The 72089-nt window shown below is 39.3% G+C and overlaps 2 protein-coding genes across 3 annotated transcripts; one reads left to right on the top strand and one right to left on the bottom strand.

Moving 5' to 3' along the window:
* Positions 1-20717: 20717 nt before the first annotated feature.
* Positions 20718-24919, top strand: atoh8 (atonal bHLH transcription factor 8). 2 transcript variants are annotated; one of them, XM_059522223.1, is made up of 3 exons: positions 20718-21525; positions 22114-22305; positions 23970-24479. In XM_059522223.1, the coding sequence occupies exons 1-3, from the start codon at positions 20998-21000 to the stop codon at positions 24159-24161; spliced, it is 912 nt and encodes a 303-aa protein (XP_059378206.1). In that variant the 5' UTR covers positions 20718-20997; the 3' UTR covers positions 24162-24479. The 2 variants fall into 2 exon arrangements, with proteins under 2 accessions (XP_059378206.1, XP_059378205.1); XM_059522222.1 differs by lacking the exon at positions 23970-24479 and adding an exon at positions 24486-24919 and having other exon boundaries at positions 20729-21525.
* Positions 24920-27619: 2700 nt separating this feature from the next.
* Positions 27620-56585, bottom strand: LOC132114080 (lactosylceramide alpha-2,3-sialyltransferase-like). The gene is made up of 7 exons (XM_059522221.1): positions 56016-56585; positions 52540-52657; positions 52307-52427; positions 34944-35281; positions 33568-33754; positions 33331-33489; positions 27620-27877 (listed from the first exon to the last, which is right to left on the bottom strand). Exons 2-7 carry the CDS (start codon positions 52641-52643, stop codon positions 27620-27622), a joined length of 1167 nt encoding a protein of 388 aa, XP_059378204.1. The 5' UTR covers positions 52644-52657; positions 56016-56585.
* Positions 56586-72089: the final 15504 nt, after the last annotated feature.

Genomic DNA, 72089 nt, shown 5'->3' with positions numbered 1-72089 from the left:
GGTGTTGGGAAATGTCAACACTTGTTGAGGCTTTATTTTTCGTTAATTTAGCCACTGTATTGAATAAATACCTGGGGTTATGTTTGTTTTCTTCTAAAAGAGAAGAAAAGTAATCGGATCTAGCAGTTTTTAATGCTTTTCTGTAGGATATGTTACTTTCCCGCCAAGCAATACGAAATACCTCTAGTTTTGTTTTCCTCCAGCTGCGCTCCATTTTTCGGGCTGCTCTCTTTAGGGTGCGAGTATGCTCATTATACCATGGTGTCAAACTGTTTTCCTTAACCTTCCTTAAGCGTAAAGGAGCAACTTTATTTAAAGTGCTAGAAAAGAGAGAGTCCATAGTTTCTGTTACATCATCAAGTTGTTCTGAGGTTTTGGATATGCTAAGGAATTTGGATACATCAGGAAGATAACTTAAAAAGCAGTCTTTTGTGTTAGAAATGATGGTTCTTCCATACTTGTAACAAGAAGTAGAATTTACAATTTTGGCTATATGAATTTTGCAAAGAACTAAATAATGATCTGAGATATCATCACTTGGCTGAATAATTTCAACACCATCAACATCAATTCCATGTGACAGTATTAAATCTAGAGTATGATTTCGACAATGAGTAGGTCCTGAAACGTGTTGTCTAACACCAATAGAGTTCAGAATGTCTATAAATGCTGATCCCAATGCATCGTTTTCATTATCAACATCGATATTAAAATCACCAACTATTAAAACTTTATCTGCAGCCAGAACTAACTCAGATGTAAAATCACCAAACTCTTTAATAAAGTCTGTATGGTGCCCTGGTGGCCTGTATACAGTAGCCAGTACAAACATAACAGGGGATTTATCATTAACATTTGTTTCTTTGGATAATGTTATATGAAGTACCATTACTTCAAACGAGTTATACTTGAAGCCTGCCCTCTGAGAAATCCTGAAAACGTTGTTATAAATTGAAGCAACACCTCCACCTTTGCCTTTTAGACGTGGCTCATGTTTATAACAGTAATCTTGGGGGTGGACTCATTTAAAATAATGTAATCATCAGGTTTTAGCCAGGTTTCTGTCAAACAGAGTACATCTATATTATGATCAGTGATCATATTATTTACAAAAAGTGTTTTCGTAGAAAGGGATCTGATATTCAATAAGCCAAGCTTTATCATTTGTTTATCCATATTGCTTCTGTTTTTTATTTGTTGAACCTCAATTAAATTGTTAATCTTAACCTGGTTTGGACGTTTTTTTTTTTGTTTTTTTTTTTTATTGCTATTTTGAACAGCTCAATTTAAAGCCTTGTTCCATGTGCCCCTTTTATACTTTGAGCACCTGCCCCTCCAAAGGTCTCTGCACGGCCCTGCTCAGAGGGAGTGTCAGCCACATTAAAAAAGTTATCCGCTTAAGTCATTTGTGGATTAATGCATATTGGAGACGCAAACCATTTAAAACTATTCAGTTTGATTTGGTGAACTGGTTCAAGAAGATCTGGTTACATCGAATGATTCGTTCGCGAACCGGATATCACAAACTGCTTTATTATGAACTCTCTCACAACAGACACGGAAGAGAAGACAATACTGAATAAAGTTGTAGTTTTTGCTATTTTTGGACCAAAATGTATTTCCGATGCTTCAAAAATATTCTAACTGACCCTCTGATGTCACATGGACTACTTTGATGATGTTTTTCTTACCTTTCTGGACATGGACAGTAGACCGTACACACAGCTTCAATGGAGGGACTGAGAGCTCTCGGACTAAATCTAAAATATCTTAAACTGTGTTCTGAAGATGAATGGAGGTCTCACGGGTTTGGAACGACATGAGGGTGAGTCATTAATGACATCATTTTCCTTTTGGGTGAACCAACCCTTTAAAGTTTGAGCATATTGTTTGCAAACTGCAATTGATTAATTAAAAACAAAATAGTTGATATGCTGTGTTGTTTTTGTTGTTTAGTAGCAGTAATATGCAGTTATTAGCCGTGTCCACTGTACTTTTTGTTGGTTTTCATGAGACCCCCCTTGATATGACAAATGACCAGGACCCCCCATTGCCCCCCCAATCAAAATTGTCTGGAGCCGCCACTGGCCTGGAGTAGAACCCAGTTCTAAACTGTAGAACCTAATGGATGTGAGTGGAGAGGACCAGCCCACCACATCACAAACGTCTTGCAGGGTAAGGGTTTAGAAGCCACCGTATTTCCTGTTGAGTGAGCTTTGACCCCCAAATGTGAAGGAAGGTCAGAGGACTCGACTATCCACCTGCTTAATGTCTGCTTGGGCTCCAGAAGCCCTTTCTTAAGCAGACACCTGATGAACACCTGATTGGTTTTCCTCCACCAGGCTGTTCTCCGGATATAAAATTCTCCAGTGCTCTCACTCAACAGACCAAATTAAGCCTCTCCTGGTCTGCAGTACTGAGAGGAGGAGGACAGAAGTCAAGTCACCTTTATTTATAGAGCGCTTTAAACAAAACAAAAAAGATTGTGTCAAAGCAACTGAACAACGTTAATTAGGAAAACAGTGTGTCAATAATGCAAAATGAGTTATTGAGAGTGAGTAGCCACGTGCCGATTTGGGTTAATTTGGACGGGGTCTGAGACGGTCGGCCATGACGGTACAAGACGCTATCGGTTGCCAGGGGGAACGTCTTCAGAAGTTCACAGAGGCGCGACTAAACATTCCAGAGCTCATTAATTTTTGCGCATTTATTATTCCGGCGGGACAGAGACGGATCTACGAATACGAGAAAGAAAAGGAAGAAAGTAAAGCAATGCAATGCAAAAAGATAAGGCGAAAGAAAGGGGGGTCTCGCACCAAGCGCAAAACAGCGGTATTTGGAGAAGCTCTCAGGCATCCAAAATATCGACCCATACGAGCTCCCTGAAGCGGAATGGCATGAACTGGACCATTTACCTCCATGCACACATATGGACATTGTGAATTATCTTGTTTATGGTGTTTATTATTGGTGTTTATTATTATCTTGTTTTTAAGTCAAATTGCATTCACACTGTTAATGGCTTTAATCTAACCAGGACATTTACATCTTGCAATCACACATTTAACTACCCTAGCCAACCCAGAACTGGTTTGTCCACTTTGCAGCCCCCAACACCCAACACAAAAACTCGGTACAGTATGTATCCTTGGGATAAAATCAAATTACAACTAAATACCTAAACTTACACCGCTTTAGCCTACATCAAAACATGTTGGAAACGTTTGTGTATATTGAGCATCTTGTTACAATCTAGTGTTTACGAAACAGTCGCAGTTAATACTTTGTAATTTTGGTCAAGAAGTGTCTGCTAAATGCAATGTAATTACAACACGCTAAAACGCATGTGAAGAAACTAACCTTGGCCAGCACAATGCTGTTTTTACCACCTGGATGCTTGAGATGGCCAAGTCCTGCACCCAGTCACAGCAGAAAGCCTTGTAACTTTCCAAAGACTTGTGGCTTTTAAACTCCTGCATTGTGTAGTAACTTAGACCAAAAACAAGATAATTCACAATGTCCATATATGTGCGTGGAGGTAAATGGTTCAGGTCTCTGTGCCATTCCGCTGCAGGGAGCTCGTATGGGTCGATATTTTGGATGCCTGAGAGCTTCTCCAAATGCCACTGTTTTGCATTTGGTGTAACCTAAAAAGTGACTTCCAGGCATGGTAAAACAGTGCGGAATTGCGAAAACCTCCTCTACTACCGAGTTAAGAACACATGTAAACAGTCCTGGTGGACATGGTGGACATGGCCTGCCAACATGGTGGAGACTGTTATATCGAGGGGAGGGGCTCTGTACCATGACGACAACTCCTCACTCTCAATAGAAGGTATGTATGACAGTATGACAGAAGGACAGCAGCACTGCGCCGTGGCACATTAGTGGGAACCTTCAGAACATAATCCGGCCTCAAGTGCAGAGAAGCTTTCACCTTACCAGGAGCAAATTCTAGGCATGATGGTGCAACCAACCTGAAGATCTCCTACTCTTTCAAGAGATGATATTGCCAGCGGTCTTCAGTGTTAAGAACCTCTCTGAGACTTCCTCATTGGGCTCAATAGAGCTCTGCATAGCCCTTTCAATATCACGGCCAATCCCAAACCTTAGTGCTGCTTTTAGGAAGCGTAATACCAACAGGTTTCTTCCTGATGACTGACCACCCAAAGGTGTGTGGTAAGCAGCTATGGATGCCACGTACACCTTTAAGGTGGAGGAAAATAACTCTAAGAAGAATCACTCCTTCAGGAACTCCAGCACTGAACTGACGGAGCAGTTAACTTTTGATTTCCGCACCAAGAAGGGAACACTTCCTGGTGGAGGGAACACTGTTTCCTCGTGGAGGGAGCTCTGGGGTGTAGTGTAGTGTAGTCATGCACAGGAGCCTTTTCTGTATCTCCCCACTGCCGCAGCAGTGTCCACTTCCGCAGGAGCCTATATATAAAAAATAAATAAATACATAAATAACTACCCACTGGAGACTACTCTCGGAAAGCAATTAATTACACTGTTCCATGGAACAAACTTAACGTAATGCATCGCTAACAATCTAATGTACATGCTCATTATATATATATAAAAAAAAAATCCTTGAAAGTGGACATAAAAAGTTATTCTGATTTTCATTACGTTAAGTTATTTCACTGAAATAAGCGGTTCAGTTTTCCACAATAGGCGACGTAAATTTGAACAAGGGTTCATGATCAGCTTTCGATGCCCCACATTCTCAGTTTTGCATTAGCCATTGGAGCGGCTACTTGGAGATTTTTGGGGTCAGAAACTCCTAATCGATCTTTCAGCTCTGCATAACTCGCCGTTTTCAAACATAATCACCTCGAAGAGAGAGAGAGAGAGAGGGGGGGGGGTCATTTTTCATCATTCCATGGGTCTCGGTACTCTTCTGTCAAAAGTCGACATCACCTCCACTTCAAAGTTATGCCATACATCCTAGGTTGTGGTTATAGTATCACGTATCGATGATAGTGTGGGATTACAAATGTATAAAATGTTAAATTTAAGTAGACTTTTTGGGGTAATAAAGCTGACATCCAAGAAGATCAAATCAGGAAAATCGAGTGTCTGAGACATTAACGTTTTGTCTTCATGCACTTCCTGACGATTGGGCAAGGTCTCAAGATAAAGGTGCCTGCTAAACTCAAGGTACAGCTGTGCCTTTGTCTCTATGATAATGTGAAGGTATCAGCGATACTGTTAGGCACCTATGTATTTAAATGACACTGTTATGCTGACAAGATCAAAGATGGGAAAATGGCCAGTATCAGGCTGATCCCTGTATTGCATTTGCATGCTTTGTTTAGGTTGTCTCCACCTCTGTGTATCCCGCCCCCTTAAAATGTATATAAACTACAATGTCTTAAGGACAAGTTAGACTTTTGATGACTACAGCGCCACGTAGAGAGTTCTCAATAAAGAATTCTGCTGAAGATTACCCAAGAGTCTCCTGGTCTTCGTTTCTGAGTTCCCAACAATAGTCAAGACGATATTAGGCTCATTCTCCTATAAATTTATTTTATTATCATTATTAGGCGGCCTACTATAATTCGGCTATCAAACTGATGTTATACCATTTCAGCACCGCATTTCACTCTTGCCCATGCTCGCAAAGGACAATTTGAGCCTGTAGGCGGGAAGAAGTCTCAATCCACAAACAGACATACATCGTTCGCAGATATAAGGTATTTAATTGCACTTTAACAAGTAATCTGATATGTTCAATATTTTAAACGAGTATCGATATCCATCCAATACCGCAACATTAAGCTTTCACCGAACACCAACGAGTGCTTCGCAGCTAAAACAATCTTAAATTTTCCGTCTGATGGTCGGAGAGACTTACCCATCTGGTGTCGTAAGTTTTAAACTCCCACCGGATGCCGGGAATAGCCTCCCGGCTAGATGACCCTACCTTTTCTATCTTGTGGTCAGTGAGGCTTCCCTCTTCGATGCCAGGAGCTCAAGCTCCCATCGGATGCCGACGAGAGCCTCCCGGCTAGACAACCTTACCTTTTCTATTCTGCGGCCAGCAAGGCTTACCCATTCGTTGCCAGGAGCTCGCGCTCCCTTCGGACGTAGGTGAGAGCCGGCCGGCTACCCTACTTTGCTGTTCCGTCTTATGCTTGGAGAGGTTTACCCATTCAATGCATGGAGTTGGAGCTCCCATTGGATGTCGGTGAGAGCCTCCCGGCTAGACAACCTTTTCCGTCTTTGGCCAGCGAGGCTTACCCGTTCGATGCCGGGAGCTAAGCTCCTATCGGATGTCGATGAGAGCCTCCTGGCTAAACAACCTTACCTTTTCCATCCTTCGGCCAGAGAGGCTTACTCGTTCAATGTGTGTGCTCCCATCGGACGCCGGCGAGAGCCTCCTGGCCAGACAACCATTACCCTTCCATGTTGTTTCAGTCGCCAAACCAATCTACCCAATACGCAAGCCGTCCGATGCCGCAAGTATCAAGCCCCCCATCGGACATCAGCAAGAGCCCCACGGACAAAACAAACCCACCTTTTCCATCCTACGGTCGTCAAGGCTTACCCGTCTCACTCCCATACGACTTCGATGAGAGTCTCACGGCCACACAAACTTACCTTTTCCATTCTATGGCCTGCGAGGCTTACCCAGTTGATTCAGTGAACAGAAAGTCCCCGTTGGATGCTGGCGAGAGCCTCCTGGCCACTTAATTTTACCTCTTCCATCTCACATCCGGAGAGGCTTACCCGTTCAATGCGCGTGCTCCCTTTGGACGCTGGCAAGAGCCTCCCGGTTAGACAACCTTACCTTTTCCATTTCTATGGTCAGTGAGGCTTATCCGTTCGATGTGTGTGCTCCCTTCGGACGCCAGCGAGAGCCTCCTGGCCAGACAACCTTTACCTTTCCATTCTACTGTTGGTGAGACTTACCTGTTCAATGCGTGTGCTCCCTTCGGACGTCGGTAAGAGTCTCCCGGCCATGCAACCTACCTTTCCATTTGACGGTAGGCGAGGCTTAACCATCTGACGCCATGTCTCATCCATCCAATGCCATGAGTCGGGATCTCCCTTCGGATGTTGCCAGAGTCCTCCTTGTCAAGCCAGCCCAAAGCTTTTTATCTACCAAACCGAGAGGACCCAGACATCTGTTGTCCTGAGCCTCAAATCTCCAGTCGGAGGCTTCATGGGCCCTTCGCCCACTGAATAGCAGGGGCTATCAGCCAGTAGGGCCCGTACGCCGACACCTTGACCTATTCCGGTCGAGGCAACTCAGGCCCTCCACGCTACTCCTCCTCATCGGCCCGTAGGGCTCACTGTTCCAACGCCGCGAGCTCCCGTTGAGCATCGACTCGAGCCCTACCAACCGGGCGCCCCCAACCACGTAGTCCAGTACCTGCAGCCGGTAGGGCCTACCCTTCCAACACCTAAGTTGCTCCCACCAGAGTACGTAGGCTCTTCCGGCCTGCCAACAAGATGACTTCTCAGAATAAAATAAAATCAGCCCCCGCCAGTACTCAATGCTATTTTGGGATGCGTTCTTAATCTGGCGGCTGTCCTCTTGTTCATTTGCTTTTTGGGGGGTACTCTAGGTTCGGGCCATTCCCGAGCTCGGAGCCCTTTCCCAGACAGTACGCCAAATACGCATACCATAACTCAGCTAATTATATGTAAGCGTGAACTCAGTAAGCAGAAAGCAGTAAGCAGAAACAGTCGAGCTACAGAGAAGGACAGCAGCTTGTGAGTGTTTTGCCTTGTTTTCTCATCTGACTAGTGTGTGATCATCATTGCTAGGAAAGTTTTTGGTTTAAATTGTGTGTGTCTTACCCTGGTTAATACGTGCTGAAAGTGGCGCTTGGTTTTGCATTTGCCTATAGCGGGACTGCCTGGTTTCGATCTGCTAAATAGTGAGGCTTGGCCAGCTGACTTCCATCACAGGTAATCAGGCTAATACAAAAGCGCTAAGTCGTGGCATCCCTCGTGTGAGCCCTCCTCGTGTGAAGACGGACGAGTGTAAAGACAATCGACTCTACCTGCGCGACTCCACCAAGCAAGGACACCGACAGGGCACTTGAGTATTGCTTTTTTTCCTCTTTCTTCACTTTTTGTATACCTTGTTCTCAAATATCTCACACTTGTAGTCACTATGTGCTTTCAGATTTCTACTATCACTGTTAACACCCGGAGAGCACGCTATGTACGTCGCAGGAAGGCCTGTCTGACAAACCTACGGCCTGTCCCTCTGACCTCTACTACTACACTCTCTATTCCAGTTGGTCTCTGGAACTGCCAGTCTGCAGTTAACAAAGCAGACTTCATTACTTCTCTTGCTACTCATTCCGGTCTCAACTTCATGGCACTGACAGAGACTTGGATCAAACCTGAAGATACTGCCACCCCTGCAGCCCTCTCCACTAATTTCACTTGTTCCCACACTCCTCGTACCACTGGGAGGGGTGGAGGCACAGGTCTCCTTATATCAAAAGAATGGAAATTTGATCTTCAGCCATCACCTACAGGTACTGGTTCATTTGAATCACATGCCATTACTGTAACCCCCCCTGTTAAAATGCACTTTGTGGTCATTTATCGTCCCCCAGGTCAATTGGGAAACTTCTTGGAGGAGTTAGATGTGCTGCTATCAAACTTTCCTGAAGATGGTACTCCTCTGGTACTGCTTGGTGACTTCAACATCCACCTAGATAAACCCCAGGCTGCTGACTTCAAAACTCTGCTCACCTCATTTGATCTCAAGCTAGTGTCTACTACAGCGACTAACAAATCAGGCAACCAACTGGATCTCATCTACACGCGCTGTTGCTCTGTGGACAATTCTTCAGTTGCTCCACTGCACACCTCAGACCACTTCCTCATTACTGCTAACCTAGCACTTACTCCTGAAGTGCCGTACACTCCAACGCAGGTCACCTTTCGACGGAACCTACGCTCACTCTCTCCATCTCGCCTATCTTCTGTGGTTTCATCCTCGCTTCCTGCACTCTCTCAGTTCTCTGCTCTGGACACAAACAGCGCTACGGTCACTCTTTGCTCCACTTTAACATCTTGCTTGGACAACTTTTGCCCACTGTTGTCTAGACCAGCACGCACTGCCCCATCTGCCCCCTGGCTGTCTGAGGTTCTCCGTGAACATCTCTAAACTCAGGGCTGCAGAGAGGAAATGGCAGAAGTCAAGAAACTCTACAGACCTCAGTGTGTATCAGTCTCTCCTCTCTTCCTTCTCTGCAAATGTCTTCATGGCTAAAACATCCTACTACCACAACAAAATTAACAGCTGTTGTGATGCTCGGACACTCTTCAAGACTTTCTCTTCTCTTCTTAATCCGCCGCCAACACCTCCTCCATCGACTCTTACAGCGGACGACTTTGCAGTTTTCTTCACAAATAAGACAAGATCCATCAGCGGCCAATTCTCCACACCGCAGACTGAGGACAACTTCACAATGACCGACGCACACTTTTTCTCCTCCTTCTCCCCACTCTCAGAGATGGACGTCTCCAAACTTCTCCTGTCCAATCATCCTACTACTTGTACACTTGATCCGATCCCCACTCACCTCCTTCAAGCGATCTCTTCTTCAGTCATACCTTCGCTTACTCACGTTATCAACTCCTCTCTTCAGTCTGGAACATTTCCCTCAGCATTCAAGTAGGCTCAGGTAAGCCCACTGCTCAAGAAACCATCTCTAAATCCAGCGCGTCTTGAAAACTACAGACCGGTATCCCTTCTTCCATTCATTGCAAAGACACTTGAGCGAGCTGTGTTCAACCAGTTTTCTATGTTCCTTGTACAGAACAACCTCCTGGACAGCAACCAATCTGGCTTCAAAAGTGGCCACTCAACTGAGACTGCTCTGCTCTCGGTTACTGAAGCCCTGCGACTGGCAAGAGCAACTTCAAAATCCTCGGTACTCATCTTACTGGACCTTTCTGCTGCTTTTGACACTGTTAATCACCAGATTCTCCTGTCCACCCTCAGAAAGATGGGCATCTCTGGAACAGCACTCCTGTGGGTTAAGTCCTACCTCTCTGACAGATCCTTCAGTGTGTCTTGGAGGGGTGATGTTTCAAAGTCACACCACCTTGCTACTGGGGTTCCTCAAGGCTCAGTACTTGGACCACTTCTCTTCTCAATCTACATGACATCATTAGGATCTGTCATTCAGAAGCATGGCTTTTCTTATCACTGCTACGCTGATGACACCCAACTCTACCTCTCATTCCAACCAGATGACCCGACGGTAGCTGCTCGCATTTCAGCCTGTCTGAGTGACATCTCTAGCTGGATGAATGACCATCACCTTCAGCTTAACCTTACAAAGACAGAACTCCTGGTGATTCCAGCTAACCCATTGCTTTATCACAACTTCTCTATACAGCTGGGCTCATCAACCATTACTCCTTCGAGGACAGCTAGAAACCTAGGAGTTGTGATGGATCATCAGTTAAGCTTCCCAGACCACATTGCTACAACTACCCGGTCCTGCAGGTTTGCCTTATACAACATTAGGAAGATTAGACCCTTCCTGTCAGAGCAAGCAACCCAACTTCTTGTCCAAGCTCTTGTTCTCTCCAGACTGGACTATTGTAATGCTCTCCTGGCGGGCCTTCCTGCATGTACTGTCAAGCCTCTGCAATTGATCCAGAATGCAGCAGCGAGGGTTGTCTTCAATGAGCCAAAAAAGCTCACGTTACTCCTCTCCTCATCAGGTTACACTGGCTACCAGTAGCTGCTCGCATCAAATTCAAGGTACTGATGCTAGCCTACAAGACGACCACTGGCATGGCACCAACTTACCTAAACTCATTGGTTAAATCTTATGTGCCCTCCAGAAATTTGCGCTCTGCAAGTGAACGACGCCTTGTGGTACCATCCCAAAGAAGTTCAAAATCACTCTCACGGACCTTTTCCTGGACTGTGCCCAGCTGGTGGAATGACCTCCCAATCTCAATTCGTACAGCTGAGTCTTTACTCATTTTCAAGAAACAGCTAAAGACTCATCTTTTTTGCCTGCACTTAACCAACTAACACTAGCACTTTTCCTTTTCTTGTCTTTTAATTTAAAAAAAAAACCTACCGTTCTGTACTAGACTAATTGAGACTTGTCATGGCACTTGTATACTGTTGTTGTTCTCTTGTTGACCTGACTGCTTCTATTGTTCTCATTTGTAAGTCGCTTTGGATAAAAGCGTCTGCTAAATGATTAAATGTAATGTAAATGTAAATGAACTCGTGAAATATTAACAAGATTCGGGAGGAGCGCATCAGATACTTAGCCTAATCAATACAGGTGGACCACAATCAAGTAATCAATACCATAGTATAAATATCGGCGACTTACCTCTATCCATTGACGGATTATCAGCATCCCTCCTCCACCCCCTCTCCTCACTTCGAGTTTACTTTACAAATAGACGGGGAAGGGGGGGTACTCTATGTTCGGGCCATTCCCGAGCTCAGAGCCCTTCCCCGGACAGCACGCCAAATACGCATACCATACCTCAGCTTAATATATGGTAGCGTGAACTCGTGAAACATGGCCAACACATCCATATAATGTATGTGTCATTAGAGGTGATGATCTCCCCACAGACCCTGAGCTGAGCGATCATTCATAATCACCCCCAGCCAATGAGGGATGCATCTGTCATAAGCGTTACACAAAGACAAGGAGCTCCCAATATGAGACCCTGGGACAAGAATCAAGTGTTCTTCCACATGACCTTGATCCTGAGAAATGGAAAAACCCTTGCTCCTGAACCACTATTGCAAAGGCGATCAAGAATCAGAGTGGATTCTGTAGCTTCTCTGCAGTCTGCAGGACCCATTGAGACACATTTGACATAAATTTCCATGCTGCCAGATGGTCTACTAAGGAAACCAGCTTCTCAAACCTGTATTCTAGTGTTCTTTCAGTAGTCAGTTTGGTGCCTTGAAGGCAGACATTGTGAACTTAACTATCTACTGACCACTGTGCCTTGAAGCACCAGAAGTGAGTGCACTGAGGAGAAACAGGCTCTGTATGATGATGTGTGTACCATTCCTCCCCAGACGGGTCTGCCCTCAGAGGCATCTTTGCTGAAGCCTTCTTCGAGAGAATGATGTCCTCAGATCGACTTCTCTTTAAGAAGACTTGTAAGGATGCAACACTCTACTTCTGCTTCCACTTGGCACCCTCCGAGACCTGAGAACGGCAAAGGAAGTATCGCTGGAATGCTGCCGGCTGCTTCTTAGCCTCCGGATACCTCTCGATATGCGAATTGACAGAGTCATTAAACGGCCGGAAGGCAGAAGCAGAGCATCCAGGAGGAAGACCTTGTCCTCCTCTTTGATTTCAGACAAGTATATCCACAGATACCTCTCAGTAACCACCAGGGCAGCCATAGAACGGCCAATGGCTCTGGCCATCTCCTTGGTGGCTTGAAGAGACAAATCTGTGGCCCGGTGCAGCTCTTGAAATGTGTCTGGATCTGCCCCCTTACCCTCATCAAGATCTCACAGTAGGTCAGTCTGGTATGCCAGCAACAATGACATGGTATTCAGACACTGCATGCATTGTTCTGCACAGTTTGGGGGTAATGTTTATTGATAGCAAGTGTCTGTTCCACCTTAGGCATTGCCCCATAGCCCTGCTTATTCAGCCCTCTAAAGTTGGAATAATTCGCATCAGCAGGGCTGAAGCCTTAGACATCACTGCATTTTACTGTTAAACACTGGATGGACCTCAAAGACTCCCACAACTTCTTCTTAAAGTTCTGTAGTAATATATAAACTTGATTACTGTCATTATATTTGGACTGTACACTGGCCTGATGTAGCCTGATTTTCCCCAAGGTTTCAGGTTTTTTTTCCGTTGTCCAACAGCAAATGGATTTTTTCATTTCTTGTCACAGTCACTTTGGCTTGGACGGTATGAGCACAATCTTAAACCCTGTTACTTAGATTCATCATTTACCCATGGTAGTGACACACCACCAAACAGTACAGTAATCAAGATTGGCACTTCTGATACAAACTGTTATAAACTGAACAAAACCTTACAGATTTTTATATGACTGCATAATGAATTAATAACTGCATCTTGCAACTAGTATTAAATCCAGCTTTATACAGTACAGTTCCATAATCAGTCAATACACTGTATACTACAGCAGATCTCAGCTGTTTGATTGTTTATAATCGTTTCATATGTATACTGTGATCCAGATCTAAATGGTCCAAAGTGGACTATTAGGCTTTAGTGTATTATATACACTATCATCATGAATTTCTGTTAAGCTGCTTTGAAACAATGTGTATTATGAAAAGTGTTGTACAAATCAGCTGGCAACTTGACTAATGCATTCTAACTAATCCATCTCATATGAATCTCTATTTGACAAAACAGATAAAATACTAATGTATCAGTGGTCAGCAGAATGGTTTAAAGCTTGCTTGCGTCTAGAAATGGCCCTGATCACAGTTCAGGGACAGACTCTCTAGTCATCTTTATTTTAAGGGCACGTCATACAACAGAGACTTTTTCAAAGCAGCTTCACAGTGACAAACAGAGAAGTAACAGAATCAGTGATGCAAAATTCAGCTCTAACCACACAACAGAGTTATTATTCAGCTCCAGTCAGATCAACAATGTGTAAAGTTCATCCATTATGAAACAAGTTCAATTCAGCAATAAGCAGCTCTGTCATTATTCAGTTGGACTCAGTTCAGTGTTGATACATTTACAAAGTCAAAGTCAAAGTCACCTTTATTTATATAGCGCTTTAAACAAAATACATTGCGTCAAAGCAACTGAACAACATTCATTAGGAAAACAGTGTCAATAATGAAAAAATGATAGTTAAAGGCAGTTCATCATTGAATTCAGTTATGTCATCTCTGTTCAATTAAATAGTGTCTGTGCATTTATTTGCAATCAAGTCAACGATATCGCTGTAGATGAAGTGTCCCCAACTAAGCAAGCCAGAGGCGACAGTGGCAAGGAACCGAAACTCCATCGGTGACAGAATGGAGAAAAAAACCTTGGGAGAAACCAGGCTCAGTTGGGGGGCCAGTTCTCCTCTGACCAGACGAAACCAGTAGTTCAATTCCAGGCTGCAGCAAAGTCAGATGCAGAAGAATCATCTGTTTCCTGTGGTCTTGACCTGGTGCTCCTTTGAGACAAGGTCTTTACAGGGGATCTGTATCTGGGGCTCTAGTTGTCCTGGTCTCCGCTGTCTTTAAGGGATGTAGAGGTCCTTTCTAGGTGCTGATCCAGCATCTGGTCTGGATACGTACTGGATCCGGGTGACTGCTGTGACCCTCTGATCTGGACACAGACTGGATCTGGTGGCCACGGTGACCTCGGAACAAGAGAGAAACAGACAAATATTAGCGTAGATGCCATTCTTCTAATGATGTAGCAAGTACATAGGGTGTTATGGGAAGTGTTTCCGGTTCCGGTTTACCCAATTAATGCAGCCTAAAAATCCTTTAACGGATTTGGATAATAAAAGCATATTAGTATGTTATGTGTATGCCAGGTTAAAGAGATGGGTCTTTAATCTAGATTTAAACTGCAAGAGTGTGTCTGCCTCCCGAACAATGTTAGGTAGGTTATTCCAGAGTTTAGGCGCCAAATAGGAAAAGGATCTGCCGCCCGCAGTTGATTTTGATATTCTAGGTATTATCAAATTGCCTGAGTTTTGAGAACGTAGCGGACGTAGAGGATTACAATGTAAAAGGAGCTCATTCAAATACTGAGGTGCTAAACCATTCAGGGCTTTATAGGTAATAAGCAATATTTTAAAATCTATACGATGCTTGATAGGGAGCCAGTGCAGTGTTGACAGGACCGGGCTAATATGGTCATACTTCCTGGTTCTAGTAAGAACTCTTGCTGCTGCATTTTGGACTAGCTGTAGTTTGTTTACTAAGCGTGCAGAACAACCACCCAATAAAGCATTACAATAATCTAACCTTGAGGTCATAAAAGCATGGATTAACATTTCTGCATTTGACATTGAGAGCATAGGCCGTAATTTAGATATATTTTTGAGATGGAAAAATGCAGTTTTACAAATGCTAGAAACGTGGCTTTCTAAGGAAAGATTGCGATCAAATAGCACACCTAGGTTCCTAACTGATGACGAAGAATTGACAGAGCAACCATCAAGTCTTAGACAGTGTTCTAGGTTATTACAAGCGGAGTTTTTAGGTCCTATAATTAACACCTCTGTTTTTTCAGAATTTAGCAGTAAGAAATTACTCGTCATCCAGTTTTTTATATCGACTATGCAATCCATTAGTTTTTTCAAATTGATGTGTTTCACCGGGCTGCGAAGAAATATAGAGTTGAGTATCATCAGCATAACAGTGAAAGCTAACACCATGTTTCCTGATGATATCTCCCAAGGGTAACATATAAAGCGTGAAGAGTAGCGGCCCTAGTACTGAGCCTTGAGGTACTCCATACTGCACTTGTGATCGATAGGATACATCTTCATTCACTGCTACGAACTGATGGCGGTCATATAAGTACGATTTAAACTAATGCACTTCCATTAATGCCAACAAAGTGTTCAAGTCTAAGCAAAAGAATGTTGTGGTCAATTGTGTCAAACGCAGCATTAAGATCCAATAAAACTAATAGAGAGATACACCCACGATCAGATGATAAGAGCAGATCATTTGTAACTCTAAGGAGAGCAGTCTCAGAACTATGATACGGTCTAAATCCTGACTGGAAATCCTCACATATACCATTTCTCTCTAAGAAGGAATATAATTGTGAGGATACCACCTTTTCTAGTATCTTGGACAGAAAAGGGAGATTCTAGATTGGTCTATAATTAACTAGTTCTTTGGGGTCAAGCTGTGGTTTTTTGATGAGAGGCTTAATAACAGCCAGTTTGAAGGTTTTGGGGACATGTCCTAATGACAATGAGGAATAAATAATAGTCAGAAGAGGATCTATGACTTCTGGAAGCACCTCTTTTAGGAGCTTAGATGGTATAGGGTCTAACATACATGTTGTTGGTTTAGATGATTTAACAAGTTTATACAATTCTTCCTCGCCTATAGTAGAGAATGAGTGGAACTGTTCCTCAGGGGGTCTATAGTGCACTGTCTGATGTGATACTGTAGCTGACGGCTGAATGGTTGCAATTTTATCTCTAATAGTATCGATTTTAGAAGTAAAGTAGTTCATAAAGTCATTACTGCTGTGGTGTTGGGAAATGTCAACACTTGTTGAGGCTTTATTTTTCGTTAATTTAGCCACTGTATTGAATAAATACCTGGGGTTATGTTTGTTTTCTTCTAAAAGAGAAGAAAAGTAATCGGATCTAGCAGTTTTTAATGCTTTTCTGTAGGATATGTTACTTTCCCGCCAAGCAATACGAAATACCTCTAGTTTTGTTTTCCTCCAGCTGCGCTCCATTTTTCGTGCTGCTCTCATTAGGTTGCGAGTATGCTCATTATACCATGGTGTCAAACTGTTTTCCTTAACCTTCCTTAAGCGTAAAGGAGCAACTGTATTTAAAGTGCTAGAAAAGAGAGAGTCCATAGTTTCTGTTACATCATCAAGTTGTTCTGAGGTTTTGGATATGCTAAGGAATTTGGATACATCAGGAAGATAACTTAAAAAGCAGTCTTTTGTGTTAGAAGTGATGGTTCTTCCATACTTGTAACAAGAAGTAGGATTTACAATTTTGGCTATATGAAGATTGCACAAAACTAAATTATGATCTGAGATATCATCACTTGGCTGAATAATTTCGACACCATCAACATCAATTCCATGTGACAGTATTAAATCTAGAGTATGATTTCGACAATGAGTAGGTCCTGAAACGTGTTGTCTAACACCAATAGAGTTCAGAATGTCTATAAATGCTGATCCCAATGCATCTTTTTCATTATCGACATGGATATTAAAATCACCAACTATTAAAACTTTATCTGCAGCCAGAACTAACTCGGATGTAAAATCACCAAACTCTTTAATAAAGTCTGTATGGTGCCCTGGTGGCCTGTATACAGTAGCCAGTACAAACATAACAGGGGATTTATCATTAACATTTGTTTCTCTGGATAATGTTATATGAAGTACCATTACTTCAAACGAGTTATACTTGAAGCCTGCCCTCTGAGAAATCCTGAAAACGTTGTTATAAATTGAAGCAACACCTCCACCTTTGCCTTTTAGACGTGGCTCATGTTTATAACAGTAATCTTGGGGGGTGGACTCATTTAAAATAATGTAATCATCAGGTTTTAGCCAGGTTTCTGTCAAACAGAGTACATCCATATTATGATCAGTGATCATATTATTTACAAAAAGTGTTTTCGTAGAAAGGGATCTGATATTCAATAAGCCAAGCTTTATCATTTGTTTATCCATATTGCTTCTGTTTTTTATTTGTTGAACCTCAATTAAATTGTTAATCTTAACTTGGTTTGGACGTTTTTTGTATTTTCTAGTTTGGGGAACAGACACAGTCTCTATAGTGTGATATCTAGGTGAAAGAGTCTCTATGTGCTGAGAATTAACTGACCTCTGTGACGGGAGGCAGCTAGCAGACGGTCGGTTTAGCCAGTCTGTCTGCTTCCTGACCTGGGCCCCAGTTAGTCAAGTATAAACACGAAGACTATTTGCCATATTTCTAGAGAGAAGAGTGGCACCACCCCAGGAGGGATGAAGACCATCTCTTTTAAACAGGTCAGGTCTGCCCCAAAAGCTCGTCCAATTGTCTATGAAACCTATGTTATTCTGTGGGCACCACTTAGACATCCAGCCATTGAGTGATGACAATCTGCTATGCATCTCGTCACCACGGTAAGCAGGGAGGGGACCAGAGCATATTACAGTGTCTGACATCGTGCTTGCAAGTTCACAAACCTCTTTAATGTTATTTTTAGTGATCTCCGACTGGCGAAGTCGAACATCATTAGCGCCGGCATGAATAACAATCTTACTGTATTTACGTTTAGCATTAGCCAGCACTTTTAAATTTGCCAAGATGTCAGGCGCTCTGGCTCCCGGTAAACATTTGACTATGGTGGCTGGTGTCTCTATATTCACGTTCCATACAATAGAATCACCAATAACTAGAGCACTTTCATCAGGTTTCTCAGTGGGTGCATCACTGAGTGGGGAGAACCTGTTTAATGTTTTGATCGGAACAGAAGAGCGGTGTTTTGACCCACGACTACGCTGCCTCACCGTCACCCAGTTGCCCTGCTGCAGGGGCTCTGTTTCCGGAACCGAACAATGTACAGGAATCCCTGAGCTAGACGCATCCAAAGCCATATCTAGAGCCCTAACATTCTTACTGTCCTCAATTAAAGTTTGGATGCGTGTCTCTAATTCTGAAATCTTCTCTGTCAGCCTAACTATTTCCCTGCATTTATCACATGTGAATCCCTCATCAGCGACAGAGATAGATAAACTGTACATGTGGCAAGAGGTGCAAGAAACAATGATAGGAGAAGCCATTACTCACTGTGCTTGATGAAATATTCTTACTGCGGTTGTTTGATGAACTTGTGAAAAACTGGAGCGAGGGAGAGGAGAAAAGAAAACAGTGATAGGTTCGAATGAAGACGCTAATGACAAGCTAACGAGTGCTAACGCTTTGCAGGTGTACTGCACTCACGGAAATAAAAAAAAAGTGAACGAAGTTAATCTGATAAGATTGATCGGTAATATCAGAAATATGGTGTGAATTAAGTTATATTTTACCACTTTTAAAAAAAAACAGAGAGTGTTAGTAAGATAAAGATTCTAGAGAAAAAATAAAATAACAGCTACACGGAGCTACGATTTGCTACAGAAGGCCAACAGGAAGTAGAGAAAACACTGTCCAACCTAAAAAAAATTACAGAATAATTTTTTAAATTACAAACCTTAAATTACAGAATATCTCTATTGCCAGTGAATATGCTAATATCTCACATATCTCTTGCTTGGCCAAATTCACCAACACTTTCTCCTGCTCAAAGAGTGTTGTTCAGTATGATTACCACCTAATTCTGGATCCATCTGTTGGTGCTGGAATAAGAGATGAGCAGCCCCAGCATGATGTGGAAGAGATTGAGGTGGATGTGTGACTTCAGTGTGACTCGGCCTCTGCCAAACATCTCACGATGAACAGCTGAGATCCACACACATCATGCCAAGATCTCACTGCTGTCAGCACACACACACATCCTGAGCACCAGCGGCTCAACGGGAAAGAAGGGCACTTCTCATATTTATTTATTTATTTTTTCTAAACAAAAATGTAAATATATTAGGGGTGAGCGATATTGAAAAAAATAAATAAATAAAATAAAAAGCATCAGTGGTGCAAAATTCTTTAATCAGAAATGAATAATTTCAGGTAAACGTACACCTTCAATTTCAGCTATAAATTATCCTGCAGAAGAGAGCATAGTGACATTACTCAGTTCAGTTATTCAGTGACCTCATTCGATAGTTTCCAGTCAACTAAATAATAAAATAATAATACAGTTTTTCATGTAAATTGAAGCAAAACAGTGTTATTTTAAAATGCATTACATTAAATAAAATGACTATTCAGCAAAATTTCAGCAAAGGGAGTACATTAATAAAATCAAAGTTAACTTCATTTAGTTTTGGGACTATTTGAATACTTTTGTTGGCATAACAATGGATCTTATTAGTTTGTGCGGAGAGTAATGTGTTGTGTGCTGCTGGAGATGATTGTGTGGTGATCACCGAGAGGAGGAGCTTGTGCTCAGCTGTGTGTGTGTGTGTGTGTGTGTGTGTGCTTCAGTGTCACTGACTCACACACTGCTCACACACACAGTCTGTGTGAAAAACCTCTCCTGAGCTTAACCTCATTCAACAAATCATTTTCTGAGTGTGCTAAATTTGCAGACATTATTCTAACAAGGAATAAATTAGAGAAAAACAAAAACAAACAGCAGCTTGAACTAAAAATAAATATCTAACCTAAATACAGATGAAGTTACTGTGTGAAGCATGCACTTAAACAGATTGTGAAACCAAAGACGTTTTTGATTTCATGACATTTCATGTATTGTTTAATTATAGGACCACTTTTATAACTTTATGATTTATAGTGAACAATAACCTACCTAACTATATATAATAAACTTACAAAAATAAACATAATCAGACTTTTTTTCTGAGACAGTTGTTTGCATTTAGGCTACAGGGTTTAATATAATATATAATATTATATAATACAGAGTTTATATTGCACACAGTGCTCCTGCTATGAAGACCTTGACACAGAAGTAAAGTTAGTTTGCCAATTAAACTCTTTGCACCTATGTTTTTAGCCCAAAAACATCCTTGTTATTGCACATGGCTCCGTTTATGGAATAACCATTTTATGTGTTTTATTATAATTTTCAACTTTTAATGTAGCCTATGCAGTGAAATAAATCCATTAAACGACACCATTTGAGATGAAGGTATTAAACAAACTAAATAGAATAACTGTAAAACAGATTATGCTTTTATTGTTTTTATACACGGCACTGAACTCATATTTTGATGTTTTATATAATATATCTACTTAATGCAAAATGCATATCTAATTTTCTGATTAATGCATAATCAGGGAAACTAAGCCTTGTGTTTGTGCATGTGTGTGTGTGTGTGTGTCTCGTTCGTTGAAGCGTGTCGAGGAGGCGCTGCCTGGAGAAGTGTCGGGTCCTCCTGGAGGGTTTATTTTGGGCGGTCTCTCTCTCTCTCTCTCTCTCTCTCTCTCTCTCTGCAACAGGGGCTTCTGTGTTAACTGAGGCTAAATAAGCACAGATGAACTGTGGAGCACATTCAGAAAAATGTCCTGGCGATGTATGTGTGACTTCACAAGCCCCTCGGAGCCCGCAGGAGGAACGCGTCGCCTCTCACACACTCTGACATGAAGCGGGCATGTTCCTCCGAGAGGACTCTCCTGCTCCACTGACTGCGTTTGATCTTCATCCTGGACCTTCAGACAGCGCGGACACCCGACATGAAGAACCCGCATCTGGACGGACACTGCAAGATCCTGACCTCGGGGGACAAGAGACTGAAGCGCAGAGCGCGAGAGCCGCTCCAGCGCGTCAGTGACGAGCATTCACCCTACTTTAAACTGTACAAGGACGCGCATCTCATGGCACAGACGGACGGCGGTGCGAGAGAGACGCGCGCCTCGGGGGTCTTCGCGTCGGGGGACGACGGCGCCCTGGATATGAGGATTAACACTTCGGTGTCTGGAGAGGCTCCTGACTCCAAACTGAGAGCCGTCCCAGAGAACACTGTCAGTGGCAGGACCGCTCAATCGAGCACGCGCAGCGCGCAGGTTTTTCCTCTGGAGCGAGCGTTGTCTCAGCGCGCCGCCTCTCAGGCGCCTGGCGAGAGCGCGCAGTCACCCAGGAGACGCGCGGGAGAGCCGCCGGAGATCAAAGCCATTCAGCAGACGCGCAGACTGCTGGCGAACGCGCGCGAGAGGACGCGCGTGCACACCATCAGCGCAGCCTTCGAGGCGCTGCGAAAGCAGGTAAACTCTGGCACTGCTGTTCAGGAGAATACAGCAGCCTGGAGAACACCTAGACTGCGATGCAAGTTAGGATAGAAGCAAAGGAATGACCGTGAGCTGTTAAGGAACTTTATTACACAGGAAGACACGCTGTCCTATTGTAAAAAACTGATTCTCATATTTTGCAGCTTTGATGGAGATGTTTCATAGTCGTAACTTATTCCATCATCACAAAACAAAGTTAAAGATTGAAATAATCACTGAATATATGACACAATCACGCTTGCACATTAACGTGTTGAATTATTGCAGGCAGCTCACACCTGAAATAGCACTTTATATAATAGAGATGGTTTTAGAAAACCAGGAAAACATCAGAATCAGAGATGCATGCTCGATCAAATCCCAATTCTGCTGTAAAGCAACTCTAGCACGAGCGCTCCAGTGACTCAGTGTTGGTTCAGTTCAGTAGCTGTGAGATGTGATTCAGTTCAGCTCGGTGCCGGACACACTAACCTGACTTCTGATGAATCAATAATACCCTTTCATTGTTTGTTTAGCCAGTCATTACAGTACTCATAATCATAACACTGATCCATACGTCCACAGGTGCCCTGCTACTCGTACGGCCAGAAGCTCTCCAAGCTGGCTATATTAAGAATCGCCTGTAACTACATCCTGTCTCTGGCTCAGCTGGCAGACCTGGACTACTCTCCGGACCAGAGCCAGCTGAGCTTCAGGGAGTGTGTGGAGCAGTGCACCCGGACGCTGCAGGCCGAGGGACGCTCCAAGAAGAGGAAGGTACTCTGGGTTTACTCTTCCACTGTTAGATCCTTTATTATATGATTCTGGGAAAGAAAACAATGTGTGCATCTCAAACCCGTGCCTAGCAATGCTCACCTCTCTCATGTGAACCATGTCTCTGACACACTAATGGTGAATAATTATAGATCGCTCACTAGAAGATTACGATTGCATTCCTTTACACTTTATTTTGACAGTCCACATTAGACTTCTGCTTACTAGAAGTAACTTTACAACTACATGTTAACTAGCAGTCATTATTAGTAGTTTAATATCTGCTAAGACTTTATTTTGATGCTCCCCAACACATATTCAGTAGAGTATTATCAGACTGTTAGGTTAGGGTTCGAATAAGTTAACATTGTTTCTTGCAGAGTGACTGAGAGTCAGAGGTGGTTAGATTACAGATTACTTGATGAAAACTAGTTAGTAACGTGATCCAGGTTACTCATTTTAGGTAATGTAATCTGACTACTTTTTAGAGTACTATTAGATTACTTTTTTAGATTACTTGTTTTAAACTTACATTAAATGTACTGTGTATCAATATAAAAAAGCAAAGAGAAAGAAAACATATTACACTTTTTGATATCAACATCATAAAATGCATTAAACATTACATTAGTGAGTTGATAGAGAGTTAACGAATTGATAAAAACCGAATAATTTATTCAATCATAAAGACGTAAAATAAAAGCAGTTCAAACACTTGAACACTAAAAATATAAATATTGTATTTGTTTATCTGGGTGACAATGTGACCATTAACCGACACCAGAGAACTGTTAACATGCAAATGTGTTGTTAAATGATATTAATATTAATATACATAACCACAAGCAAATATTCTGTTTTAAGGGGTGACAAAAACTTTTGGGAATCTCTGCATTAATAAAACATGGAAACAACAATGACTTGCTCAAAGTCTTCCAGGTTTGAAATATATTTGTCCAGACTTTCTGAATCAATAAATTATCAGTGATTTGCTGCCATTGTGTGAATAATATCCAATCAATGCAATCCATAAAAAAGTCACTGTAGTCTGATTATAAGCATTTTAAAATACTAGACTTTATACTTACAAGTATGTATTTTTTGGAATCTGTTTCTAACAGTTCCTCCCAGCACTGTTTAATTAGAGTCAGTAATGAGCAGATATGAAGCGGTCAGTCTCTAATGACTGCTAGTGGACATGTACAGTCACTGATGTCAGTGTGAAGTGGAAGGACATGATTCGGCCATCCACTAGTTATTTTCTGCAGGCCATAAGAGTACTCGTGGCAGAGCATGCATTATATGTGTGTATACGTGCCAATTAGAGGGAATTTCCCCCGTGCCTAATAACCATCCCATTAAATGACATTATCATCAGCTTTTGTCAGAGGCAGGACTGGGTGTTCCGCCAGCTTTTTCCTCCTCTGCGTCCCGGCCGAATAAATGGAGTGATTGATGTTTTTGGGGGAGTTTTTTGACAGTCATGTAGTCCTGATTTCCTGCAGCGCTATCCTATATCAACATGTCGCTGGTGCCACTCACGCAGTGTATGTTTTCCTCTGATAGGAGAGTTCAGAAGGTTTATAATGCGGTTATTAGCAGTCGTTGAGCAGCTGGGGCAGAGCTGCACACATGAAGGCTCCTGCGCTCCCCCCGTCCCCCGTCAGAGCCAGACACCAGATGTTCTCAGCGCTGCTTGGGAAGTCCTGCTGGCGCCACTCAGGGCAGAGGGCAGGGGGAAGGCACGCGAGCCGGAGCCCAGAGAACACATTCACTGCAGGAACTGGCACATTCCCCAGCGCGCTCTTGGCCCGCTTCCCAGCTCTCTCTTGGCCATCTGTTCCAAAAAAACACTTTGAAATAAAAACGCAGCGCTCATCACTCTCTTAGGATACGGCTCCACGCAGCAGCTGTTACAGAGGCGAGGGGAAGCGGGAGGAGGGGCGCCGGCCAAGAAAGAAATCCCTTTGTCAAGTAGAGCCAGTGAGTCTGAGGGGAAAAATGTTTTGGCAAAGCTCTGAGCGAACATGGAAATGTGCATGAATGTTGCAACTCGGGAACCTTTTTCAACAAGTCCATTTCAAAGCAAATAGACTGCTATATCCAGTCAGAATACTGTGCTTTTGTTGTTTGGATTTTTGACAGCTTTTTGACATTGATTTTGTTGTTGTTCTTCACAACAGGAATAAAATGAAGAACGTGTATGTGGAGAAAGAAGGATCTCAATCCGTCATCATGAAGACACTTATAAGTGTAAAGTGATTTTACACTGCACTATTGACTTTACTACAGCTAACAGAGTCAAAAACAAAAGCGCTCAAGGCTCTGAATATGCTTTTCTACAACCTTTGCACAGCAGAAACACTTTTCATACAGATGATATAAAGTCAGTTCATTTTCCATTGTTACAGAATGCTGGTTATTTATTTTTGTTTGTTTTCCAGTTTAACAAATCGTACACAGCTAGTTCATGTGCAAATTATGTAAAAAAAAAAAAAAAAGTCCTGCCATGTGCAAGAAAGCACACATTTTCTTTTCTTTTTGTAATCCATACAATTATGTTATTCATTTTATCAATTGCATTATAAACCATGATATAAATGCATATAATTCAGCACTCATCGCTTGTCTTCCTTTCGGTTCATATTAACAGTATTTCTAGATCTTAAACAAGTCTATGCTCTGTCAGCCAGTCACTTATGTAAGTCTGTATTTTATAAAAGTGTTTACTGTTGAAATACTGTTTTCAAGTTAAACGTAGTCCAAGAATTCATCTTCATGACTGAAGAACTGCTTTTCTGAGGAATTAATAGGCAGTTGCTGGTAAGCTGCCAGAAACATCAAACTCCAGGAGGAAACATCTGGTCATTCTGACCTGTGTCTGTGACTCCTATCATTAAATCAAACGAATCAATGTTTTAATTATGTCACAAACTGTATTATCTGTTGTTCTTCATATATACATACACAAACTCACACGCACATATACATATATAGAAAAGTATTCAGTCATCGCTTCCAAGCAGATCTTTTGGTCAGGTAGTGTATATAATGCATTTGATCGTATGTGAAAGTTTTGCACATTCTGTTCCTCCTCTGAGCAATAATACATAAACAACTTAAGACTGTTGATTGATTAGTGCTTGACAGATGTTTATAAGCAGTTTTTTAACTACTTACATTGAGTGAACCAGACACATTGTAAGGTTGTGGGTGGCACACGTTGATCTTTGTGGACAGGTTACATGACTGATGATTTCTGACAGCTGCTAAACAGACTGACTTAGAGTGTGTTGTCTGTCTAGGTCTGCTACACGCTGAGCTCACACATTTCTGTCAAGTAAAATGCAGAGCATGATATAAAAAGAATAAGTCCACAACAAAAATAAACTATTTACTGCCTCAAATAAGTTAAGGTTAATTCCTTGTTAAGAAGATGGCCAATTCTTTACTTTTTTTCCCTTTTTTACTTACTCCATACCACAGACTCTCTAAAAGTAGTGAATGTCCATATCTATCTCCAGTATTTGGTGAGATCTGCCTCAAGATGTGGTTTTGGTTTGAGTCCTTCCTGAAGGACAGAAGCTTTAAGCTCTTTTGTGAAGGAGAGGCGTCTAACCCCTGGGGTACCTCAAGGTTCGATGCTTGGCCCACTCTCATTCTACACACATAACATCACAGAGTCCACACTGGACACAGGAAGCATCAGGATTTCATTTAAATTGAGAAAAATATAATTTGGCTGCCACATTCATATACCATTTACAACCTACTAGATCAGATCAGGCTTATTCCAGGAGAAGCATTTTTACTGATTTGTTTTATCAGCTAGAGGATAGACAAGCATCTAAAACATAGGAACATGTGACCTTTCAAAAATATGGCTCAGTTCAGCAGAGGAATATGTTAATGTACAAATAAAAACGTTGGATGGGCAAAAATGCTGCGAAAAAAAAAGGTGCTGCTCTTCAACATCAGGACAATGACACCCACCTGCCTCATTACTTTAACATTTATTTAGCCATTTTAAGATGGTTGTAAAGGTTTACTAACTGATCTTCCAGCTAACGCACATCACACTTCACTGTTTCCTGGTAAAAACACTAATCAGATACCAAAAACACACTTTATAAACACTTACAGTGGGCTGTAATAAAAACAACAAAAAATAATAATAAAATATTAAATAATAAATCCTAACCATTATCCCCTTACCAAAATGTCAGTGATTTAACTTCTCTGAATATTTAAAATATTGGTGTTCAGACACAGTGAGACCTGAGGCTATAGTAAGTTTTTAAAAGCTTTTAATAGCTTAAACATGTGCTTTAAATAAATAAAGCTCATAAACGGCTGTTGAACCCATAATTTGACCCAGAAACAGCATTCAATGTCACAAGAGCAGATCAAAACACAGGGACATACTTGATGACCCACATCAGACCTTCAGACCCACCGCTCAGCCTTCAATAAAGGTCAACAATCACAAAACCACTTTTAAAACCTTTATTGCATGTACAGCATAAACACAAGACACATTGAAGCAAGCAATGAAGCAAGAATGCCATAAATATCAAAGACATGCTAACACATGGGTGTCTGTAAAACTGCTTGGAAACTACACACACATATACGTGGTATGTGTGAAAATGTTTGTACTGCTGAATGAAGTTTGAAAATGTGAAAATCTCAATACTGTCTTGCAGCTGTATCAATGAGTAGCATTTCTTCATCAGACAGCTAGCGTTAATTAGCCCATTAATTACAACAAACAATTTAAAAGACCTACATTTCTAAATTCAAGAATGAAGCAAAGATGGATGCAGTTTCTCTTTACAAATGGTTCACTAGACTGTTCAGTTGTATGTTCTACAACAACGGCTCCATCTGTTGGAAGAATACATTTATTGCAATGATAAAACAAATTATTACTGACCTAACATTAACAAAAAATATGCTTAAAGAAAATGACAAATTATAATATCTTGCATGTTCAGACATCCAGAATCTGTAAAGGTTATATTGCATATTAATATAAACATTTGTATAAACAAAAAAACCCACCAAACAGCTTTAAATTAAATACTTTTGCAAAACATCTTTTTAAAACAAAAGACACTAAACATGAAGATATAAAAGTTTAATCTAAAACCTTTTTGTGACATTAGTTTTGATCTAAAATAGAACCGAGCATCAGTATCACAGCAGTAAAAGGTAAAATATTCAGCAGTTCAACAGTAGTCTTTCAATGATTGTTTTTAAGTTAATTCTTCTTCACACGTGTCACTGAGAGAGTCTGTCCCTCAACAGAAGACAGTCACCCTGAACAGAAGTTGCAGTGGATTCCTCCCGTGAGGTCAGTTATACTGCCTGATGTTATCAGACGCTTGAGGAAAGCTGTCTCGGTGTGCACGTCATGCATGGCTTCCTTCAGCATGGACGTCATGAGTCTGTGGTCGTAGTAATGCAGAGGAGCGTCCTTCTGGCTGAGGTTATAGCCAAAGCCTGCTAAACTCACCTCATCACACAGGTATGTTGCCAGATTGAGCGCAGACACCCCTAACGTAGGGACATTCTGGAGAGGAAACACAACATTGAGAATAGATTTTAAACACACACACACACAGTCACACACACAGTCACAGACACAGTCACAGACACAGACACACAATATCTCATACACAGACCTCTAAAGTCACGAGTGTGAAGTGAATGAATGTAAACTTTATGAATGAAAAGAGCACAAATCAAACAGCATTACTGTTGCCTCTAGTGCATCTCAGAAATCAGAGCTTTGCAAGAGTAATATCACATATACATCATACACTTTCTATTATTTGTATATATTTAAAAGGCAATGATTTAAAGCTTAGGCTACGATATGATACGAATGAATAGAATAAGCACAGCGCGCTCACCAATCAAACAGCCGCGCTGCGTGTCAGTCTCTCAAAAACCAAATCAGTTCTCGCTCAAGAGAAGGCTAATAATCAACTTAGATACGGATACATTTTCTACTTGTCCCACATGTTTGCATCTTTCTTTGCTGGTTTGCGCGGCACACACACATTTGTTTAGTGAAGTAAAAAAAAAAGACTCACTTTAGACGCCCTATTTTAACGATCTAAACACAAAGTGTAAAGTGCACGGCGCAGGTGCACTCAGGTTGTGTCCAAATCCACTTTTGCTATTTTAACAACGGAAAAACGGTTGGCGCGCATGGGTGCATGTTCTAAACGGGTTGTCCCTATTCTCTTAATGAGTAATGGGTGTTTTTTGGGCGTAACGTGCAATAAACCAATCAGAGTCTCATCTTCCATTCCCTTGAAGAACCAGTTGCGCTCGTGCCATGACGGATTTGCTATTTACACGACGAAATTGCCAAGCGCAAAGACAGAACGCGAACAGCAACAGCCTAATTCTGATACATGTGATGGCTATGACATGTAGGCATTTATTTATATATATGTATGTATATATATAAATATATATATTTAACCTACAAAAAAAATTCTTATGCATTGCAATCCTTTAATTTTTAATATTTGGCATGTTTGTGTGCTGCTGTGCGTCCCTGTGTTTAATAAGCAGTGTCTACGCTCTTTAAATAGCAAAGAAAACACATTGCGCCAGACTTTAGACCAGGTTTGAGTTGGTCTAGGTCACTGCGCCTGAACACAACTCTTTTTTAAACGAGGTGGTGCTGGACGGGAAAATGCGAACAGCGCCGAACTGAAACTAGCAAACACACTTGTGCTGCGCCTTGCGTCGCATCGCGCTGGGTGTATTATAGAGCCCTTAGAGTTCTGCGCATTTAATTGATTCAGTCAAGTTCAAATGATCACTAAACGTTTGTCATGACATCTGTCTGCTTGCATGACAAATACATTTTTAGAAATATTATATATATATATATATATATATATATATATATAAATTAATTAGAAATAATTTGAAAAAAAAAAAAAAAATGAATCTTTAAATTAAACAAACTTACATTGTCTGGTCAATCTGGTGGTACATTCCAAGATGGCGGCATGTCTTTTTGTTGCGTTTGTTGAGTATGTGGTTGTCTAATTTTGTATTGTTTTTGAGTGTTTTATAAATTAAGACTTTTTTTCTTTAGATATAAAAGAAGAATTTAAGGGTTTTAGAAATTGAACCAGGGGCCGTGTCAGATTTGAGACTTTCTGAAGCATATCTTTCTCAACCGGATTTAGGATTTACAAAGGGATTACAAAGATGGGCTCTGGATCTTCTGGAGCGTATTTCCCTAATTTCGATTCATGATTTGAGATTGTTTGGCCCTGATGAGTACCACACCTTGCTGGATAAAGGAAAGTGCTTTTGATATTTTCTCTATGCTAATAAAGATATGATGATACTGTTCAAGGTGTTTTTTATTTTTTATTTGGTTACTCTGTCTTGAAGTATAATTTCAAAAGTCTTCAACCCTGGAAGTTTCATGAGATACAGTTTAATTGCCACTTGAAACCGCTTCAGAAGAGTTTTCTGGGATTATACTGGTCTTTTTTATCATCAGACTGTACATTATGGATACTGTATATGCACATATGCAGATATTTTCTTTTTTATTAAGTTGATAAAATTCTGTGCACCTGATAAGGTTTGCCAGAATCATGGTTGTGCACGGTGTTGTTGTTGTTACTTCAGGTAGTTCTCTCCTTTCTTTGAGGAGGAGGAAAAATGATCCACGAAATCTAGACTGCAGAGGGCGCTCATTTTACTGTTACTGTTGATTTCTGGAAATGTCCAACAGACTCCGTGTCCTGATGTCACAAGTTTTAACACACCTGCTGATTTTAAATCAAGGACTGGTTTGTTCATTTAAATGTTTGAAGTTTACTCACAAAGTTGGATGTGTTACGTATCTGGGCAGATACAACTGATGCAGACATTATGGTTTGGTTAAAAAATTCTGTTCCAAATAAAGACACAAGCATTGTCGTTTATAATGTTTATAGGGCTGATCGAACCAATAGAGGAGGTGGAGTTGCAGTTTTTATTCAAACTAAATATTGCATAAATATGCTTTTATCTAAATCAGTGAAAAATCTATTTGACCTTTTTTAAATATTAAGTTCCTAAATATTATTTTAGTTATTTTTATAAAAATTGAGTTATTTATATGAATGCTTTTTTTTTTTTTTTTTAGAAAGTTTAGAGTTAAAGGCAGACATAATGTATGGTTTACCCCTGAACTGTCAAATTTACTTCGAGAATAGTAATCTGGCTTGGTCTAAAGCCAGAAGTACTAATCTAAAGGAATACTGGTTGATTTTCTGACAATTGTGTCTACTGCTACGATTAGAAAAGCTAAGATTGACTACTTTTAGAAACTTCTTGTAATCTGAATAATTCAAAAACTTTTCAAAAAACTTTTGGAAAAATATTAGAAATCTCATTGAAAGTATATACATTTTAGTCGTTGTCATGGATTATTATGAATAATGTAAAATTTTGTATAAAGCTAAAATAATAGATTGTTTAAATGAACATTTTGTGGCCACTGGTACACCTCATCACTGTAAATCATTTTAATGTAGACCAATTATTTGATTTTAACTCAGTAACGGTTACAGAGGTTAATAAGGCACTTAAATCATTAGATAGTAAAAAAATAAGTTGGCTCCACATTTCTTAAAGCTGGCAGCTGATTTTATTGTGCCACCACTAACCTATATTTAAATTTTTTCTTTATCTACAACTTAATTTCCTTCTATCTGTAAAACTGCTTATGTTTGGCCATGAATTAAACGGGATGATCCAACTGTATTGAATAATTATAGGCCTATTTTAAAATTGTCTGTTTTATCAAAGGTTTTTGAATTGCTTGTGAATGATCAATTAAAAGAGTTTCTATCTTTTAAAAATGCCTGGTCACAGTTCCAATCCAGTTTTAGTGCATCCACAGCAATTATAAAAGTATTAAATGACTTAATGGTTTCATTGGATAATAAAAACCAAAGTGCTGCTCTTTTTATCGATTTATCCAAAGCTTCTGATTCTGTAAGTCATGAAATTTGAAGCAGAGGCTACTTAATATAGGTTGGATGGTCGTTTATCACTTATCAGACAGAGATGAATGTATAAATACAGAGGGACTCACTTCTAGTATTCAATGTAAATATCGGCGTACCACAGGGATCGGTCCTTGGGCTGTTATTATTCATTTTATAAATTAATAATATTGGGAATAATCTCACACATTCAGAGTTTTCATTTATACGCAGATGATATGGTGATTTACTCCTCTGCATCAACACTGGATCAGACTCAGAGTCATCTTCAATCTGATTTTGATGCAGTTCAGCAAACACTGATTTAAAACTTAATCTAAATTAGGAGAAATCAAAACTTCTATTTATTTACAAAAAGAAAGTCTACACTTCCAGACTCATGCTCAATAACTACTCTTCAAGGTTTTGAGATTGAAGTAGTTTCTAATTATAAATACTTGGGATTTTAAATTGACGATTCTCTCTCTTAAGAGAGAACACACTCATGCTGGCTACAAATGGACACATCAGAATATCTGACAGCTGGATTCGACTAAGTCTGCAAGGTTGTGAAATTAAATGTTTATTAGATATTTAAATATTAGTACAAATGATCTAAATCCATGTTTGCTGAATGCTAACGTAAATAGAGATAGTTTCGGTTTTACGTCAGCATTCAGCAAACACACAATCAGTGTTTGACTTTCTGTTACGAATAATATAAAAGCAAACGCTGTAATACTTTTTCGTATACAGTTTAGTTTCTTTGTTTAACAGTTCTGACCAGGAACATATCAGACAAAACTGTTCAACAGAGACCATAACTAATGAAGAAGCAGAATTGGAGCGCTGTGTGCTGAGGTGCTGCCGCTCTCAGGGCCATCAAAATAAAAGTCCCACTTCCAACACATCGGCCAAACAGAAAAAATGATCAGCCATGTCGATATACTGGCTGGCCTTGGCGATATATCAGTCAGCCACAAAACGGTTTATTAAACTGTTTTATTACATGGCTCTGTGGAATACTTGATTCTGATTGGTCAGTCATGACATTCCTCAATGGCTCATCTGGATAACAGCAGTTGGCACTGTGTACTCGCGATAGGAATGGTTTATCTTGGTGGAAGCTTTGAGTTTGTTTAGCTAATAATGGCGTACAATTGTTTAATTATGTCATCCTGGCATTGCGGACTCGCTCTCATTTCATACAAAAGCAGCTGCTGCCATTTTGCTATGAATGTTTTGTACGCTGTAATGGATTATAAGAGAACAAACAAACTGGTAAGGTTTTAAAACATTTTCATCTTAATTCTTCTATTCCTTAATTATTTATGTGGTGAAATGTTGTGTAATAAGTGTTTTGCTCCACTTCATGTTGGGGTCCTGATCACTCTGTCTGGGTTTATTCTGAGATAACAACTGGCTGGATGAACACCATCCCTTATATAAAAACATCATCATATTTGCAATGCTGTAGATACTGGGGAAAAACTATCATATAAGAGTATCAACTATCATATATCTGCTGTGTTGGCAAAGGTTTATAAGTGATTTACGTTACAAATCCATTGGGACAATGCACACTGTGAGGAAGAGTTTAGCCCCTTTCATACATATTCTTCACTGGTAAGTTACCAATAATAGATCACGTGTGAACAGGACCTTCTCAAAAATCCCGGTAAGTATGTTCTGACAATCATATAGTTTTCATGGGGATGACATGATTACTCTGAGCGGTTTACAAAGCTCTGCTGCTTTTTAATGAGTTATTCTATGTATATATGCGCTAGATGGACATAATTAACCATTGCACCTTACAGCTTTTTGTTGCACTTCTCCATTCATCAGGACTGCGACTCTGCAGTTGGATACTTTTATGCTTTTATGATCTGGCACAGTGCCGAAGAGCTTTAAGCCTTGCATTTTTTTTTTTTCTTTTACATAAATGGCACCAAGTTCACAGACAACCCAATAAATAAAAATATAAAAGCAATGACAAGCAGCTCACCTGGTCCCAGCCCCACAGCCGTTTTCTAATACTGGGATAGTGAAGCAGATCCAAGGCCGTCTCTCGAATAATCTCTGGATTCAGCAGAAGGAACTGGGAGGCCTTGAGCGGGACACTCACAGGCACATTCTGCCAGAAAAACAGCCAGTCCCACAGCGACTGAAAGGAGAGCGTTAAACGTGGCATTCAGACATACTGCACTGATCAAGACAACCAATCTGCCTGATGCACACTCACAACGGACGTGTTGGTAATCATCGCACGAAGCCAGTCGAAGTCGACAGACTTATAGATCACAGCCACAAATCTGAGATCCGCATCGGTGTCTTCCCAGACCTTCGGGGATCCCTCAGGATAACTCATCCGGATGGAGGTGCGGTTCCCAACGTCTGCACTGAAACCTCGCACAGGACCGCTGTTCAATCTGCACACAAATGAAAGTCCTATAAACACATGTAGGGCTGCAGCAACTAATCGATAAAACCGTTTATTATCGAGAATGAAAATCATTGTCAGCAATTCTCATTATCGATTAGTCGGGTCTGTCCACAGTGTACGTACAACTGCAGCCGGTCGCATCAAATTACAGCACTGAATAACACATTTCTATAGACAAAATGCATATACATATATTGAGCAGAATGAAACCGAATGAGCTCCTGCAAGAAAAGTATGTGATCCAAGCTGGCCAAAACATGATAAATCTTTATTTGAAGTTTCAAGCTGATGCATTAGTTTAATGGCTTGCCTGTCAGGCGTCCTCTGCACAAAACAACTTGTTAACGGTCATATCCTTATCTGTAAATTTCACAAATTCACACAAGCCTTTCCATTTTGCATAAAGGCCTGCCCTAATAGTCTGTGTTAAGTTGCAATCTTTACTGAAAGAGCATCAAAACGTCGGGCGTGCACATTAAACAGGGAGCCACGAGAGAAAACATTCATTGTGCTGAAATATCTGTTGTTGAACATTTATATTTAGGTTTAAAAGTCGACATGCAGTGCGAGTAATTCATGAGAGGAGGAACTGTGAGGGGAACAGTGAACAGTAGCAAGCTATTTTTAATGATATTATAATTATTGCTGTTATATGTGAAAGAAAGTGCTTTATAGTGAAAGAGAGGCAGAAAAGAAAATTGTCAAGTGCTTTATAGTGTTTTTTTTATTCAGATACCCAATTAGTCAAAAAGTACATAAACAATGCCAGCAAGCATAGGAGGCCATTTTTGTTATTATGTGAATAAATACTATTTAGTCGTTTCAGTTTTTTTATTTGTCTAAAAATTACAATAACATTTTTAGATTTTTTTCTTTTGTTGTATTATTATTTTTATTTTTTTTTACAAATTGCTAAAATATTTGTGTTTTGTCTTATGACAGGTGTCTAATAAATTGAGCACTGCATGTTTTCATAGCATTCATGTGTTGGCACATTTGTTTTAAGGACATTGGGCAGAATGTGGAATAGTGTGTTTTTGTCAAGTAAAATTAAAATAAAGAAAACAGGGGTTTTAATTGGTTAATCATAAAAATAATCAACTAATCAATTATCAAAATCATTGTTAGTTGCAGCCCTACAAACATAACAAAACCCAATCAGGGCAGACTCTCACCTGATGATGGTATCGAACTGATTAAGAAGAGGTCCGAGCCCTAATCCTTTCAGTATCCCTCCATTTCCAATCACTAGACATCGACGGCAGTCCCTCGCTCCATGTCTCTCCTCAGAGGAGGCTGGTAGGAGGTCCAGGATCTCCTGAAGCTTGTTCTTCATATCCAGGAAACCAAACGGTGGAGAATATTGGAATATTTGTTCATGCAAATCAGTGTTCTTGTCCAAGAAGGGCTGTAGCACTGGTGTGGGGCTGTAATGTTCAGCTGCCATTCTCCGCCGGACAAAAGAAGTTCTGCATTCTTGGGCCAGTATCCCTCGGACATAGGACTGGACACGCTATGAGTGAAAATACAGCGCTTAATGCATGTCCTCATATCAACCCAACTCAAAACATTTGTTTCGTGCAATTTACATCATGGATAACAGGGCATCAGCAAACATAGTATCTTAATTATATGTTCTGCCAATCTTGGACAGGCACTAGTCTGTTTTAGATCCTAACTCAGTTTGCTCAAATATTTGACAAACTAAATGTTGTCACCCAGTAGATTTGTGTTTTACAATTTATAATTTTGATTGATATTTATATTGTGAAGATACTTAAAAACTTTCTAACTCTGAATTGAATTTATTTTAACCAAAAAAAAAAACCAAGTAAACTTATTAAAATAAGAATAGATTAATGACAAGCAATGGCACAAACAAATACAATAACGGGATACAACTAAAATCAACTGTGCTTTAAGTTTTTCAGGCAGGTTTAACAGTCATATTCAGGCACAGAAATACCACAGAAACAGAATAATCTATTTAACTTTAAAATAACACTGGTTAGTCTTTAATGCATAAACAAACATGAGTGACAGAGAGCAGCTGGTTTATATAGGTTGTTGTCTCTTTAAGAGACATGCACGGATCAACTGTTACACAAGTTTTGTTTCTCAACTGATAACATTAACCTAATAGCCTGTATACCAACAATGTTCAGTATAAATCAACTTTTTATATAAATACTTGGACTTTTTTTTTTTTTTTTTTTACATATAATGGTGTGAACTCTGGGTGTGAAGCAGCTCACAGAAAAGGTCTCACGTTCACAGTGTGCAAGTACTGAATTGAGCACTTGAATTAAAAAACAATTGTATGACTCAATAACACGTGCAAATGATGCATTCAGTCATCTGTCGCGAATCTCTTTCACATGTAAATATTTTCGTGAATTTTCCTCGTTACAAGCGCCGAAATTCAAGCCCTGATTTCTGTGTGAGAATCAGGCATATAAATAAGACTTATTATTTCAATCCCATTGCTTGACTGTTTTTTCTTTCTATGAAGCTTGTAATATGTACAAACTATTTGAATTAGAATTGTGTAAATTTTAATTATTGACAATGGTCATTTAACAAAACTGAATTTGATGTGGCGTTTAACACAGTTCTGAATTACATTTATTTTTAACTTGAATACTGAACATTTGAAATTTAATACAACTGATGTTTTTTTAAAAAGACGCATTTTCAAACAGAGGATTTTTAGTTCTCGTTCGGTTCAGTTAAGCTAGTTTTGTCATGGCCACAATATATTATCTCGTGGAAACGTGAGATATTTATTTTTTCGGAACGTCATATTAATAACTCGTGTGAGCATGATATGTTGTGACTACGAGATCATTTAGTGGAGATAATCTTAAGGACATCCAGGAATCGCTGTGCGGCTGCCTCTTTCTCTCGCAGTGGAAGTGTTTTTGCCGTCTCGAGGCAGACATTTCCATAGTTACAAACAACAAGGTCACATTTGATTTGATAAAAATTTGCTATTTATCATTTCATGGGACTATGATTAGCATAGTTTTCATATCAGCCACAGTTAACAATGACATTTTACATAACCTGGCATTATCAGAGATGGATAAAACATTTTTGTCCATCCCACAGACTTGTAAATCCATTATCGTCTTTACCTGAAATATTTGTATATTTTTATTATTAATATTAATATTGTTGTTGTTATTATTGGTTATATTTTTATATTTATTTTCCCTTTATTTGATCTCTTTTCAACGTTTTGCCGACAAAGCTTCGATTATGCTATGCAGCATTCAGCTCAGAGCACGGTCGAGTCCAGGACTCTGATAGTGGGTGACTCTGTTATCAGAAACATCCGTAGCAGGACTACAACAACATGCTGCCTTCCTCAAGCAACGGTCTCTGATGTGAACAAGGAACTTCAGAACATTCTGATGAAGCACAAGACTGCAAATCGAATCATCATCCATGTGGGGAAGAATGATATTCGGAAAGAGCAGTCAGAACTCCTTAAGAAGGACTTCAGTGAACTCTTTGAAACACTGCGAAGACTCAAAGTTCAGTCGTTCATCAGTGGACCACTCCCAGCAAGGGGAACAAATATGTTTTCACAGTTGCTTGGGCTGAACACATGGCTACAAAGATCTTGTAATATAAAAGGAGTGAATTTCATTGACAACTTCAATCTTTTCTGGGGCCATAGACAATTGTTTAAACCGGATGGCCTCCACCCAAACAAACTTGGTGCTAGAGTGTTTAAGGACAATATCTACTTCTCCCTCCGTCATCCTTCAGTAGAGTGTGTCAATCCATTCAGCACACACACACCGGGTCCGAGTCATCATGTGGTTGATATTTCCCACAAGGACACGGATAACACCACACAGCCAAAACAAGCACTGCCCATGGACACTATCCCGACTGAGCCCTGCCCACAGAGCTCCTCACAGACAGACTGTGATGTATCAAAACAGCTACAAGATTCAGCACCCAGGGATGACTTTCTGGAAAACAGCCAGGGAAGCCAGGACAACATATCACAGCCACCGGAAACACCAGAGACACAGCCCATCTCACCAGACACATTATCACTTTCTCCAGCATCTCCACTTCTGTGCTTCTCACAGAAAATGGAGGAATTGGTGTATGCTGGGACTAAACATAACCCCAGGTATTTATTCAATACAGTGGCTAAATTAACGAAAAATAAAGCCTCAACAAGTGTTGACATTTCCCAACACCACAGCAGTAATGACTTTATGAACTACTTTACTTCTAAAATCGATACTATTAGAGATAAAATTGCAACCATTCAGCCGTCAGCTACAGTATCACATCAGACAGTGCACTATAGACCCCCTGAGGAACAGTTCCACTCATTCTCTACCATAGGAGAGGAAGAATTGTATAAACTTGTTAAATCATCTAAACCAACAACATGTATGTTAGACCCTATACCATCTAAGCTCCTAAAAGAGGTGCTTCCAGAAGTCATAGATCCTCTTCTGACTATTATTTATTCCTCATTGTCATTAGGACATGTCCCCAAAACCTTCAAACTGGCTGTTATTAAGCCTCTCATCAAAAAACCACAACTTGACCCCAAAGAACTAGTTAATTATAGACCAATCTCGAATCTCCCTTTTCTGTCCAAGATACTAGAAAAGGTGGTATCCACACAATTATATTCCTTCTTAGAGAAAAATGGTATCTGTGAGGATTTCCACTCAGGATTTAGACCGTATCATAGTTCTGAGACTGCTCTCCTTAGAGTTACAAATGATCTGCTCTTATCATCTGATCGTGGGTGTATCTCTCTATTAGTTTTATTGGATCTTAGTGCTGCGTTTGACACAATTGACCACAACATTCTTTTGCATAGACTTGAACACTTTGTTGGCATTAATGGAAGTGCATTAGCTTGGTTTAAATCGTACTTATATGACCGCCATCAGTTCGTAGCAGTGAATGAAGATGTATCTTATCGATCACAAGTCCAGTATGGAGTACCTCAAGGCTCAGTACTAGGGCCGCTACTCTTCACGCTTTATATGTTACCCTTGGGAGATATCATCAGGAAACATGGTGTTAGCTTTCACTGTTATGCTGATGATACTCAGCTCTATATTTCTTCGCAGCCCGGTGAAACACACCAATTTGAAAAACTAATGGATTGCTTAGTCGATATAAAAAACTGGATGACGAGTAATTTCTTACTGCTAAACTCTGAAAAAACAGAGGTGTTAATTATAGGACCTAAAAACTCTGCTTGTAATAAGCTAGAACACTGTCTAAGACTTGATGGTTGCTCTGTCAATTCTTCATCATCAGTTAGGAACCTAGGTGTGCTATTTGATCGCAATCTTTCCTTAGAAAGCCACGTTTCTAGCATTTGTAAAACTGCATTTTTCCATCTCAAAAATATATCTAAATTACGGCCTATGCTCTCAATGTCAAATGCAGAAATGTTAATCCATGCATTTATGACCTCAAGGTTAGATTATTGTAATGCTTTATTGGGTGGTTGTTCTGCACGCTTAGTAAACAAACTACAGCTAGTCCAAAATGCAGCAGCAAGAGTTCTTACTAGAACCAGGAAGTATGACCATATTAGCCCGGTCCTGTCAACACTGCACTGGCTCCCTATCAAGCATCGCATAGATTTCAAAATATTGCTTATTACTTATAAAGCCCTGAATGGTTTAGCACCTCAGTATTTGAATGAGCTCCTTTTACATTATAATCCTCTACGTCCGCTACGTTCTCAAAACTCAGGCAATTTGATAATACCTAGAATATCAAAATCAACTGCAGGCGGCAGATCCTTTTCCTATTTGGCGCCCAAACTCTGGAATAACCTACCTAACATTGTTCGGGAGGAAGACACACTCTTGCAGTTTAAATCTAGATTAAAGACCCATCTCTTTAACCTGGCTTTCACATAACATACTAATATGCTTTTATTATCCAAATCCGTTAAAGGATTTTTAGGCTGCATTAATTAGGTAAACCGGAACCGGAAACACTTCCCATAACACCCTATGTACTTGCTACATCATTAGAAGAATGGCATCTACGCTAATATTTGTCTGTTTCTCTCTTGTTCCGAGGTCACCGTGGCCACCAGATCCAGTCTGTGTCCAGATCAGAGGGTCACTGCAGTCACCCGGATCCAGTACGTATCCAGACCAGATGCTGGATCAGCACCTAGAAAGGACCTCTACATCCCTGAAAGACAGCGGAGACCAGGACAACTAGAGCCCCAGATACAGATCCCCTGTAAAGACCTTGTCTCAGAGGAGCACCAGGACAAGACCACAGGAAACAGATGATTCTTCTGCACAATCTGACTTTGCTGCAGCCTGGAATTGAACTACTGGTTTCGTCTGGTCAGAGGAGAACTGGCCCCCCAACTGAGCCTGGTTTCTCCCAAGGTTTTTTTCTCCATTCTGTCACCGATGGAGTTTCGGTTCCTTGCCGCTGTCGCCTCTGGCTTGCTTAGTTGGGGACACTTCTTCTACAGCGATATCGTTGACTTGATTGCAAATAAATGCACAGACACTATTTAACTGAACAGAGATGACATTACTGAATCCAATGATGAACTGCCTTTAACTATCATTTTTTCATTATTGACACTGTTTTCCTAATGAATGTTGTTCAGTTGCTTTGACGCAATGTATTTTGTTTAAAGCGCTATATAAATAAAGGTGACTAAACTCTCTCACTCATTTGCTGCAAGCCCGCAGATATCACAAAAGAAACGGCAGGCCCCAAAACCACCAAAGCCTGTGGTCCCTGCTCATGCAAGAGCTCTTCGACCACTGCCACAACACCAGGGCCCAAACCCTCTATCTGCTGAAGGTGAACCAAAAACAACTGATAGCAGCTCTCAGTGATATGTGTCAGGTCCCCGCTATAATAACAGCAACATTCACAAACGCCTACTGAACAAGCGGGAACCCAGTGTGCCTGTAGCTTTCTCTATTTCAGTTTTATCACGTGATAGAAAGTCTAAGGCCATCTCAAGCCGAAGGGCAAACTCATCTAATCTGCGGCCTATTATGCATCAAACTAAAATTGATGTAAAGACGCAAAGCACAGCCATCAAGTTAGCATCTTTAAACATTCGCTCACTAAAAAATAAATCATTTCTAATCAATGACTTTATAACCACAAACAATCTGGATTTTATGTTTCTAAACGAAACATGGCTAGAAGACAGCTGCAATGCAACAGTCCTTAATGAAGCAGCCCCTCCTAACTTCACTTACATGAGTGTCTGCAGGACTGTTAGGAGAGGTGGGGGTGTAGCTGCTCTATTTAAAGATGTCTATCAATGCAAGCAAGTGTCATTTGGCCAGTACTTGTCTTTTGAATATCTAGGGATTGTGCTGAAAGGTGCTCCACACATTCTGTTTATTATTATTTACAGGCCTCCAAAATACTCTCCAGCCTTTGTTGAAGAGGTCACAGAAATGTTATCAATGATTTCCTCAGAGTTTGACTGTTTTGCTATTGCAGGGGATTTTAATATTCACATAGATAATGCAGAAAACAAAACTACAAAATAAATGATAACGGTTCTAAACACTTTTGACTTGACTCAGCATGTGCATGGACCCACACACAAAGGTGGACACACTCTAGACTTAATCATCAGTAGGGGTCTAAACATCTCATCCATTGTTATTAAGGACATAGCACTATCTGATCACTTCTGTATTTTCTTTGATATTTTGATGTCTGCTACAACTGACTCTAGATCAGTCTCTGTCAGAAGGAGATGCATTAACGAGAACACAAGTGTACTATTTATGGAGGCTATATCTTTAACACCAAGCATTTCTGCAGACTCTGTTGATACTCTCCTTGATTCATTCAACTCAAAAGTTAAGAAGGTTATTGATGATATTGCTCCAATAATAATAAGAAAGAAAACAAACAGACAGAAATCAGTGTGGAGAAGATCAACAGCAGTTCAGACTATGAAAAGACAATGCAGAAAAGCAGAGCGGATGTGGCGGAAGACAAAACTTGAAATTCACTATAGCATCTACAAAGACAGCCTTCATGCTTTTAATGTGAAACTAGCCACAGCTAGACAGAATTTATTCTCAAACCTTATAAACAGTAACTTAAATAACACTCGTCCTCTTTTTGCCACTGTTGAGAGACTGACAAACCCCCCAAGTCAGATTCCCAGTGAAATGCTACACTGTAAAAAATTGCTGTAGTTTCTACAGCATAATTTTACAGAATTTTACTGTATAAACATTTTACAAGATGCAGCTGTAATTTGCAATGCATTATGGGTCAAATAAGGTTTTACAGTTGTTAACAGTATATTTCCACGTCAACTGTAATTCATTTACAAGAAGCAGATGTTGTCACTGTAGTTCCTGCTTTTTACACTAACTTACTGTAGTGTGGCATTATGGGATTGCGCGCGCATCATTCAAATCTGAAACCCAGCCGACTGGAGCAGCCCAAGAACGATTGACGATTAGAGGCTTTATTCTTAATTCCTGATAAGTTCATTTAATTATACTTAAGAAATATACATTAACTTACATAAATATAAAAGGATATAAGCGATATCATGTCACAATAGCCTCCTATCCTGACATTTAGAGAAGTGGCCTTGGTAACTTCTGTGCAGTAAACTGGGAATTGCTATCATAGCATAGTTAGGCCAAATGTTCCATTTTTGGAAGTAACATTTTCTTATTGAGAGCATTTAAAACTAGTGTTTACCTAACTTAAAATAAAGCCCCATGCGAACGATTGTCATAGCAACTACTATCTATAGAAATAACTGACGAAAAGCAAAATTTTAAATTTCATTTGTTTATATGTGTTCAACTGTCCCATATTGACTCGCCGCCTTACTATAATAAGTGAAAGAAATCTTTATATGCCCGACTAGACAAGTTTGCCTGATTTAAAAAAAAAAAAGAAAAGAAAAAAGACTGAGGAAGCATCGAAACGAAACTTAATGTGAAAAACACATTAAGTTTTTCAAAGGCAACAGGTTTTACTTTCATTTGCGAAAAAGGTTACTTATTTTAAGGGTTACTCCACCCCATAATGAAAATGTAGTCATTCATCACTGTTAACTGTTAATGTCGTTCCAAACCCGTAAAAGCTATGTTCGTCTTCGGAACACAATTTAAGATATTTCAGATGAGGCTTGCGTCTGTCCCACTGACTGCCAAACAATTAACAATGTCTAAGCCCAGAAAAGTATGAAAAGAATTGTCAGAATAGTCCATCTGTCATCAGTGGTTCAACTGTAATTTTACGAAGCTACAAGAATACTTTTTGTATGCAAAGAAAACAAAAAGAACAACTTTATTCAACAAGTGGTTATTTTTTATTATGTCAGCCACACCACACGAAATGCTGTTTTCGTTCAAATCAAAGCGTAAATGAACATAGAAAGCATGTCCATGTGACCCAGCTGACACAGAACAGGCTATGTAGTGTGTGTCCAACAGATACTCTCCAAAAATGGCACTACACTGACGCAGAGGAGGCGAATTGTTGAATAAATCCTTATTTTAGTTTTCTTTGCATACAAAAATCAATGTCGTCGCTTCATAACGTTACGGTTGAACCACTGATGGGCAGCAAGGCAGGTGCTGCAGGTGTCCGCACAGCTAAAGTCAAATACAAGTACAAGACTTATTTTAACAAGAACGTTTTTGTTACAAAACTAGCCCCATACCCGGTGCCAGATTAAGGTAATGTATTGGCGACGTGGCGTACAGAGGCTGTTTGTTCACCTACGCATTTGCTCTCTTGTTGATCTCGTTGCGTTGCTGTTGGTCTTGCCAAATTGACGGTACCCGGCGGCAAGTTGATTGTCTTACGTTTACTCAATGGAGTCATCAAGCAGTATATTCTAAAGTACTGAACAACGGAGAGGCCAATATACCAACTCCTGCTCGGGCGCGTTCAACACTGAGATCTTACCGTCCATATCACAGGCTGATCGGCTACATGATGATTACGCTTCTACTGGCAGGTGATGTCCATTCTAATCCGGGACCAGTTTGCGAAGGAAAGTCGCTGTTGTCGGATAGCCTACCGGAGTTTGCAAATGTTGCTGAACTACATCAAGAAAGCAACAATCCACCTGTAAGTGCAAACGCATCCCTGCAAAACGCAATATTTAATCCGAGTGACTGTACACATAAAGAACTTTTTAATAGAATGGCGATTAAAAGGAAGTTTGAACTCTTTCAACCATTAAATCAGACTAAAGCCTTGTGGGACAAACGACTCAAACCTAAAGGATTGCTTGGTGGACATTTGAATTTCAGAAGCATTGTGTCAAAAACTGAGCAACTTGAAGGTTTGCTGATAGACTCCAATTTAGATTTTCTTTTTATCTCAGAGTCATGGTTAACTGATTCATCACCAAGGACTGTTTTTGCTATACCTGGGTACCAAATTTTTAGGAAAGACAGAAAATTAGGGAGAGGAGGAGGAGTTCTTTTGTATGTTCGAAATCACTTTAAATGTGTAGAAGTGCATCCTAATTCCTCACAAGAACTTGAAAGCATTACTGTCTCTATTGTATTGTCCCCTCAAATGTCTTTTATTGTTACAGGTATATACCGACCCCCAAATTCTAATAATATTTTTTATGACAAACTACAATCCTTATTAAAGGAAATTGGTAATAAAGACTGAACTAATTGTATTAGGTGATTTTAAAAAACTGGGCTGAGAAAGCAAGCAGGAAAAAACTTAAAAGTATATCAGATCAGTTTAATCTTGCTCAAATGATTCAAGGCCCAACTAGGATTACTCAATAATCACAAACACAAATAGATCTTATTTTTAGTAATAAGCCTGAGAGAATTACAAAGTATTTTAATTTGATAACTGGCATGTCAGATCATAATCTGACCTTAATTGTTAGAAAATTGACAAAACAAAGATTCTTTTATAGACAAGAGGGTAAAAGTTATTTTAATGTTATACCCAAAACCTTAGTCGGTCCATTTGAGGATAAATTAAAGCACTTGGACTGGAATGATGTTTTGCAGTCTGATGATATAGAAAAGGCATCTAATGTTATGATGACCAGAGTTAGTGAGACTAAAAATGAGTTTTGCAAAAATGTCTTACATCCACGTAAAAAATATAGTCTGCCATGGTTAAATGAGAATCTTTGGAAGTTAATGAAGCAAAGAGACTTAGCACTGAAGGCAGCTCTTAAATCCGGACTACCACATGATAGGAGAAAATTCCAAGAATTACGAAATAAAGTAGTAAAAGATCTAAGGCAGGCTAAAGCTGATTACTTTATTAAATTAATCAATGACTCTAAGGGAAATAGTAAATTGATTTGGGAAAATATTAATAGCATTACGAAGAAGGAGCGTAAATCCGTTCAAAACTGGGTAATAAACGAACAATCAAAAGTGATAGAAGATAAAGGAGAAATAGCTACAATCTTTAATTCATTCTTTCTAGATTCAGTACAGTGTCTAGCCAGAAATTTTGGTCTAAGACCAAGAGTACTTGCATCGGCTAATAATGATTTCCCTGTTTTCACAATCAAAAATGTCTCAGAATATACAGTAATGAAAACACTTGATTGTTTGAAAGGGTCCAAGTCTAAGGATGTTTTTGATTTTGATGCAAAATTCTTGAAAAATTATAAATTAATACTATGTAAGGCTTTAACTCATTTGATAAATTTGTCAATAACAAAATCTTATTTTCCTTCATCCTGGAAGGCCGCAGTAGTGACTCCAATCTTAAAAACAGGTGATAGAACTCTTACATCAAATTATAGACCCATTAGTATACTTCCAATAGTTTCTAAAATTACAGAAAAGGTTGTTTATGATCAGCTAGTCTCTCATCTAAATGAAGGTGAATTTACCTTGCACCCGATGCAGTTTGGCTTCCGAAAGCATCACTCGACAGAAACAGCAAATTGTTTTTTTGTGGAACGAATCAAAAGTCTACTTGATAAAGGCGGTGTCGTTGGAGCTGTGTTTTTAGATTTTAAGAAGGCATTTGATACCGTTAATCACAACGTTTTATTATCAAAACTTTCTAAATTGAATTTATCCGTTAATACCATGACCTGGATGGAATCCTATTTGAATAACAGAAAACAATGTACAAGAGTGGGTGATAAGTGTTCCTCATTTGCAAACTGTATTTCAGGGGTCCCTCAAGGGTCTATTTTAGGACCTCTTTTATTTTGTATATATATATAAATGAACTCCCTCAAACATGTCCAGATGTTAACATCCAGATGTATGCTGATGACACTGTGATTTTTACCCATGCAAGATCTAAAGAACACGCTGCAGCCAAACTGACAACTTCGATGAGTAAGGTGTCGGATTGGCTGGCAAATTCATGTTTGACCCTTAATCTAAGTAAAACAGTTTGCATGTATTTTACAGCGAGGCTGTGTAATGTGACACATGTTAAATATTTAGGCATCATAATTGACACAAATTTGACCTTCAAAAAACAAGTTAGTAAGGTCATCAAGACTGTTAAGTTTAATCTAAACAATTTTAAGAGTATAAGACATAATTTGTCACTGTCTGCTGCAAACCTTTTTGTACACACAATGATTTTTCCCCATTTGTCTTACTGTATAACAACCTGGTCAAAGGCAGGAGCGACTACGCTCAAGCCTATTTATTCACTCTATAAACAAATTTTAAAAGTATTAGACAAAAAACCTAAGGATTATCATCATTGTAATATTTTGAAAAAATATAATCTTCTCAATTTTGATAATTTCTTATTTTATTCGGATGTATGTCTAATGTTTAAAGTTATTCATGATCTTGCACCCCCTCCTCTTAGAGGATGCATAGTTTTATCTGGCAGTGGCAGTGCCAGTAGAACTAGAGCATCAACTAGGGGTGATTTGGTACCACATTTTAGAAAGACAACCTTTGGTCAATCCGTCTTCTCTGTTAAAGTAGTGGAGAAGTGGAATTCAATACCCACAAAGATTAGAAACTCAGGAAGTTTTGCAGTATTTAAAACCAGCCTCAAAATTTGGCTAAAATCAGCACAAGAGTGTCACCACTAATGATTGCATTGTATTTTCTGTATTTTGGTGTATACTGTATATCAAACCGTTTTTATCAATTTTGAATTGATGGATATGTATTTTTGTAAATTTATGTAGTGTATTTGTTGTTTAGTGGTTAGTTTTTTTGTTTTGTTTTGTCTACCTGCCCAGGGACAACAGATGCAAATTAGCTGCTAGCTAACTCTGGTGCAATTGTCTACATTGTGCACTGTCCCTGCCAAATAAACAAAATAAATAAAAAATAAATAAATAAATAAATAAACTGATGGACTATTCTGATGATGTCTTTCATACTTTTCTGGGCCTTGACAGTTATTTACTGGAGAGTCTATGGGACAGTCACAATCTTCCCTGTTGCATCCAAAATATCTTAAACTGTGTTCTGAAGACGAACGAAGCTTTTACGGGTTTGGAACGACATGGAGGTAAGTGATTAATGGCAAGATTTTCATTTTGGGGTGGAGTAACCTTTTAAGTACTGGTAAATACTGATTGTATTGTATAAGTGGCATTTTGACATTTATTTTATTGAGCTAGTTTGATACATAACTTTATCCTGATGCTTCTGCTTGTTTTTATGTGCAGATGTTTTCTTGGAATCACAACACTCACTGGATACAAGACGGACACATAGAGGCAAAACAAGTGGAAAAGTCTCAGAGAAGAGGGACAACCCTCATGTGTGTGCTCATCTCAGAAAGATGATGGACTTTCAGTATGTATTTATTAAATTGTCTTTTGCAGGAATATTCTTAATTTAATAGAACATAAGCTCAAACAACAGAATTTGTGATTTAATGTTGATTCCAGCATTTTATTTTAATCCTTTTATTTAAAACATTTTTTTTTACCAAAATTATACAAATTCTGTTGATTGACCTTCATTTTTATAGAAAGTTAATGTTCTACTCTGAATATGGCTTTTTTTTAAACAGTTATTTGTGATGCTATGCTATTTTAATGATAAGATTTTAACTGTTGAAAGACTGAAATTTTATTTGACCAGTAAAAGCCTTGCAATGTCTTTCTGCCAGTTTTAATAAATACTTATTTGCAATATCATTGACTTGGTTTTTATTCATTTGTAAATGTATTAAGATAGAGCTGTAATACTGTAATTTAATGACATTACAAAATGGCAACTTTTTTGCCAGTAAAATCCTGTAAATTCTACAGTACATTTTTTACAGTGTATCAGACAGCAAATGCAATGAGTTTGCATCCTTCTTTTCTGAGAAGATCATCAATATCAGGAAGGCGATTAGCACATCCTCAAGTAATGCAGAGGTCAGACAGATTAGGCCACAATATCAAAAAGATACTATGTCTATTTTTGAAGCAATTGATAGCAAAATTCTGGAAGACATAGTGCAGCACCTAAAATCATCAACTTCCCACATCTTTTTTCAAAAGTGTGCTTAACTGCTTAGAAGCAGATCTTTTAGAAGTGGTGAACGCCTCACTTCTTTCTGGGACATTTCCAAACTCCTTAAAAAATGCAGTTGTTAAGCCCCTCCTGAAAAAGAGCAATCTTGATAACACCATTTTGAGCAATTTTAGACCAATATCTAATCTTCCTTTTATAGGTAAAATTATAGAAAAGGTAGTTTTTAATCAGCTGAACAAATACTTAAACTCAAATGGATACCTGGACAATTTTCAATCTGGTTTTCGACCGCATCACAGCACAGAGACAGCACTCATTAAGATAATAAATTATATTCGCTTAAATTGTGACTCTGGCAAAATATTGGTGCTGGTATTGCTAGATCTCAGTGCTGCGTTTGACACTGTCGATCATAACATACTACTAGAGAGACTGGAAAACTGGGTCAGCTTTCTGGGATGGTACTCAAATGGTTCAGGTCATACTTAGAAGGGAGAGGCTATTATGTGAGTCTAGGAGAGCATAAGTCTAAGTGGACGTCCATGACATGCGGAGTCCCACAAGGGTCAATTCTTGCACCGCTCTTGTTTAGCCTGTATATGCTTCCACTAAGTCAAATAATGAGAAAGAACCAAATTGCCTATCACAGCTATGCTGATGATACCCAGATTTACCTAGCCTTATCTCCAAATGACTACAGACCAATTGACTCCCTCTGCCAATGCATTGATGAAATTAATAGTTGGATGTGCCAGAACTTTCTTCAGTTAAACAAGGAAAAAACTGTTTTTAAGTCATTGCATTTGGAAACAAAGATGAAGTGTTCAAGGTGAATGCATACCTTGACTCTAGGGGTCAAACAACTAAAAATCAAGTCAGGAATCTTGGTGTGATTCTGGAGACAGACCTTAGTTTCAGTAGTCATGTCAAAGCAGTAACTAAATCAGCATTCTATCATTTAAAAAACATTGCAAGAATTAGATGTTTTGTTTCCAGCCAAGACTTGGAGAAACTTGTTCATGCCTTTATCACCAGCAGGGTGGACTATTGTAATGGGCTCCTCACCGTCCTTCCCAAAAAGACCATTAGACAGCTGCAGCTCATCCAGAACGCTGCTGCCAGGATTCTGACTAGAACCAGAAAATCTGAGCATATCACACCAGTCCTCAGGTCCTTACACTGGCTTCCAGTTACATTTAGGATAGATTTTAAAGTACTTTTACTCGTATATAAGTCACTAAATGACCTAGGACCGAAATATATTGCAGATATGCTCACTGAATATAAGCCTAACAGAGCACTCAGATCACTAGGATCGAGTCAGTTAGAAATACCAAGGGCTCACACAAAACAAGGGGAGTCCTCCTTTAGTTACCATGCTGCCCGCAGTTGGAATCAGTTTCCAGAAGGGATCAGATGTGCTAAAACACTAGTCACATTTAAATCTAGACTTAAAACTCATCTGTTTAGCTGTGCATTTACTGAATGAGCACTGTGCGATGTCCGAACTGATTGCAATATATATTTTCACTTTTTCTTTTATTTTATGTAAAATCATTTTCTAACTTTTAAATTCATTTTAAATAAGTACAGTTTTAATAATTTTAAGTTTTAAAATTGCTTGTTTTATTCTTGTTCATTATTATTTTGCTTTCTTTTATGTAAAGCACTTTGAATTACCATTGTGTACGAAATGTGCTATATAAATAAACTTGCCTTGCCTATGACTTTTGAGTTTTTACTGGAAGTGCAGATTAAAGGTTGACTAGCCTATATTGATTTAGCATATATTTCATTTTATTTAGTCTAATTAGTAGACTTTAAAAATAGGTCTAGGCTATAGTAGGCTATATGCATCAGTGTAGTTTCATTTGTAAATGTAAAAATTAATTTATCGTCACATAGCCAAAACTTTATTGGCATAGGCGTTAACAGTTTTTGCAAAATATGGTCGCACTAATACTAACATAATTATACAGAAAGTTAATTAGGTAAAGTACTACACAAGTTGAAAGGGAAATAAGCATAGGCTTATATAACAATAAATATAAAAATTTAGCCCATACAATTTAATCATTATAATATTATATTCTGGTATTAGCCTAAATTTTTATAATAATAATATAAAAGTATGAAATTAAGACACGATCAGTTACCGGATTTACAAGTCTTTGGGGTGGACAAAAGATGTTTTAATGTTTTCAGGTTATATGATCACGCAGGTTGTGTACGCATTAAACTCGTGGCCAAAACTGTTTGAAAACACGTCTATTAAAAAAACTGCCATAAAAACACAGTTGTTAAATTTCAAAAGTTCAATATTCAAGTAAAAAAAAAAGTTCAGTTTTGTTAAATGAACTTTACACAATTCAAATTCAAATAGTTTTGACATATTAGCTCCATATTTTCCGATTCTCTTTGAGAAATAAATGTCAGAAAAAGCTTCACAGAGCAGTTATCAGCTCACTTCTGCTTTTAAGGGCACCTCTGCTTATAAGCAGCAGCTGTCAGAGTGTGACTTTCCATTTTCCATTTATTCATTTCATTTAACAGTTTTATTCATAGCGACATACAAATAAGCAATATACTTTCAGTTCAACAATATGCCCTTTTTTCCCACAGTGATCTGAACAGACAAATCAAATGCAGAAAATTTCCATGGCCAACATTCATCTTGTTGTGAACGATCCATGCATCAGAAACATTAACAGCACGAACTTCTGTAAAGCTCCTTTGATACGACACGAATATTGAAAGTGCTACATAAATAACTGCATTTCCTCCAGAACAGTTGCTCTGCACATCTGATCACTTCTCTCTCTCTTATCTGATGAGCTCTCTCATCACAAGCGGATGAGCTGAATTGAGTATTCAGACGTCCAAAATAACCTGGGTTAACCTAATTGTGGGTCCTCAGTACCCAATTATCAGGTGTTAAAAGTACTTCACAGGATGGAGGAGCTCAAGATAACAGCCACACAACAGGTTACGCTCCGCTCCACACTGACACACACTTAACACTTGTACATTAATTCATGTGTGAACTAACTTTAGTATTAGTTAATAAAAGTATAATTGTTTAATTTCAATACATAGTGAATTCATGTTAACAGATAAAACTTTAGATTTTTATAATGTATAAGGAAATCCTGAGATGAACATTAAGATTATTAAATCCTGTAGTCCATGTTAACGAATGAAACCCTATTGGAAAGCACCAGATGTCAGCTTGTTAATGTAGTCAGTCACATGACAGAAATTCATGGGTAAGACTTAAGTGTACAGATGCAAGAAATACACACAGCTGTGAAGCCCATTCTCTTACTTCAATGGCAGAAATTTGTTATCTTTTCAAAGCAGCAGGTGGACAAGGATCTGAAAATGGTTTGTGAGGATGTCAAAATTTCATATTTGCTCTGGTAGTTCGTTGTTGTGAGCACTAAATGTTTGTTTTCCTAAATCAACCCCCTAAACATCTACTCATTCAGATTGGGACTGCTCCAGGAGGAAGACCAAGATCAGTCCCACAGAAGCTGTTGACAGACTTGTGCATTTCCATAAGTTAAAGGTCCCGTTCTTCGTGATCCCATGTTTTAAACTTTAGTTAGGGTGAAATGTTGTTGTTAAAGTATAAATAATATCTGTAAAATTCTAAAGCTCAAAGTTCAATGCCAAGCGAGATATTTTATTTAACATCATTTTATTTAACATTACATCTCTGAAGAAGATGTATGTTGTAATTGTTTTTCTTTTGGAAATATGTTTCAAATTAATCCTGAATGCATTTATGACTGTAAAGCATATCTGCATGCGTCACAATCGAAAAATTGATCCAAGAAATCGCGATAGGTTTTTTTTTGTCCATATCGCACAGCCCTATTCATTCAATAAATACAGTTAACAATCTAGCTTCTGAGTAATAAGTTATTAACCCAACAATAGCGGGATCAGTTAATTGTTTTGAAGTGGGCCGCACAAACATATGTGTTTGGTTTGGTTTGGACCGAAGGTTGGGAACCACTGGTGTAGATGCTTCCTGAATCCGATGTAAGAACATTGTGAAAGACAGACAGACGCACCTCTCGGTAGACGGGGTCCACCGGCACCTGCACAGGCTTTGGGTCCGTGTGAAACACAGGCAGCTTCAAAAGGGCCATTGAAATCATCATCAAGCTCAGAAGAGCAATAAGCATCCTTCCGCTGGAGTAAAAAAATAATTGTACAGCATCAGAAACAAGACATTCTTGGGGGAATTCATCTCTAATGGTTTCACCTAAGGAAGCATTCTAGTATTCTCATGGGTATGGGTTACCTGGGTTGACAATGCCATTGTCTGATGACCCTGCTCATGTTATCAGACCACAAAATCCTCACTGCACTTCTGCTGTCTGGAACAAGAGGTGTGTGCTCCCGCATGAGGCCGGTGACACCTTGAAACAGAAAAAACGCAGACTGAAATAACACAATGCAGTACTGAAACAACCATGAGAAAGTTCAGCTAAGATTGCATCCCAAATCCTTTTCACAAATAACAAACTTTTACAATTACCATATAAAATAAAAGTCTCGGGTGTCTGTGAAGTTTCAGCTCAAATTAACCTACATATCATTTATTAAATCATTTTTAAAATGCCAATTTTGAGTGGACGCAGAAACACACTGTTTTCGTGCCTGTCTCTTTAAATGCAAATGAGCTGTTGAACCACACCCCTTTTCCAGAATAGGGCGAAGCCTTTACAGCTCATACCTCAGATACCCTGATTAAAAAAAAAATTGTTTGGGTTTGAGCATGTCTATTGTGCTGAAATCATGTGTTTTAAAGCTGTATCAGTGTAAACTTCTGATATAGTGTTTTCTGAGCGCACAGAAAGAAGTTTTCTTTCATGACCTACTGCACTTAAACTGTCAAGTTTATATTAAAAACACAAATAAGTTACAAAAACAGTCTGTGAAGGTAAACAGCTGGGAAAGAAATCTCTTGTGAACATTAGATCTATGTATGAAGTCACAACAGTGTGATATACAGTGCCTACTGCGGTTTACAGGGTTAATATGAGCCAAATAATAAAATAAAATCAGAAAATCACACACTGCTCTTGAATGAATAAATTATGTAGCTCTAATAAGACAACAGTTTTTCCAATGAATGCTGCTTTTAAATGCTGTAGCGTGAAGATGAATGTGTCGGACCGTGTGTGGCTCACTCAGGGCGGGGCTATGCAAATACAGCCATGTTGAACACTGACATGTTGTTTAAACATATGTGTGTTGGCAAAGTAAATGTAGCATAATAGGTGCCCTTTTAAGCAAAACATTTAAAGAAGTGATTTCAGACAGCATCTGAATGTAGTGTTGTTGCTGGAGGACAGAGAGAAGTGATGTTCACCCAAACTCTTCTGGAGGCATGAACAAGTGTTTTATCACCGCTGTCATCACTGCAGAGACTTGAACCTAGGCATGCACTGAAAGGAGCATTAAAACAAAACACTCACTTTATTTAATACTCCGTTTCAGTTGGAAATATGTCGCAATACCGAAGTCATCTGCAACTCCTGGTTCACACCGACTTTAATTAATAACCTTCTTGAGTTACAGGTAGTGTTGTCACGGTACCAAAATTTCAGTATTCGGTACCGATACCAGTGAAAATCCACGGTTCTCGGTACCAATTTCGGTACCAAAGCAAAACACAAAAATATGCTAATTAAAAAAAAACTTTTTATCACTAAAAATAAAACCAATGCCATTCGTTATACTTATTTACAATCGTGTTTAAAGTTTTTCTACAAGTTATATAATTATGAAAAACAGTAAACAAGTTTCACCCAAATTTAATTGGTCTTTTAATTTATGAAATTTAAACATTTTATTTCTGGTAAATAAAGGGGATTTGCTATTAAAATTAAAACATGGAAGAAATATTGTGATTTATTTCTTTAAAAAATAAAGTTTTATAAATTTTTTCAACATTAGTAGCAGTATCACATACATTTTACTAAATAATAGTAATATTTCTAGCACAATGCCTTTATGTAAAAATTAACTTTTAGGCCTAATGAATGCATATTTGTCATCAAAACAGGGACGGTACTAAATCAGCGCCAGCCAATGAAATTGCCATTTGCGCATTAGCTCCGCCCACTACCGGAGAAACCGGTATGTCTTCTGCTTGTTCAAAAATGAATATGAATAATTCTGAATGAACTCCATTACAGGTAAAGACAATTTTAGCGCGTGACTGGACGCGCTCCCGACGCGTCCAGTCACGTTACTGCATTAATATTAATCAGGCGAACCGGGAGAAATCCTCCGTCTCCGTCCTCTTCGGGAGTGTGTCTCAGACAAAGTGCAGAAGATATATTCAACACACGGCCAACGCATTGACCACAGGAGCGCGCGCGCGAGGTTACAGCTGGAGAGATACGCGCTTTCCTCCCGTATACTGTGATAAACAATGTCAGTTTAACTGCAGTGAAGCCAAACTGATATATCTTATCGCACAGCGTCCAGGATGTTACATAGCTGTCACATCTATCTCAAGAGAAACGCAGACGGGCAGTCGAGTGTGACTTCTTCTCTCGGTATTTGCATGAAGCTAGTCTTCTGTGCAGCTGCAGGAACAAACCGCGGTCTCTGACGCAACAACTTCCGGTCTGAGCCTGCATGGCGCTGCTGTCCTGACATCAGGGGAACCTTCTTATTTTTATTGAATGCTTGGAAAAAACAATAACTACAACTATCATCATTGACAAATCATAACAGTATAACAACACTTTGAGTCCAGGGTCTTTCAGTCCAGAGGAAAAGCCAAGTCCTTCAACAAAGACATTTATGGAAGTAAAATAATGACAAATATCTTGAACCGGTATGTCTTCTGCTTGTTCAAAAATGAATATGAATAATTCTGAATGAACTCCATTACAGGTAAAGACAATTTTGAGATTCCGTCCTCGTTTTCTGCTTCGCGGAAATCATAGCGCTGAACCGGGTTTGAACGGGACCTCGGTACTACCGTACTTAAAGAAACCTGGTACCGTCACATTTACATTTGTTTAGTACCGACTTGGTACCGAAGTACCGGGTCTTTTGACAACACTAGTTACAGGCATGTCGACTTGAGGCAGATTACACAAGTGCTCTTTGACACCTTTGAATCGTCTCTGTTGGAGTATAATGAAACACAAATATCTGAAGTTACTAAAGTTACACAGACCAATCTCTGTGTAAGTAACAGAACATTGCTGCACTCTTTCCAAAGTCATGTTTAATCTCCGGTCAGACCCTCCTCAAACAGTGGCTTACTCAATACATTTACCAGGTCTTTCAAATATTAACAAAATAAAAATCATTGCCATGTTTTTTACTGTAATTACATCACTAATTACTGTAATCTTCAGCAGGTTGCACGGTGTTCGTCCACATAACAAACCACCCAAATACTTTTTGGAAAACAAACAAACAAAAAAATATGTACTCCATAACTACATAAGCCTTTAATTTGCATATAACCATATAAAAACAACAACGATATTAATTTGGGTAATTAAGTGCTGTAATAAATAAAACACAAATTAAGTTTAGGGATAAATGTATGCTCTTAACGCGCTACATTTCAATCAGCTTGATAGACCACACTGCACACATACAGATAAAGGCTATACTGAATAAGCCACATCATATTTAAACCCTTATTATTCGGCGAAGTGTTTATACATTACACCTTGTTTATAGCTGAACGTGATGTAATTACTAGAACAATGATGTTTAGTTATCATCCTGCCCGCTTACCTTTAGCTTTAGCCTGTTCTCATGCTGGTCCGCTGCAGATTACAGTCTGGTGGGAGCTTTCAGAAACAAACAGATCTTAAAAGAATCTCATATGTGTGCGAGCCAACCGTGCGTCGAACCCATTGAACCGCGACGTGACTAGCGTGTGCCGTGTGGATGCAACGCGTACCAACGCGCTCCCGACGCGTCCAGTCACGTTACTGCATTAATATTAATCAGGCGAACCGGGAGAAATCCTCCGTCTCCGTCCTCTTCGGGAGTGTGTCTCAGACAAAGTGCAGAAGATATATTCAACACACGGCCAACGCATTGACCACAGGAGCGCGCGCGCGAGGTTACAGCTGGAGAGATACGCGCTTTCCTCCCGTATACTGTGATAAACAATGTCAGTTTAACTGCAGTGAAGCCAAACTGATATATCTTATCGCACAGCGTCCAGGATGTTACATAGCTGTCACATCTATCTCAAGAGAAACGCAGACGGGCAGTCGAGTGTGACTTCTTCTCTCGGTATTTGCATGAAGCTAGTCTTCTGTGCAGCTGCAGGAACAAACCGCGGTCTCTGACGCAACAACTTCCGGTCTGAGCCTGCATGGCGCTGCTGTCCTGACATCAGGGGAACCTTCTTATTTTTATTGAATGCTTGGAAAAAACAATAACTACAACTATCATCATTGACAAATCATAACAGTATAACAACACTTTGAGTCCAGGGTCTTTCAGTCCAGAGGAAAAGCCAAGTCCTTCAACAAAGACATTTATGGAAGTAAAATAATGACAAATATCTTGAATTGCACTTACTGAAAAAATAATGCATTGCGTTAAAAGTGCTTACATTTTCATGCCTTGTATTTTAAGGGTTTGCATTTTTAGGGACTGACATTTAACACTGTTGTTTACTATTTAAGATGTCAGTATTTCAATTCAACACATTTTCATAATTAAAAATTCAGTAATTTATATTTACCTTCCAGAGTTCACTTCTGAAATATTCAATCTGTTTAAAATATAATTTATAACAGACCTGACCTGTATCTGCTAATAAAGCGGTTCATCCGACCTGGACTCCTTTATTAAGTGGGTCTTTATCTTATTTAAAATGGGACTAGGGAACTGGGAACTAGCTATAGAAATATCTAAACTAGAGCTGACAAACATTATATAGACTAAATTATTAAAAAGACATAAGACATAAAATCCTTAAAAACTTGAAAAATAATCTAAACTTTCCTTCACCAATAATAATGAAAAACTATAAAAAGAAGATAATTAGGCCAAAACTAGGTATAATTAGTAATTAGGCCTACATGCAGAAAAATATATAAAATGCAACCACAAATCGTGTAAAAACATAACATTCAATTCAATTCAAGTTTATTTGTATAGCGCTTTTTACAATACAAATCGTTACAAAGCAACTTTACAGAAAATTATGTCTATACAATATTTAGTAGTAGCTTATAAGTGGTGACTGTCAGTTTGTGCGCGTATGACAGGATTTTTTAGAAAAATTAATACAAGACGTAGTTAGCCAGATGATGAACATTATTAATATTATTAATAATTAATAATGATTATATGATGCAGTCACACTTGTAGCAATATTTGTTAGTTCTGTTGATTCAGGGTCAGCATCATCTGGGGTCCTCTGAGGGTCAGCATCATCTCTTCTCAGGTAAACCATTTAGGGCCTTATAGGTAAGTAATGATAATTTGTAACTGATACGGAACTTAATAGGTAGCCAGTGCAGAGACTGTAAAATTGGGGTAATATGATCATATTTTCTTGACCTGGTAAGGACTCTAGCTGCTGCATTTTGGACTACCTGTAGATTGTTTATTGAAGAAGCAGGACAACCACCTAGAAGTGCATTACAATAGTCCAGTCTAGAGGTCATAAATGCATAAACTAGCTTTTCTGCATCAGAAACAGATAACATGTTTCGTAGCTTGCCAATGTTTCTAAGATGGAAGAATGCAGTTTTTGTAACATGGGAAATATGATTTTCAAAAGACAAGTTGCTGTCTAATATAACACCCAGATTTTTGAATGTAGAGGAAGTAACAGTACATCCATCTAGTTGCAGATTGTAATCTACAAGATTCTGTGTAGTGTTTTTTGGTCCAATAATTCATATCTCTGTCTTATCTGAATTTAATTGGAGAAAATTATTTGTCATCCAATCTTTTACATTTTTAACACACTCTGTTAGCTTAGATAATTTAGAGGTTTCATCTGGTCTCGTTGAGATATATAGCTGAGTATCATCAGCATAACAGTGGAAGCTAATTTCGTATTTTCTAATAATATTACCAAGGGGCAACATGCATATTGAAAATAGAAGGGGACCTAGGACGGATCCTTGTGGCACTCCATATTTTACAGGTGATAAATGAGATGACTCCCCATTTAAGTAAACAAAATGGTAGCGATCGGACAGGTAGGATCTAAACCATCTTAGAGCCTGCCCTTGAATACCTGTATAGTTTTGTAATCGATCTATGAGTATGTCATGATCTATGGTGTCGAACGCAGCACTAAGATAAAGTAAGACTAGAAATTAGATGCAGCCTTGATCTGACGCAAGAAGCAGGTCATTTGTAATTTTAACAAGTGCAGTTTCTGTGCTATGGTGGGGCCTGAAACCTGACTGAAATTCTTCATACAGATCATTTTTGTGCAGGAAGGCGCTCAATTGAGCCGACACAACTTTTTCTAAAATTGTAGAAATAAATGGAAGATTTGAAATAGGCCTATAATTTGCCAGTACACTAGGATCTAGTTTTGGTTTCTTAATAATAGGCTTAATAACCGCCAGCTTGAATGGTTTTGGGACGTGGCCTAAAGATAACAACGAGTTAATAATATTGAGAAGTGGTTCTTCAGCTACAGGTAACAACTCTTTCAGTAATTTAATGAGTACAGGATCTAATAAACATGTTGTTGGTTTAGATAAAGTGATAAGTTTATTTAGCTCTTCCTGTCCTATATTTGTAAAACACTGCAGTTTATCTTTGGGTGCGATGGATGAAACTGAAGTGTTAGACGCTGTTGAATCTACATTCGTGTATTTCTAATGTTATCTATTTTATCAGTGAAGAAATTCATAAAGTAATTACTATTAAACGTTGGTGGAATATCTGAATCAGGTGGCGTCTGGTTATTTGTTAATTTAGCCACTGTGCTAAATAAAAACCTTGGATTGTTTTGGTTATTTTCAATGAGTTTGTGTATATGCTTGGCCCTAGCAGTTTTTAGAGCCTGTCTATAGCTGGACATACTGTTTTTCCATGCAATTCTAAAAACTTCCAAGTTAGTTTTTCTCCATTTGCGTTCAAGACTACGAGTTACTTTCTTGAGAGAGTGAGTATTAGTGTTATACCATGGCACAGTACGTTTTTCTCTAACCTTTTTCAATTTGATGGGGGCAACAGCTTCTAATGTATTAGAGAAAATAGTGCCCATGTTGTCAGTCATTTCGTCTAATTCATGTGTATTTTTGGGTACAAATAGCAGTTGAGATAGATCAGGCAGGTTATTTGTGAATCTGTCTTTGGTGGCTGGAACAATAGTTCTGCCCAGACGGTAACGCTGAGACATATAGTTAATATCAGTTATACGCAGCATGCACGATACAAGGAAATGGTCTGTAATATCATCACATTTAGGTACGATATCTATATCAGTAAAATCGATTCCATGCGATATAATTAAATCTAGTGTATGATTAAAACGATGAGTGGGCCCGGTGACATTTTGCTTGACTCCAAAAGAGTTTATTAGGTCAGTAAATGCAAGTCCTAATGCATCATTTGTATTATCAACGTGAATTTTAAAATCTCCCATGATTAGCGCCTTATCAACTGTAACCAGAAGGTCTGAGAGGAAATCTGCAAATTCTTTTAGGAATTATTGAACATTCAGTTCAATAATTTTGTTAAGTTAATATTTACGAATGAATTAGTTCAATTCAGTTATAAGGAAGTTTATAGCACACAAATGTTTCATTATTCATTTTGTGTCAGCTTGATGTTGATTTAATAAAACTCAATGTCAGTGAAAATTTTGCAAAATGAATGCACTATGAAACAAAGTTGATTCAGCAATAAAGCAGCTTTGGAGGAAAGAGTGATACCACAATCCAACTCAATTAATCTTAAATCTTGTCATTATGCAATAGTGTTAGTATAGTCAAATCAATTTTAAATCCTGAATATTCCTGGAACCCAGACTCCAGCAGGTGGCTGAAACAAAGAAAACACACCCCGGGAGCAGTCAGCTCAGCTCTGGATAAATGAACAAAGATGCTGTGATTATGGTTTCAGACTGCATCACTAGTGAGATTGTGGACAGATGTCATTCAGAGTATTTCATCCAGCTCCTACAGAAGATCAGGATACATCACGCTGTCATTTGATCTGAGGAGTGGTAGTCTGTCCAGCAGGGCTGGTGTTTAGCCAGTAGTGGATGTCTGGTTTAACAGTGACTGTAAATATGATAAAACTGTATTGTGGTCCTAGCAGCTCCTGGCCTGACACATTCATTGCTGACCATAGGGGTCTGTGCAGAGGACTCGTATGTTTCTCCTGGTCTTTGCCGAGTATCTGTGCTGATGTCTGTCCAGTCATGATGTTCACTTGTCATGGTCTTTGCTGACATTCAGGGCTGTGTTGTGGTCGTCTCCGGGTGCAGTTCTGGTCAGGATACGGAGAACTGAGATTCTGTGACATCAAAGCTGTAATGTGATTGGTTATTAAAGGGGTCATATGATGATTTTTCTTTTCTCTTTGGAGTGTTACAAGCTCTTGGTGCATAATGATTATCTGTAAAGTTGCTAAGACCAAAGTCTCAAATCCAAAGATATATTCTTTATCAAAGTTAAGACTCTGCCACACCCCAAGTCCAAGTCTTGGATTTTACTGTGCCTCGAAAGCTTGTCCATCCTCGAAACAAGTCACAGCCCTGGATCAATGACGATATCCCATCACTACGACAGCAATTTCGAGAGTTTGAACGTAGATGGAAGAAAGACGGCTTAAAATGTCATTTGAAATGTTGAATGTTTCCTTACAGAATTTCTAAGGGGCTGTCAGGACTGCTAAGCATAAATTCTTATCTGATATTATTGTAAAAAAACTCCCACTGTTCTAGAACGTTATTCTCAACCATTGACTCTGTTCTTAATCCCTCTGTTAAGCCTTCATTTGCTTGCTCTTCTTTTGAGTGTGAAAAATTTCTCAATTTCTTCTCCAACAAAATCAATACTACTCGGGAGCAAATGTTTACCTCGATACAACCTGTATCCGATCTTGCTTTTTCCTGCTCACAGTGGAGCGAATTTACACAGATTTCTCTTAAGACGTAAAGAAATTGATAAACTAAAAACTAAAACACAGTTTTTTTAAAACAGATCTTCAATACAGTCGGTAGAGATTATGCAATCTATAGACCCATCTATAATTTGCCGTTACTATCCAAAATTCTTGAAAAGCCATTTTCATTCAGCTGCAAAAAATAACTCCATCTTTGACATTTTTTCAATCTGGTTTTAAAACACTGCACAGCACTGAGTCTGTGCTCTTGACATTTTTTAATGATGTTTTATTGACCACGGACGCTGGTGATACTATGGCTTTAGTGTTGTTAGACTTGAGCTCAGCCTTTGACTTTGTGGACCAAAGGATTCTTTTATCTTGACTTGAACATTCAATATGCATTTCTGGCACAGTTTTGAAATGGTTTCAAACCTTCTTGTCAAATAGAAGTTTCTTCGTTATCTTAAGTGCTTTTTCATCCTCGATGGCTCAACGTACTTGTGGTGTACCCCAGGGATCAATTTTAGGACCATTACTATTTTCGCTGTATATGCTACCTTTGGTATCTATTATTAGTACATTTGGGGTATCATACCACTGCCATGCAGATTATGCACAACTTTACATAACCATAAATTGTAGTGATAACTCAGCACTCAAAAGACTGGAAGAAATCACAGTGTGACTCGGTAATATTGTAGTAATTTTATGTTACTTAACAACAATAAAACCCAAATCATTCAATTTGGGCCAAAAGAACATTCAGGTGGAAACTCCTTCGACCTCGGTGCACTTACTCCACATCTTACTTCTGATGTCAAGGATCTTGGTTTCCACCTTGATAATAGCCTCAAATTAGACAAACAGATTAATACAATAGTTAGTACCAGTTTTTATCATCTTCGTCGATTAGACCAAAGTCAAACCTCTTCTAACCAGGGAAGGCTTAGAAACCACTATTCACGCTTTTATTTCTACACAACATGACTATTGTAATTCTTTGTATGTTGGGAAACTTCTCTCTTCCATCTCTCATCTTCAAATGGTCCAAAATGCTGCTGGCTGACTACTCACTGGAAGTCAGAAATGAGACCATAACATTACCAATTTTGGTCCGGTGTCTAATTGATTTCATAATTTTGCTATTTGTCTACAAAGCTCTTAACAACTTAGCCCATAGCCCATCTAGTCACCATTTACAATAAGGCTAGGTCACTCAGATCGCAATACCATGCAATACAATCTGCGAATACCATGGTCTCACCGGCAAGTCCTAAGCTATGCAAAAGCCTGCCACTACTCATCAGAACTGCCTCCACGTTAGCCGAATTCATAGTTAACAATGCAGCTTTTTCTTGTGCTTTTAACCCTCTATAATATGTATTTGTTTATTGTTTATTGTATTGTATTTTATTTTTTACTTTGTACAACACTTTGGCCAAAAAAGTTGAATTTAAACATGCTTTTGTCATGACTTAGGTCTGAATTGTTGTGTTTTTGTCTTGTTTTCTGTGTGCCTAGTCTCTGAACACATGGGTTTTGGCAGCTCATGTGTTCTACGGTCAGTGTTGTTTCTTCCCCCTCCCAGTCGTTATCCTTAATACTCTGTGTTCTGTCACACCTGCAGCCACTCTTTCCTCATTAGCTCTCCTCTATTTTAGTTCCTCTCATGCTCTGTCTTTTGTCAGACCGTTGTATGCCGTTTAATGCTTCGCTGGTGATCGTCTTGTCTTGTTTGCCTAGTCCTGCCATGTTATGTTGTCTTTGGCTCCAAGTGTGTTTGATTTTTGTTTTTGTCTGGAACTGTTCCCCCTCATCCTGTCAGACTTGACTGGTTCTGCTTCTGGCCCTGGCATCTCTTTTCTGTTGGGACACCCCAAGACTTGACTCCAGCTCCTCTCTGCACTCTATAGTCTCATTCGGGGAGTTTGATTGAAATTGATAGTCTAAATGCACTGTAAGTTGCTTTGGATAAAAGCGTCTGCTAAATTCATAAAAAAATTAGAATTAAATTGTTTTGCTTACTGTGGTAAATACATGCTTAAGTTCTGTTTTTTCTTGTGCATATCACATGGCTTTTCAGTTTTGGTTAGCTAAGTAGCAAGGTGATGCCAACTGAAGAGGTATCAGAAAAATATATAATTTGTAGGTATATCGCAGCTGACCTGAAGACACTGCCATTCCTGCAGCTCTCTCCACTAATTTAACTTTTTCCTTCGATTGGGAGCAGACCTCCGATTGTCAGGGGTGGGGGTACTGGTCTGCTTATCTCTTGAATCACATGTAATTACTAATACCCACCTGTTTTGGGATGGTACTCCTCTGAAACTACTCTGTGGCTTCAACATCCACCTAGAAAAACCCCAGTCCATTGACTTATACACTATGCTTGCCTCATTTGACCTCAAGCAAGAGTCTACTACGGCTACCCACAGGTAACCAGTAGGACTTTATCTACACGATACTGCTCCATTGACAACACTTTAGTTACTCCATTAAACACCTCAGGCCACTTCCTCATCACCTTTAATGCCAAACTAACACCTCACACAACACATGCTATGTTCAATCACTCCCTCTTGCCAATCCTATATTGTTTCATCTTCACTTCCTGAACCCTCTCAGCTGATAATAACTGTGGGACACACTACACTATTTATATTTATATACACTACACTTTTTATCCAACACACATACTTAGCGTACACTTAAATCTTTTGCACATAATATACATGTACATACATGGAACACACTACACTACTTATATTTATATTTATATACACATACACTTATTTATCCAACACACATACTTGGTTAAAACTTTTCCACATAATATACATGTACATACATAAATGCTCATTTTAATATACCTGCCATACATTGTCAATTTGTATATTGTCAATCCTTACCCACCTATTTGTATTTTTATTCCTTATTGTGTTTTTTGTTCTGTCGCTGTTATGTTGCACTGCGGAGCTCTGTCACGAAAACAAATTCCTCGTATGTGTGAACATACCTGGCAATAAAGCTCATTCTGATTCTGATTCTGATTCTCTCAATTTACCCACATGGAAGGAACCTATATGTGGATATATGTGCATATATGAAACCTATATGCTGCATATATGCACATATATGATAATATATATGCCACATATAGACCAAATTGAGGTGCATATGTGCATATACAGGAAATATAGGTCTCCTCTATTGCTTCTTCATATCCACATATAAGCCCTATACATACAAGGTATGTCTTCTATATAGCTAATGGCAGGATCTGGTCATTTTGTAGCTCATATCCCATTTTTGACTGTCATACATGATGCCTAGCTCATATTTTCTATTATCAAGGCAAAAACTAAGATTTAACGAAAACAATTATGCAAGAACTTATGTATGTGCGAACATGTTAAATTGGTATCACATGTAATTGGCATGTTATGGAATTTAACTATGGCATATATTATATATCAACTATATATTAACATGATATACAGAGCCGGACAGTAACGGAGTACATTTACTTGAGTACAGTACTTAAGTACAATTTTGAGGGATCTGTACTTTACTCGAGTATCATTTTTGGGGAGTACTCATGACTTTACTCAACTACATTTGAGAGGCAAATATTGTACTCTTTACTCCGCTACATTTCTATCTATAACCGTAAGTACCCGTTACTTCTTCAGCCCCGTCCACACGGCAACGGACCCCCGATCTTTTTTTCCCTCGTCTCAAGAAATATCCGCGTCCACACGAAACCGATGTATTATACATGCCAGACCAGCATGTGGCGCTGTAATTCCACTACATAGATACACTTAAAACGGAGAAGAAGACATGGATTTGCTGATAAACCTTGCGCGTGGTACACAAGCGAACATGGAACAATACATTTATTAATCCGTGTTAATGTTAGCGTTCAGTGTTTGTTCATGTTTTTGTTACTGTTACGTGATGTAGTGGTGTTTGACTAGGGGCGAGACGTGGGCTAATGACGCCATATTTTCAGAAAATGTACGGATTCGTCGTCCGGATGATACGCTAAGGCAGCGTTTTCAAATATATCCACTCTGGGACCCGGTTTCAAAACATCGGTTTCACTCTTCCAAAACCCCAGATCCGTGTGGACGAAAATGCCTATCCGCTAAAAAATTTGTGCGGCGAAAAAAAAAAAGGAAAAAATTAAAATCTCGGACACCCTATCAAACGTTATTGGATAGTGCAGGAAGGAAGAGGAGGAGGAGGATGAGGCGCGTCATGACAGACCTTCAAAGAATAATACAGATAATTTGTTTTCTGTTCAGTTTTTTGTCTTATTTTTGTTCTTGTACTATTTGATTGTTCTTGTAAATACATAATGTACATTTCTATATTTTGGACTTTTATTTATGTTGCCTAGCAGGTTTTGTCTTATTTTTGTTCTTGTACTATTTGATTGATCTTGAGTAAGTAAATAATGTACATTTCTACATTTTGGACTTTTATTTATGTTGCCTAGCAGCTATGGATTATAATTTTACTATTATAGGTGAACATATAGGTGCATATATACTTGCGTATATGTACCTTTATAGGTATATGTATGCACATATACATATATACATATAATATAGGAAAATGGCCAATTTTATATGTCACATATATTAAAAACCTATATCAAAACCTATATTGAAACATATGTTTATATAGGTTTTTTCCATGTGGGATAGAGCACTGCTACTCACACTCTTTGCTCAACTCTAACATCTTGTGTAGGCAACTTTTGCTTCCTTTTGTCTACTGTTCTCAGTGACTCGGGACTGCAGAGAGGAAGTGGAACAAATCAAAAAACTGACCTTAGTTTGTGTCAGCCATTTCTCTGCAGATGTCTCCACTGCTTAATCAACATGCTACCACAGCAAAATAAACAAGTGTTCTTACTTTCACATACTTTTCAAAGCCTTCTCTTCCCTTCACCAGCCTTCATCAACACTTATAGCTGACGACTTTGCAATATTCTACAGAAATAAAATAACAAACTTCAGTGGCCAATTCTCCACACCACAAACTAGAAAACACATCATAACAACAAATACACACTCTCCTCCTTCTCTCCACTCTATCCAAACTTATCCTTTCGTGTCCTTTCTCGTAGCTTGATCCTATCCCTACTCAGCTCCTTCAGGACATTCTTTCTTTAGTTATACCCGTGCTCACTCACATTATCAACATCTCTCTTCACACTGGCACATTTCCCACAGCATTCAACCTGGCTCTGGTAACCCCGCTGCTTAAGAAACCCTCTATAAATCCAGAACTTTTAGAAAACTACAGACTGGTATCCCTTCTTCTGTTCATTGCACAGTCATGTGAGAGTGGGATGTGTTCAGCCAACTCTCTCGGTTTCTCGCACAGAAACAACTTCCTGGACAACAACCAATCTGACTTCAAAAGCATTGTAAGATTAATAAGGGAATTAAGATCAATATAACTCTATAATTGTCACGGAGGGTGCGCCTGTCACTGAGCGCGCGCCTTCACCTCTCTCCGGTCTCATGCGCTCCTTGTCACCTGAGTTCTAGGACTGCAATTCCCATCCTTCCCTTCTGCTATCATTAGTTTCCAGCCCTGTCTGGTTTTCTCATCGGCATCATCATATCCACCTGTTAATCATTATCCCCCCTTTATCTGGACTGCCTGGTTCTGTGTTTCTCTGTGAAGTGTTGTTTTACCACGCTGCATGTTGCTTCGTGCTACCTTAGTGGTTTATGCTCTGTGCATCCTTGGTTTGATACCTGCTTCAATAAAGTCCTGCAGATGGATCCGACTGCCTCTACTTCGTCATTACAATAACTATATATATAACTACAACTGAATTACAGTGAATAGGAACCGAATTAGTATGCAAATTATTCAGAATTAATATTTAACACTTTATCAACTATTCGTCCACCGATAAATTGAGATTAGGGTATTTTATCAATTCTGGACAAAATATTATCCCGTGGCCTAAGGTAATAATATCATAAATTTATGATAACTGATTATGAGCAAGGTAACAGAATCTACAGTTTAAGGCAGAAACTTGTAAGCACACAGCACAAGACACTGGTATGTAAAATCAAACAAGGCTTTATTGAACCACTCTAATACACACAAACTAAACTAACGAAAACACCCCCACACACATTCAAACAGTGACAGAGAAAAGTGATATTATTAATGGAGGGTGAATGGAGTCCCAAGTGTCCAGCATTAGACACTGATTCTCTCAGGTTGCGGTCAAGAAATAATCTACTAGCACTTTAACCTTAGTTCGTTTTCTTAATAAGATTTGCACCAGTTCAGCCAGAATTAGGAGATATTGTGTACTTGCGTTTGGATGCTCCTTGTGGCTTTGGATGCGTTCCCTTCTCTAAAGAAGTTGCTGGAGAGGGAATCTCTGGCGCTGATTGGCTGGCAGTCGGTCGATGATGCGTTCTGAGGGACAGCATTTGATGGTGAGTGGTTGGTTGGCTTTGAATCGTTCTGAACTGTGGAAGGTGGTGTTGGGTTCTTTTAATGAAAGGGACTGTTCAACGATAATCCTACAGCATCCACTCAACTGAGACTGGCCTGTTGTTCTCAGTTATTGAAGCCATGAGACTGGCAAGAGCAGCTTCCAAATCCTCAGTAGTCATCTTGTTGAATCTGTCTGCTGCTTTTGACAGCTAACCACCAGATCCTCCTGTCCACCCTCAGAAAAATGGGCATCTCAGACACCGTACACCTGTGGTTCAAATATTACATCTCAGGTTGGTCCATCAGGGTGTCTTGGAGGAGTGAGGTTTCTAAGTCACTACTTCTTGCTACTGGGGTTCCTCAGAGATCAGTGCTTGGACGACTTCTCTTCTCCATCTACATGACATCATTAGGAACTGTCATTCAGAAGCTTGGCTTTTCTTATCACTGCTATGCTGATGACACCCACCTCTTCTCATTCCAACCAGATGATCCGACGGCAGCTGCTCGCATTGCAGCCTGTCTGAGAGGCATTTCTAGCTGGATGAATGACCTAAGACAGAACTGCTGGTGGTTCCAGTGAACCCATTGTTTCAGCACAACTACTCTATACAGCTGGGTTCGTAAACCATAATTCCTTCCAGGACAGCCAGAAACCTAGGAGTTGTGATGGATCATCAGTTAAGCTTCACAGACTATATTGCTACAATGACCCGGTCCTGCAGATTTGCCTTATACAACATTAGGAAGATTAGACCCTTCCTGTCAGAGCAAGCCACCCAACATCTTGTCCAAGCTCTTGTTCTCTCCAGACTAGACTATCGTAATCCTCACTTGGTGGGTCTTCTGGCATGTACTATCAAGCCTCTGCAACTGATCCAGACTGCGGCAGTGAGAGTGGTCTTCAACGAGCTGAAGAAGGCCCACATCACACCTCTCATCATTAATTTATTCAAGGTACTGATAAACCACTGGCTCTGCACCAACATACCTAAACTCGCTAGTTCAGACTTATAAACCCTCTAGAAGCTTGTGTTCTTCAAGTGAATTATGCCTCGTGGTGCCATCCCATAGGCATACATTCACTCTCACTGACCCTTTCCTGCACTGTTCTCAGCTAATGGAACGACTTGCCTATCTCAATTCTAGCAGCCATGCCTATGGCCATTTTCAAAAAATCATCTAAAAACTATGGCTGTCAATAGATAAAAAAATGTAATCTAATTAATCATTCACTTTTTTTCTGTGATTACTTTGTGATCATTTCTCAATTCAAATGTTTATTTTGTCATCATATCCAGCAAAGTAAACCAAAAGATTGAAGGGTGATTCTCAAAAATCTATATTTTCTGTAAGCATTTTTCAAGATAAATTTAGATATCTTTCCAAAAATGGACAATTAGAAATTCCAAAAGGACACCAAAGAACCAAATAATATAAGAAGCTGAAAATACCTGAATTGTATAGTATGTGTACAGTGCAACAGCAAAGAGCTTTTTTTAAATTTGAGATAAATCAATTTGCGATACAGAACAGGACCTCATGGAGATGCCAGAAACTCCTAAACCAACCGCCTGCTGTCTTCATATATCTAACATAGTACCATGGATCCATTCAGAATAACTAAACACAGCAAATCAAAACATTATTGTGAATGTGTGTGGAAACGATGTGAATGTGCAGAAATGTCTGTGCCTGTGCATAAATACAATTTGCGATAAGTGCATCAAGAGCAAGACCCTAACATGCATCAGACCTTTTCCCGGTGCATATTGGACTCCGGCAGGGCTGCCCTCTAGCACCGGTTCTGTTCATAATTTTTATGGAGTGTGAAGCGGCTGGGATAAGAATCAGCACCTCCAAGTCCGAGGCCATGGTTCTCAGTCGGAAAAGGGTGGATTGCCCACTTCAGGTTGGTGGAGAGTTCCTGCCTCAAGTGGAGGAGTTCAGGTATCTTGGGGTCTTGTTCACGAGTGAGGGAAGGATGGAACGGGAGATTGACAGACGGATCGGTGCAGCTTCTGCAGTAATGAGGTCGCTGTACTGGTCTGTCGTGGTGAAGAAGGAGCTGAGCTGTAAGGCAAAGCTCTCGATTTACCGGTCAATCTACGTTCCTACGCTCACCTATGGTCATGAGCTGTGGCTCATGTCCGAACGGACAAGATTCCGGATACAGGCGGCCGAAATGAGCTTTCTCCATAGAGATAGGGTGAGAAGCTCTGCCTCTCGGGAGGAGCTCAGAGTAGAGCTGTTGCTCCTCCACATCGAGAGGAGCCAGCTGAGGTGGCTCGGGCATCTATTTCAGATGCCTCCTGGACGACTTCCCAGGGAGGTGTTCCAGGCACGTCCCACCGGGAGGAGGCCCAGAGAAAGACCTAGGACACGCTGGAGGGACTATGTCTCGCGGCTGGCCTGGGAACGCCTCAGGGTTCCCCCGGAAGAGCTGGAGGAAGTGGCTAGGGAGAGGGAAGTCTGGGCGTCTCTGCTTAGACTGTTGCCCCTGCGACCTGGCCCCAGATAACCGGAAGATGATGGATGGATGGATGGCATCAAGAGCATGCATACATGCATTATTATAATGGACTCATGCGTGCTTACTGTACGACTCCTGTACGCCACTGCAAACGTCTTTACCTTGATTGCAGTTTTCATCCATCAAAACTTTACTAGCGAGACACTTGTTACCCAGTCATGTCTCATATGGCCCTAAAGTGGTGGGATGTTGACAATCGATTCAGTCTGTACTTCACACGACGTGTGAGGGCTTCCGCTGTTCAGAGACAATTAGAATATGACAGAGCTCGTGTTTTAAAGTGAAACACACTGGAATTAATAATTCAATGAAAACGCTACGCAAGTCTCTGTTCTCTCTGCAATCTCTGATGTAATCAGCCTGGTTTCCTTTATATTAGCACTGTTTTGGACGGATTGTTTGAATTGCTTCCTGCATCATTGGACTGGAAACTTTCCTGGAGCAGCTTAAAATGATCTGACTGCAAGCAAAGAAGCAAAATTGGGTTAAAGGGTTATAATAGAAATTGTGCTTCAGTAATTTTGCTTGCATTAAATTATTTTAACTCTTCATTAAGGATTGTAAAATTAACCGCATGCATTCGCATGTTAACTTTGACAGCTCCCCCCCCCAAAAAATCTAAAAAAATAATAATAATTTGCTATGTGTACTGTGCTAGACTAACTGAGACTTGACACAGCACGTGTATACTGTTGCCCTCTTGTTGGTCTGATTGCTTCTATTGTTCTTCTTATTTATAAGTCGCTTTGGATAAAATCATTTGCTAAATGATTAAATGTGTCACTCTGGGTTTTGTTTTGTGTTCATGTTTCCATCCCCTTGTCCAAATACCGGCAATTGCGGTCTTTGCACTTGACCTACTTCTATGATGTATTTCCTGTATTTGGTCCAAGTGTTCAAGTGAACATAAAGACCACATATGTAACTTGTCTGTTCAGTAGTCCCGATAACAGATGACACAATTTATTTTTTTGATGCATCTAGTGATAAAAACCAGTTGCAAATGTTGTATAAAATAATTATCACCACTACTCATTTGCAGCAATAAAACATGCAACTCTTTGTTTTACTACGAAATTATATTTAATATCTAATTATTAATAATATTTAACATACATTCGAAAAGTTTCCATGACCACTTCAAGAGTGTGGATTTAGTGTGCATTAAGGGCACAGCGTTTTGGCGTTATTAAGAACTGGGACAGTCTTTCACACTTAACATCCTGTTGTGCGCACATGCTCTTGAGTTGCCAAGACCGCAAGCGTGGGTATTTGGACAAGGGGCATGTTTCCATGGCATGTAATTTTGCTGTAGTTATGTTTCTTTTTTCTTCTTCTTCTTTTATTGTTTTATGGCTTTTGGTATAATATGATTGGATAAAAGCTCTGATGTAAACATACACTACTGGAAGCAGTGAAACCAAGAGAAAAGCTATGAAATTAAGAGATATACATGGCAAGAAATGCATATATACATTGCAAGAAAAAAATGCAAAAGAAACATATTTTTCAGATATAAGCATGAAGACAATTCAATGCATAAGCAGTCAATAGAACTGGATTGCAATATGTTCACATAAACTGTTAAGCTGCTTTGTGAAGATGTGAACAGAAAACCAGCAAATTGTCAGGGTAGGCAATTTTTTATATATTGCTTTTAAATTGGGCCCATCAAATATGGATTTATTATGCCGTTAATTGCATTTGAGTCTTGCTCTCTATGAACAATAGATTGAACG

The sequence above is a fragment of the Carassius carassius genome, chromosome 33 (assembly GCF_963082965.1).
Source record: "Carassius carassius chromosome 33, fCarCar2.1, whole genome shotgun sequence".
NCBI lineage: Eukaryota > Metazoa > Chordata > Actinopteri > Cypriniformes > Cyprinidae > Carassius > Carassius carassius.
The sequence above is the reverse complement of the archived record's forward strand: the minus strand, read 5'-3'. Positions and strand labels throughout refer to the sequence as shown.

Excerpts from the sequence above, each read along its gene's own strand:
- atoh8 (XM_059522223.1), top strand. The coding sequence starts at position 20,998 with ATGAAGAACCCGCATCTGGACGGACACTGCAAGATCCTGACCTCGGGG. Across the intron at positions 21,526-22,113 it reads TCGAGGCGCTGCGAAAGCAG|GTGCCCTGCTACTCGTACGG; the intron begins GTAAACTCTGGC and ends ATACGTCCACAG. Across the intron at positions 22,306-23,969 it reads GACGCTCCAAGAAGAGGAAG|AGCCAGACACCAGATGTTCT; the intron begins GTACTCTGGGTT and ends GTCCCCCGTCAG.
- LOC132114080 (XM_059522221.1), bottom strand. The coding sequence starts at position 52,643 with ATGCGGGAGCACACACCTCTTGTTCCAGACAGCAGAAGTGCAGTGAGG. Across the intron at positions 52,428-52,539 it reads CAATGGCATTGTCAACCCAG|CGGAAGGATGCTTATTGCTC; the intron begins GTAACCCATACC and ends TTTTTACTCCAG. Across the intron at positions 33,755-34,943 it reads CAGTTCGATACCATCATCAG|ATTGAACAGCGGTCCTGTGC; the intron begins GTGAGAGTCTGC and ends ATTTGTGTGCAG.